The sequence below is a fragment of the Delphinus delphis genome, chromosome X (genome assembly GCF_949987515.2).
Source record: "Delphinus delphis chromosome X, mDelDel1.2, whole genome shotgun sequence".
Classification (NCBI taxonomy): domain Eukaryota; kingdom Metazoa; phylum Chordata; class Mammalia; order Artiodactyla; family Delphinidae; genus Delphinus; species Delphinus delphis.
The window spans coordinates 31,761,659-31,833,747 of record NC_082704.1 but is presented as its reverse complement, the minus strand read 5'-3'; the positions used below and the strand labels follow the sequence as shown (position 1 = coordinate 31,833,747).

General features: G+C 42.9%; 1 protein-coding gene across 1 annotated transcript; it reads right to left on the bottom strand.

The window, feature by feature from the left end:
• Positions 1 to 19,320: 19,320 nt before the first annotated feature.
• AMOT (angiomotin) lies at positions 19,321 to 69,736 on the bottom strand. Its single transcript, XM_060002842.1, has 13 exons — positions 69,725 to 69,736; positions 63,194 to 63,342; positions 60,386 to 61,319; positions 53,669 to 54,179; positions 48,714 to 48,858; positions 47,793 to 47,885; positions 45,121 to 45,266; positions 31,369 to 31,518; positions 30,445 to 30,635; positions 22,841 to 22,963; positions 21,608 to 21,840; positions 19,787 to 20,473; positions 19,321 to 19,437 (listed from the first exon to the last, which is right to left on the bottom strand). The coding sequence occupies exons 3-13, from the start codon at positions 61,255 to 61,257 to the stop codon at positions 19,340 to 19,342; spliced, it is 3,249 nt and encodes a 1,082-aa protein (XP_059858825.1). The 5' UTR covers positions 61,258 to 61,319; positions 63,194 to 63,342; positions 69,725 to 69,736; the 3' UTR covers positions 19,321 to 19,339.
• Between the last annotated feature and the right edge of the window lie 2,353 nt (positions 69,737 to 72,089).

Below are 72,089 nucleotides of genomic sequence, written 5' to 3'. Positions count from 1 at the left end.
AATTATGTTCCCAAGCCATCCTTGCCTTTCTTATAGCCATGACCATATTTTTCCAGCTGATATGCATGATTACATGTTCTAACTGGGGAAAGGAGGCCTCTCATCTACATGCCACCTACCATGTGAAACACACTGATTCTTGGGACTTCCCTGGTGGTCCAGCGGTTGACTCTGTGCTTCCACTGCAGGGGGCACTGGTTTGATCCCTGGTTGGGAAACTAATATCCCACGTGCCACCCCATGGCCAAAAAAAAAAAAAAAAAAAAAGATATCTGGCTCCACCACAGATGCTGCAGGGTTTGGGGGTGAGGACTGGAAATGAAAATGAGGAGAGAAGTCTAGAATGTCCCTCTGCTGCCTTATCTATGTGACTTCTCTTGTGGCCTTACACACCGGTGACCACTCTATTCTTGGAGCTCTCCACACTTTCTCCTCCATCTCTGGCCTGTTTTCCTATTTCTTTCTGTGGCTCCTCTTGTGCTCTCATCCATTAGCTCTCTCCCATTAACCCGGGGTTCTCTCTCCTGTTGCCACTCTTTCAGGCACCTGGGTAGATAAAGGGGTCACTGAATTTACCCTTGGCTCTGTTGTTCTCGCAGCATCCTTCAGATTCTACCCAGAGAGGGATAGGTTCTAGAAGGAGTTGGAAGCCCTACTTAAGCCTCTGACCTAAGCTATGTACTCCAACCCAACTTTCCTAGAGAACCATGTATTGAATTTTCAGCTTTTCTATTAAAGTGATGTTTTGTCCTCCATTTGGCTACTGTTCTTTGCAAATCTTTCCCTTGGGAATCTCATGAGGGGAAAGGGCTGATTGGCAGCAAAAAATTTCAACATTTCCATGTACTACAGACAAATATCACCTAAATGCAAGCAAAATTTCACCCCAGTTCCCAACAGAAACCTTTTCTCTTGGTTCTCTTTTTTCCTCTCAGTCTGTTCTATCCCAGGCTCCATTACTAACCCTTCTTCTTGTGTCAACCCTTTACATGCTGCTGTGACCCCAGATTTTTTCTTTGTTCCTTTTCTCTTCACACTGTACACACTCTTCTTGGTGAATCAAAAAATCTTTATCTCTAGTCTAGATTTCTCTCCTGAGCTTCAGACCCATATATTCATCTGCCTGCTTACCATCTTAGCTTGGCTACCCCAAAGGCACCTCAAATCAACAGGTCCCAAAATAAATCAATTATCCCTACTCCCTCCCTTCAAACCTTCTTCTCTCCCTATGTACTCTTACTGCATGGCACTTCTATTCCCCAAGACACCCAGGTCAGAAACCTGGGAGTCATCTTAGATTCTTCCCACTATACCTCCCTCACCACATTCAATCACTCACTCTGTCCTATGAATGTCACTTCCTAATTATCTCTGAAATCCACCCCTCCTCTCCATTCTTATTTCTACTATTTGCCCTGGTTTAGGCACTCATTATTACTCATCGAAAAAGAAAAAAAGCAACTATGGGAACAATCTGCTTCAAGTCTACCCCTTTCAATCCATCCACCAGACTGCCAGAGTGATTTTTCTAAATTGCAGAGCAGGTTGTGTCCCTTTCCTGCTTTAAAACCTATAACTGCAGAAAGTCAAGTCTAAATCCCTGTGTGTGGCATGTAAGACTCCGTATGATGTAACTTCTGTTTGCACACTCTTCTTCAAATACATCCTGCCCTAGTTGTCTTGAGCACCTTGCATTGCTCAACTCCAAACACATCAAGCTATTTCTGACCTTCGTGCCTTTGCCTAGAATGCCCTTCCCCATACTACCCTGCCCACAACAAATCTTGTAGAACAGCTTGTCAGAGCTTTGCTAGGTGACAAGCTAGCTAACATCTGATAGACATTCATACTGAGATGGCTGGTGGCTACTTCTTGTCAAAAAATAATACTAGTAATAGACAATACTTATATAGTGCTTACCATGTGACAGGCATTCTTCTAAGTGTTTTCTTATAGTAACACAGGTAATCTTCATGATGGCTCTATGAGATAGGTACTACAATAATCCTCATGTTCTAGATGAAAATACTATGGGTCTAAATCACAGTCACAACAGCTCGTGGGTGGTAGAGATTCAAACTCAGGCATTCTGGCTCCAGAGTGTGTGCTCTTGACCACAGCTCTCTTGGTGTCACATTTCCATAATTCTGTCACCACTTTGGGGAAGGCAGTATGGGCTCTTCAGCCAGAACTTGTTTCAAATCGAAGCTCTGCCACTTACTAGCCATTTGACCTTGAACAAGTGAATTAATCTCTCTGATTCTCAGCTTCCTCTCTGTAAAATAAGGATAGCTATTGTAAACGTTAAATGAGATAAGCAGTATTTGGGAATGCGTAGAACAGAACTTGATATATATTAAGTCTTTAATAAATACTACCATTGTTGATTGTTATAGTGAATAAAAACAATGACTCTAATGGTGATTTCAGATATCAAAGGGAAGGGAATATAGAAAAGTGGTTAAGAAAAGGACTGACTTCTAGCTCTGCCTCTTGATAACTGAGTGATCTTAGGCAAATTATGTAATCTTTCTGTGTCTCAGTTTCTTCATCTATTAAATGGGATAATAATAGTATCTATTTCTTAAAATTATTTTGAGGATGAAATGAGTTAATAGATGTAAAACTTTTAGAACAGTGCCTACATAACTGTTGGGTTATGATAACAAATATATTCCCTTGAGGCCCTTGCCTCTTCTGCCTCTGTGTATGGACCACCCTATATGCATCTTTGCTTTGGTAACATTTGTGCCAGATGGCTACTGTTTTTTTTTTTAAATCACTAGTGTCCTTCATAGAGAATGGACTTGAGGACACGGGGAGGGGGAAGGGTAAGCTGGGACGAAGTGAGAGAGTGGCATGGACCTATATACACTACCAGATGTAAAATAGATAGCTAGTGGGAAGCAGCCGCATAGCACAGGGAGACCAGCTCGTGCTTTGTGACCACCTAGAGGGGTTGGATAGGGAGGGTGGGAGGGAGATGCAGAGGGAGGGGATATGGGGATATATGTATATGTATAGCTGATTCACTTTGTTATACAGCAGCAACTAACACAGCAATGTAAAGCAATTATACTCCAATAAAGATGTTAAAAAATCATTAGTGTCCTTAAAGGCAGAGAATTTACTTTTTCAGTATATCCCGAAAGCCAGCATATCCCCAAAGCCAGCATAGCTCTCTGGAGCATGGTCTGATGAGTCAATGAATAAATGAATGAATGGGTCTGAAGAAAAACATGAATAAATAAACAAATAGAAGAATGAAAAATTGGGTTGAAGTTCTGGGGCTGATATAATATCAGCAGGTTGGACCAATTTTTCTGACCAAATAGTAGAATGGAAAATTTCTTCCTGCCCACTCTGGGGACTTAATAAATATTTAATAAATGGCACTTAAATAGCAATATGCAAATGGCATATTCCATTTCATTTAGCTCAGTATGCTGCCTCATAGTCCTTCATTTGAAAGAAAACATGACAGATCATTCATTTTGCCTTACATGTAAAGCATCAGAACGAAAAAGCTTCCTTTTTTTGAATCATGGCAGCCTGAGGGTCTGCAACTGATCTAGCTAAGGAAAGCTGAGGTTGGCTTTTGTGGATATGTCCACCTGTTAATTTTGGAGGCCCTCTAAGGCAAGGGTTTTCAAGCCTGACTGTGCATCAGAGTAACTTGGGAGTTTATTAAATATGCAGATACCCAGGTCCTCTAACAGAACTACTCAATCATATCCTCCGGGAACACAGGTCCAGGGCCTTGACTTTTAAAAATCTGCCCTTACTCTAAAGCAGTGCCTTAAGGGTAGTCAAGATTGACCAGTAGCTGTCACTGAATCCTTCCTAGGCTCTATCACCTACCTGTCCTGTTGTCTTAACCTTTCCATACTTACTTGGAATACTGTCTACAGCAAGTAGCTCTGACCATATCCCAGAGGCATCCATAGCTCAGGTCACATGGACCATGAGAGAGAACAAGAGCCCTGTCATACATAGCATCTGGAAACCAAATGTTTTCCTGGGCAGCTTGGTAGAGCAAGCTTGGTGAAGCCTGTGCAGGAAGCAGTCCCCAAGCCTGTGGTTTTTCATTCCATCTTGATGCATTGACTGCTAAAGTGATATAGTCTGAAGGAGCCACTGTTCCTTTGGGTGCCTGGAAATAAATAGATCTGTTAAATGGAGCACAGAATCAGAAGCAGCAATTTTGTTTTCTTTAAAAATGAAAGAAAAAGAAAAAGTTTAATTTGTAAATCGACTTCAATTTTTAATATTTCTAGTTCTAAAGAAACAAGGCGGGGGGGAAAGCACAGCAAAAGGAGGTGCAGAAATAATCCCATCTGCTACAGAAGGCCTCTACAGAACTTGACCACTAAAAAAAGAAACAGACTGTTCCTTGCTTCAACAACTCAGCGTCTCATGGTTCAATCGAGACAATCGTACCACAAAAGGATTCAGGGATTTGCTCAGAAATGTGGCTTTAGTTTAAAACACAAACGACCCCCTGCTGGAAAACAGTTGTGATGCTCCTTGTCTGGGAAGGCAGGCACCACTCATTCACACACCACACACCACTGCTTCCCATGTTTAGGGGCCTCAGATCAGGGTGGAGTTTCCTCTTGATTTGTAGCCCTTTCCTCCATGGCCGCTGTGTGCACGCCTGCATGTGCCTGAAGTGTGTTGGCAAGTATCTTAGTCAGCACGGACTACCAAATACCATAACAAATCCCATAGCCTGGGTGGCTTCAACAGCAGACATTTATTTTCTCGCAGTTCTGGAGCCTGGGGAGTCCAAGAGCAAGGTTCAGCAGGGTTTAGTTTCTGGTGAGAGCTCTCTTCCTAGCTTGCGGACAGCCCCCTTCTCACTGTGTGCTCACATGGCCTCTCCTCAGTGTTCGCCCATGGGAAGAGACATTTCTCTCTCTTCCTCTTTTTGTAAAGCCACAAATTTTATCACATTAGAATCCCATTCTTATGACCTCATTCAACTTGAATTGCTTCCTAAAAGTCCTATAGTCAAATATTGGGGGTTAGGGTTTTTTTTGTTTGTTTGTTTGTTGTTTCCGGTACGCGGGCCTCTCACTGTTGTGGCCTCTCCCGTTGCGGAGCACAGGCTCCAGATGCACAGGCTCAGTGGCCATGGCTCATGGGCCCAGCCGCTCCGCGGCATGTGGGATCTTCCCGGACCGGGGCACGAACCCGTGTCCCCTGCATCGGCAGGCGGACTCAACCACTGTGCCACCAGGGAAGCCCGGGGTTAGGGTTTTAACATATGAATTTGCGGATGGCAGGGGACACAATTCAGTCCATAGCAAGAAGGCAGTGTAGGAAAACTGCAAAGAGACACCTAGACTGGCCTGCAAGCACCTTCTGGAAAGGCTCAACCGAGAAAGAAAAGCACATATCAGATGAGGGAAGGAGCCCAAACTCAACTGACACCGAGCCAGTCAGTCTGCGCTCCCCAACTCCCACCCTCCCCCGCCCACACCTGTGGCCATCCCCGACGGCCAGATGTGTACACACTGCAAGGCAAGGCGTATGGCTTTAACCCCCATTTCAACAGGGACCCCAGCCAGAGCATTTATACTCTCTAAGGCTCAATTATTCTCCCTCTAAGGAGAAGGGGAAGTTGGATATATTGGGTACCAATTACCAGCATGATAAGTAAGAAAAATGAATACTAACTAGGTTTCACAAGAGCAGAGACATGAAAGCCTTGCAAAATGATAATCATAATTGCATTTGTAGAGTGTGGTTTACTTTGACTAAGTACATTCTGGTACATTACCTATTTGATCAAAGTAAGTCAGGAGTTATTAGTCCCATTTGACAGATGAGGAAACAAGTACAAATGACCTATGACAGTGCCCAAGGTCATAGACCAAGTTAGTGTTGAAACCAATACTGCACTCTTAAAGAATGTAAGCAGTCGTTGATAAGTTAACAGGGCCACACTGACCCCCTGGACACCAGAAGTGCTGTTATGAGGACAGCACCACACAATTTAGCACTGAATTTCTTTCCTATTCTTTCATATACATTTACTTGGTCTCCTTGAATTGTGAGTTTCTCAAAATCAGAGACCTAGGTTTGTATATTATCGAATTGCCCATAAGGCTTAGCATAGGGCTGGGCCAAGAGAATGAAATCATTGAAAATACTTAACTGTTGGTATGGCACTTTACAGTTTGCAAAGTGCTCTCACATATACTAGTTTATTTCATCTTTATGACAACCTCCAGAATATCACTTTAGGAAAAGTCATTTTGTCTTCTCATTCTCATGATGCTTATTTTAATGCATTCATTTTATGAAATATTCACTGAGAACTTACCGTTATTTTTATCATGAATAACTAACACTGATTGAGCACTTACTGTGTAACAGGCGTTGAACCAGGCACTGGGCCTAATGCTGAGAATACAAAAATAAATCATGTGTCCCCACCCTGAAGGAGTTTCCTGAATAAATAAATAATGCCGTTTGATGAATGCCTGGTAGTGATCATTTGGCTTCTGAACTGTACTGCTCTAATGATGAGGATCTAATTATCTTCTAAGTAGCTTATTTTATTTTCCAGATAGTTCTGGTACAAAGCTCTTCCTTACCTTGTATCTCCTTTGCTTCCACCCCTTTGCTCTTAGACTTAGTCCTGGGGCCACACAATATAAATTTTCCTTTTCACTTGACAAACTTCCAAATATTTGAAGGCAACTGGTATCATCAGTCACCCCGTCCTAAGCTTCCCTGTCTCTGGCTCTGCCTGCCCTGGCTCTCCGACAGCTGGGCCCACTGTTTTACCCCCAAGGACTCAGTTCAGCCCTTCCCCAGTTTCCAGAGCGACAGATGCTTGAGGTCAGAAGCACTCAAGTGGCCAGCCTGAGCCTCCTCCATTCCAACTTCCAATCACTGAGGCTCTGCATTAGGGCACTCTCCTTGTTCTGTTAGTTTCTGAATCCCAGCTTCTTCCCCACCTGTGCCCTAGTTTGTAAAGCAAGAGATGAACCTGCAGCTTGAGCACTTTAATTAAAGAGGAGGAGGAACTGATAAGGGAAAGGGAATTTCGTGGGTGGACCAAAGTGCTTGAGGAGATAAGGATGAAGTCCAGAGCAAAGGTGGAGATGATGGGATTGATTTTGATCGGGAAGAAGGATGCCTTATCCACAGAGACTGAAGGAAAATGGTGAGCTGAGCGGGAGCTGTCGATAAGTTTGCTGTTGGAGAGGGCTGGGAGTTGAAATTGTTCCTGAGGCTGATTTTGACCTGGTTAACACCAACATGGTGACATCACCTGTTAAGGCTGAAGTGCTTTCTGAATGGGCAGGGATAGTCCTTTACCTATTGTTAAATATTTTCTTCCAGATTCAGTGAGATATAATTGACATACAGCACTGTGTAAGTTTAAGGCATGCAACGTAATGATTTCACTTACATACATCATGAAACGATTACCGCAATAGGTTTAGTGAACATCCATCTTTTCATATAGATACAACATTAAAGAAATAGAAAAAATTGTTTTCCTTGTGATGAGAACTCTTTGGATTTCCTCTCCTAACAACTTTCATATATAACACACAGCAGTGTTCATTATCTTTATCATGTTGCACAATACATCCCTATACCTATTGTTATATATTTTTAATAATAACCTTGGGTTCCCAAATGAAAACTCTGCTTTCACACTGAAGTGGGAGTTGAGGCTATCAGTGAGGGAGGGAGGCAGGCGTGTAATTGCAGGCTTCAGGGAGGAGAGTGCTATGTGTGGAATACTTCCTGAGGGGAACAGGAAACTGGCCGAGGGCAAAAACAGAAGTTCTCAGCTGGAATTCGAGCCTCTGGCTGTGTAGTGGCACCAATTTCATTATCCTTCTTCAGCAACCACAACAGCTCAGATACAGGAATGGAGAATGCAGTTTAATTCATTCATTCATTTATCAAAAAATAATTTAGTGAGCACCTACTTTATATCAGGCAGTATTCTAGGCTCTGAGGGTATAATAATGAACAAAAATAGGGTCATTTACAGTATCAATATGTCTGCATAGGTCAGCATTTTCCCTTTCACTTCCTGAAAACTATGCAAGAACAACAAGGAGAATGGGAAAAAAAACTCTCCAAGCTCCACTTATCTACCAAGACAGATATAATCTCCAGACTCCAAACTGCAGCTGCCGAGAAAGTATTTGAGATAGGGGAGGAATGGGAAGAAGGCATGGGAAGTGAAGAAGCACTGAGAGTGTAGAAAGAACACAGAAGATCTTAGGAAGCTTCAACAAAAGTATACTTCCTGAAGGTGACCGGTACATCCTGAGGTATGAAAGCTAATTCTCTAGTTGGCAACAACAGGTCCAAGGACTAGGATGAGTACAGCAGGGGCAGATATCCTCCTAGACTAGGTTTGACTCAGAGAAGCTGACAAATGAGACTAGAGAAAGAACCTCACAGAGGAGCCATATTTGCTGTAAGATATCTTTGCCTGCAGGGGATAGAGCTTTGGGGTAGTGAAACGTGGAAGGCTACTCTGGCCCATTTTCCATCCCTGGAATGTCCTGCAAATAGCTGAGACAGGATAATCCAAATCATTCAAGGATGGATAATAAAAAGGGAACTGACATAGTATTGATAAAAGTATATTATCTGGGCTTCCCTGGTGGCACAGTGGTTAAGAATCCGCCTGCCAATGCAGGGGACATGGGTTCAAGCCCTGGTCTGGGAAGATCCCACATGCCGCAGAGCGACTAAGCCTGTGTGTCACAACTACTGAGCCCGCGTGCCACAACTACTGAAACCTGCATGCCTAGAGACCATGCTCCACAACAAGAGAAGCCACCACAATGAGAAGGCCACGCACCGCAATGAAGAGTATCCCCCACTTGACTCAACTAAAGCCTGCGTGCAGCCAAAAATAAATAAATTTATTTTTTTAAAAAGTATATTATCTTTTAAAAGGTGGAAATGTGTAACAAAAACAAAACACCATAAACAATTTTGCCACTGAGTAGATGAAAATTGTTTCCAAAAATTCCTCCATATATTTAAAAGACAATGAGGTAACCAACTCTCTGAATGAAGAACACAAAACAGAGATGAACAAATTCTGGAAGAGATAGTGATGTAACAGAAGGTGAAACTAGCAGAACTCAAGGGAAGTGATCAGATTCTGGGTGTATTTTGAAGATGGAACTGATGGGATTTACTGATGGCTTGGATGTGGGATATGAATTCCAATGCCCTAGGAGAGTTCCTAGCAATGGGTTCACATGGTAGTGTGTTTCTATAATATTTACAAACATAGGAGAGCTTAACCTTTTGGTTAAAATTGGTTAAGACTGCTCTGATTGTCAATTTTATGTGCTAACTTGGCTATGGTGGCCAGTTGTTTGGTCAAACACCAGTCTAGATGTTGCTATGAAGATATTTTTTTAGATGTTATTAACACTGAAATCAGTAGACTGTGTAAAGCAGATTACCCTTCATTATATGGGTAGTTCCCACCGATCAGTTGAAGGCCTTAAGAGCAAAGACTGACGTTTCCCAGAGTAAAAGCAGCTCTGCCTCAATATTTCAGACTTGATAACTTCTCAGTCTTTCTCTTTCTCTTTCTCTTTCTCTCTCTCTCTCTCTCTGTCTCCCTCCCTCCCTCCTCTCCCCTCCCTTATATTTTGCTTTTTTGGAGAACCCTGACTCATATAACTGCTATCTCATTCCACTCTCATTTCCCTCCCTTACACTTTCTCTCATGTTTGAGATCCAGCAAAGGGGAAGTTCAGTGGAAGATATATTTAGTTTGTGTTCAGTGACATATTTATGTGGTTTGCAGTCAGTCCTGTGTATAGATAAATCATTGCTAAACTATCCTGGTAAAGGAATGGCTTCCAGAAATACCTCCACTGCTCACTCTGCTGACTTATCCAGCATGGTAATACAAAGGTGCGAAGCCAGAGGTCTTACCGCTGTATGAATGCATCTTACGGTCCTTGGCGCTGAAAGTGTGTGGGTACTGAAATAAGGTTTGAAATGTATGGATTCAGAAGCTAATCTGAGGAAAATTTCTTCAATCCCCTGGTGTGCAAAATGGTATGCAGAGTATTTGGTTCTCACTAATGCCTGAAAACAGAGGAAGTTTTCTTCTGTCAGAAATGTACTCGATAATACAATGTATACAACTAGGCACAGTACTTTTATTTATTCTGCGATGGGAGCTGCATAAAATATAATTTATCAGAATTCTTCTGTGTATAGAGCACAAACCTGAATCAGTTCTACAAGTATCCGTTCTACTTCAAGTGTGTGAAGTTGCATTCTTCAGCTTTCCAGCTATCAATAATAACAATACATTTTGATCAACTATGCTAGTGGAAAGAGTAAATTATCTTCCTATTCTCTAGATAGGAAACGATATTACAAAACCACTGTTATATGAAGAAGCCAACAAAAGTATAAAGCCAAGAGTGTAGGAAAAATGTATTATAGAGGTGTGTCGGGCAGTTAATTCATAAAAAAAAAAATACCGCGTCGGTTTTCTTTTTTATTGTTATGTATGTGGTATTTGTCAGCTTTTAAAATTTTGTAGTTAGTTGTGATTTCTCATTCTAAATAAGTACTTTAATATCTGGTTGTGTATTTATAATTTAAAAAAATTCTCTTTCATAAAGAGGGCCTCCAAGCTGTCTAAGTTTCACAATTCACAAGATGTGGATTAGCCCCTGGGTGTGAGAGAAAGAAAAGAGTTTTAAAAGATACATTTGTTTTTGCTTTTTGGATCTTTTAACTTTGCTTGTTGGGAAGAATACATATGTTACATTTTTTGTCACAGAATTAGTTTTTAACACCTAGCAGTTTACAAAAATTTTATTTCCCTTTCCCCTTTTCCTAGCTCTAGTTAGTTCCATGGGTATCATGGTGGCTCAGCAAATGCCATCCTTCTCTTGGCCATCTACTGCAACATGACACACGCCTTGATTACTTCCCCTTTTACCCTCTTTTGTTTGTGTGACTCAGCCCCCTACAACTGGATAAATGTGAATTACCGTAGACTCATGGCTTGAAAGAAATGTAAACTATCCTTCCTTCCCTCTGTTTTGATCTTCTCAGATTTTTCTGGGAAATTTATTTTTGTGGATGTGTCTTCTTTGGAAAATGACATGTATAGTAGGAGAATGAAGTAGGTATAGCCAAGATGGGGGAATAAAATGTCAAGTGTGGGCAGAACCAGTGGGAAAAAAAATTGAAGTTTGATTAATAGATTTTAGGCCTGTAGAATATTTTCAATATATTTAGAATTTAAAGTCTTTTATCTGTGCCACATAGCCAATTTTGGATATATGTGAAAGAATTTATAACCTGGGAGGTAGTATTTAGTCTTACGGAATCAAGGAACAGAAGAAGCAAAAGGGACATTAGAGATCGTAATCCAGTGACTTCATATTATAGAACAGTCATTGGAGATAAATGAGCTAACCAAGATCATAAATATGTTGGTGGTTGTCTCAAGGACTATAAACCATGTAAACCAATAACAAAAGCAACCAACATGTCTTGTTTGATCAGAGCAGTGAATCCAACCACTTAAGAGTTATATCTGGGGAGAATAGGCAGCTATATCACCATAGGTACTAAGGGTGAATGAAGAAAATAAAAGGGCTGCCTACTGAAGTAAGGGTGTGTGTGATAGCTAATGTTCAAACTGGACTTTGAGGAACTGAAGAGGGGAAGGGAAGTAAGATAAATGCCAGGAAATCTTCAGCCAATGTTTCTCAAAGTTCTGTAGTCTCAGGACAAACTACATCAAAGTCTCCTGGGAAGCTTGTTAAATTGCAAATTCCTGGGTCTTATGCTAGAACTACAGGGTAAGTTCTCTGGGGGAAAAGCCAGGGAGTGTGCATTGAATAAACGCCTGCCTGAGGTGATTCTGATACAGATTGTTTGGAGAGGACTTCAAGAAGTACTCTTCTAGATTAGTATCAGAGAAAATAAGGATGCCATAGCAGTAGTGTCCTATAAGCGTAAGAAAAAGAAGGTACTCAGAATAAAGCACGATAATCATTCTACTGGAATAAGAGTCCAAGATATCTGCATTTTAGTTTCACAACCATCAACTGTAAAATTTGGGGTTAGTTGTTTGACTCGCACGGTCTCATTTTATTCACTTTGCAATGGAAGCTTTTGAAAGATTTTAAGCAGGGGAGTGACATGAATTATATTTGTTGCTGAAAAAATATAAATATAAATATTTGTGCTAAACAGATAAGAGAGTAGAACAAGAGCAGGCATGGCAGATCAGTTAATATGCTATTGAAATAGTCTAGGGAAAGATAATGATAGCTTACAATATGTTGCTGACAGTAGAGTTGGAGAGTAGTGAATGGGTTTTGTTATTTATTTTGTTAGGATCAGTGATGGATCGTATGTCAGCTATGAAGGAGAGGGAGGTGTCAAGGATGACTCATGAGTTCCTGGCTTGTGATGAATGATTGACATTTTAAGGGGTATGAATGATTTGAGGGTTCAGGTGATTGAGCATGAGGTTCAGATCAGGTAGGTCAAGGCTAAAAGCCTACGAGGAAATGGGGACGTCGGATGACTTTGAAGTCTCTCAGAAGTCAAAGGGCAGATAGAGTAGAAGTAGGAGAACTGGGAGGATGGGAGACTGTGGCCAGAGAGTGGGGTCCTGGTGTATGTGATATCTACGGTGGAGCGGTTCTGTGTGATGCCAAGGTCTGTGTCCGCCATGGGCACAGAGGACTCAAGTGGAATGGATGTGGGGGTCTGTGGAGCTGGAGAGGGCAACGAGCTAACAGGCCAGGATGCTAACTGGGCCTTTGAGCCTGGAGAGGACAACTGTGATTGGGGGCCAAAATCATCATCGCACTTAGGATAGTGACCAAATTGTTAGATGAGAGTAAACAAAGACTAGCTGGATGACAGGGACTTTAAAGGAGCCGGAGCTTTTTATACGAGTGGCAGAGAAATAACAGCTTAGAACCTGCACTGGGGAGCCTTTAAAGAAAATATCTCCCCCTTTGATATGTGAATTGTGGGAAAATGAACTCCTCCAGTTTTGAGACTTGAAGTTGCAGTTTAAGGCAGGAGTTGTGGTATCAAACAAACAAGTTTTGCAAGCAAAACGAAGCCCAAATGTGATATCATTCTGTTTGGTTGGTGAGTTGTACGTTTTGGTTCCAGGTGTAGCACTTTAAATTTTTCACTATTAAAAATTTCATCTTTACGCATACAAAAATATTTTTGGAGGAAATGCTATGATGTCTGGGATGTGCTTCAACGTAATATAGGATGGATGGGTGGGAGCTAAAAATGAAGCAAGATTTGGCATGTGTTGAGAATTGCTGAAGCCCAGTAATGGTGACATGGAAGTGCCTTGCACTGTTCTGTTTTGTGCAAGTTTGAATTTTTCTTTGATAAACGTTAAATAAACCACTTCATCTTTATAGATCCACCCTATCATTTTGACTTGCATTTTTTATATTCTCACTTTGTGAAGCTCTCTTATCCCCTCTCTATGAGGTTCACAGGGATAACTATTTATCCCCATTTTACTGATAAACTTCTCAGATCCTGTTAAGGGATTTGTCCAAAGGTAAACATCTGCTAAGCGGCAGATTTAGGACCAGAACTCCATGTTCTTTTGACTTCTGGACCAGTATGTTCTACCACCTACTTGAGTGAGTTTTTAAGTTCCCATTAAGAGGTCGTTAAAATTTAGAGTAGTTATCTAGGGACTTTGATCTTGGAAACAGTCTTCATTTGGTTGCGGGTCTGACAAAGTGAGATTGCCTTTGCACATGCTCTTTCTTTTGCATGGAATGTTTGTTCCCACCCCCTAGTTCACCAGGTTAACACCTGTGCATCTTTCAAAGCTCAGTTTCGTTTTTCCCACACACATACAGTCTCTGTTTCATTCCAACGATCATTCCCTCCTTTGCCTCGTACATAATGGCAACATCTAATATGGAGTTATTCAACAACTCCCACCAACTAAAACCATTGATAGAGGCAATAGGCTAATGAAAAAACATGGGAGACAAAATAAATACCCTGGACTTGGCCAGTTTGTGTATCTGAGGAATGAGTACTTGGATGTGGTATGAAATTTTGGCGCTGTGGAGAACATTTCTCTCTCTCTCTTTTTTTTTTTTTGGTACACGGGCCTCTCACTGTTGTGGCCTCTCCAATTGCGGAGCACAGGCTCCAGACGCGCAGGCTCAGCGGCCATGGCTCACGGGCCCAGCCACTCCGCGGCATGTGGGATCCTCCCAGACCGGGGCACAAACCCATGTCTCTCCCCTGCATCAGCAGGTGGACTCTCAACCACTGCGCCACCAGGGAAGCCCCATTTCTCTTTTTGGAAACGAAGTCCTGTCATTCAGGTGTCTTCACTCAAATACCACAGTGATTGCCAATCAATGTGGAAACTATTCTAAGACCAAATGACTTACACTGAGCAGATCACTTATGGCAGGGGAGGCCCACAGGATGGGAGGTGCAGTACCACAGAGATAAGAAGATTGGTTATAACACTGGATAATATATAGAAATGTTCCTACAATGTGATCTTTGTCACTTTTGAAGGAATACTTGCTTTTTCTCTCCACAAGTGACTGCTCATTAAGAACTGGGTACAATATATTTCTGAAAGAAATGCTTCACAAAGCTTTGTAAGAAGGTGTGGTTAACTTAATGCTGTCTTCTTTGTCCTGAAAAACAGGAGCGGGCTTTCACACGTACAGTTTTCAAAGCACTCATCATAAATATGGAGGGAATTTAGCCCAATTTAGTAAAAAAAATCAAATTTAGAACGGAATGAATTCTATACCCTCTCCCTATCCATTCTGCAACACCCATCAAGCCCAATTTCACTGTGAAAAGTGTCATTTCAAAGCCTGTGGGGATCTTATCTTCCCGGGTCAGGCTGGGACTCAGTGGTAAACAGGAGGCACAGAGAGGGCAGTGTAAAGGCAGCTTTAACATTTTCAGTGAAAAGAGCCAACTTGTTTGTGGTTTTGATTTGCTTTTAATAACAAGCTCCCTCAACCAAAACTGATGAATTGGCATAAGAACAAGGGTACAAAAGGAACATCAAGGGGCCTTCCAAAATGCTAACCAAAGGATGAATTCTCTGCTTTGGGTGGCCATCATTTTATCCCTTGGAACCAGGAGATAAAAAGATGCAAAGCTTTTAATATATGCTTCGCGAGTATATAAAGGAACTGATTAGACCATGTGGCCCGTGGTGGTGTTGTCTTAATACTTTATAATCACATTCCATACTTTAAGCAAATGCAAATTCTACCACATGCTGCCCTTGAAAGGCCATTTCACTGCATACTGAATTGAAAGTAATCACTGACACAGCGTAAATAAAGCCTCTGTTGGGTAAACACCAAAGCATTTTCCACACAGGATTGCATTTTAAAATAGCTAAGTTTATTGTCAGTGAAAAGATAGGCACAAAGTGGATTCAAACCTGCTTCACTTTATTGGAACTAGCTCAGTCAATTACAGAATGGGGTCTCAATCATTATGGGGCCACATACATTTTAAACCAAAGGTGATCCCTGTCTAGCCATCTGCCAACCCCAGCTATCCATTTTACAAACACATGCCATCAATCACAAGGGAGGCCAGAAGGAGGTTTGATGGCTCCATCGTTGCTACCGGAAAAAAATAAACAAACTCCCAACACTTGTCCAACTGATGATGGATGGTACTTGGACGCTATATTTCCAAGGATCATGGCGGGCTAAAATTGGTGGCAATTAGCCCATAGCTGATGCCTTCCTTTGAAAACATGTTCAGTAAGAATGCACACATTTTAAGTAACACATTCCATATGTGAATGAGCAATTGAGATAACAGGAGATGGTATGGCTAACAGACATGAGAATATCATTCATAAAGGTTAGTGCATATGTATACACTTGAAGCTGCCGCATTATGTTTAGGCTCTTCATAAAAAGTAGTCTGGGGCTTCCCTGGTGGCGCAGTGGTTGACAGTCCGCCTGCGAATGCAGGGGACGCGGGTTCGTGCCCCGGTCCGGGAAGATCCCACATGCCGCGGAGCGGCTGGGCCCGTGAGCCATGGCCGCTGAGCCTGCGCGTCCGGAGCCTGTGCTCCGCAACGGGAGAGGCCGTAACAGTGAGAGGCCCGCGTACCGCAAAAAAAAAAAAAAAAAAAAAAAAGTAGTCTGCACAATCAGTTTGTTCCATTTTCCAATTGGTGTCCCCAACCCAACTGTGTGACAAGAAAAAGAATGCACGACGGGGCTCTCGGTGTGTTTCCTATGGCAGATGACGGTAGATATTTCAGGTTCCTGCTATCCTGTCATCCTGAAGCTCAAAAGCAGCACTGAGAATAAATCCTTCATTAAAACAGCAATCAAGATACATGATCTTAAAAGACAGCTCAAGCTAGTTTTATTTAATAAAAAAATTGTTAATAGGAATTTTATATCAAGTAAAGTTTGTTCTAATGAAGTTTTTCTGTACATGGGACATTGGTGTACAACTGACTTAGAAGGTCCCCAGAGACCACCAGGCAGTACAAGTTAAGACAACAAGGTCACCCTCCTGTCCTGAGGTGCCAGTAAAATGCATAGATAGATGGGAGTCCAGAAAGATCCCCCAAATGTTATTACATCCACACAATCATGAAAAGGTGGCTAACTTGAGATTTCTCCCATAAACCTGAAGTTTTTAAATGACACCTATTAGAGATTTTCTGAAAAGGCTGGATCTATCTTCCTCGTAAACATAATACACTGACATGGACTTCTTCCACCTCTTAGATGTTCCATATTATTTTAGCAAATTACCTGTGATAAAAAATTGAGCCAAAAGGAACTGCCTCTGGTGTGAGGGGGCAGAGAAGTTGTGGAAAGTTCAAAATAGTAGTTGGCCAAGAAGTTCCTCCTTTCCCCAAAATATATGAGTCTAAAGAGATGGCTGCCCCACAGTGTGGAATGTATGACATTTGTCACCTTACAGAATGTGATTAAAATGACGGCTCCCAGAGCTAGCAAAAATTCTGGCAATGTGTCATAACCATGAAAGGAGTAGATGAAAGGTTTCTTTTTATTTATTTTTTATTTATTTGAATAGAAAGTAGCAGTCCTGAAGTTTGCTACTTGTTGCTTCTACTATTTGAAGGATTTTTTTCCCCTGTGACTATAGGGTAGTATGAGTATTAACACAACTGCACTTTTAATTTCTATTTGGGATTCACTTGATGACTGAGGACTCGTGTAGGATGATCACTTCATCTTTGAAAATGTCAAGACTGGCTGAAAAATCACATCACCTTCCCTCCTGTCTCTCCCTCACCACATACAAAATAATTCCCTTTAGGAATGACCAGAAAAACATTGTTAAATATACCATTCCTATACTCGCAGAGGAACCCTGTAAGATGATCCGAGATAGCCAATCCCATAGCAAGAAAAGTGAGGTTGATTTCTTAGGGGGATGTTTCATGTGGCTCAGTGTTGAAATAAGGATCAGGAAAGGGAAAACCTTGCAAAAGGCACTGCAGGAGAGGCAAGATAGGAATTCAAAACCTTGGACAAATTACTCAAGCCAGGGACATTTTCCAAAATGCATGTGCCCTGGACCGTGTCAGTGTCTTTTCTTAAAGTGGGGCTTTTTGTATATAAGCGTTTCCCAAATTAAGCATGGTAATCGGCAGAGTAGAAAGCTGTGTTGTGTGATCTTGAAAAAGTCACTTAACCTCTCCAGGTCTCAGATTCCTCATTACTAAAATGAGGGGGTATGGCTATATTGCTAAAGTTCCTTCCAGCCACTATGCCTCACAATGTAATATATCAGGCCTACTCTTCTATGAATTTGGTTTCTAACTAACATATCCCCAAACCTCTACCCCCCCACCCTTACCTAATACCCCCACTCCCCTCACCCCCCCCAATACCCCTGAAAACTGATCTTAATGACATTGTCTATGGATTTATCACCTTAATGAAGGGCAGAGAGGCGACACAGGGCAGAGACCTGTGGCAACAGGCAGCCCTTCTGTGTCCCTGGAGGCAGACCTAAGGCAAAGCTTGGAGCCACGGCCTCTTTGGTCCCTGCCCACATGTGCGTTTCCTGCTGCTCTCCAAAGGTATTCCAAGATGGAGTCACTGGCAGTGAGAAGAGGTAGCTGAGGATACTGCTGCAGCCTCCCTCTCCCCTGACTGCAGCATAGTACTTTGGGCTTCTGATGCTATTCCCTTGGAGGTGATAGTCATATATGCCTTTTAAGACGTATGCTAAGAATTTGGGAAAACAACACGAGTTATTTCAAAGTAGTCACCAGAAATTCAAAGCATTCAACCTGTCAACGAAAACGCTTCCTCATTTTGCAAATGATTGGCAATTTGAGACTGGTGACACAGCCAGTGAATTTGTGCTGGAGAAGAAATAAACACTAAGCAGGTTGGTCTCGGGAAAGGCAAGCGAGCTATGTTCCTGGCTACACACAGACCACACAAGTCTGCATACAGCGCCTCATGCAACTAACTCTCCATCAAGGCCTCGGATGGTCTAACTCCCTAAGAGAGAAGAAGTTGTACATCACTCAGCTAATTTACTCTCCTAGCATCTGAAAGCAATATATTAATTATCCAAATGCATAAATTACTCCACAGTATATATATGAATGTATGAACCTCCACGAGGGAACCAAAAGAATCCACTTCCAAAGCACCACTGAAATAAAGATAAACACAATCTCCTGGCCCAGGGTAGCTGGGAAATTGGGAGGGAAAATTAGCTCCAGCACCCTTCCACACCCCAATACTCCCTACCTTTTCTCCAGTTTACATAGCTCTTAAAACTATTCCCTTTCATGTGCCCGAGGCGAGAGCTCTTTCTGGATGCTGCCTAGATGGAAACTATACAAAACAGCACACACCCAAATCCTCTCTGGCTTCGACTTCTGAACTACATGTTACACACTGTCTTCCAAACATACTGTGCTCTTCGATTAAAGAATGATCCAGAATATGGAAATGCTAAACAAATTTCAGCACATTGAAAACACTGATGTATATCCAGCTATTAACAGTCCCAGAATTTGTATAAATCCCAACAATAAACTTTAGAGCACATTCTCATTGATCTGTCTTTAGAGGTACTCTCTAAGTGTACCAGAACAGACTGGAGTTCATATGGTATTACCTAAGTACTATGTTGTTTCAATAAAAAGTCCCTTTAAAAAACATCCCCCCACCCAACCCTTGTCCTCACCCTCAAAATAAGAACAAACAAAAGGGAAAAATGATTAAAAGCATTCTTGCTGATAAACTGCAGCTCTTGATTAGGCCATTTAGATGAGATATTCCACCATCTCTGCATCAGGCTCTTGTCCCAGGATCTGAATGGGAGCTTTTCTTTCCAGAGTATTGGAGTGGAAAACAGGGCCATCTAAATGGAAATAAGGGGTTAGAAAACACTTAGGGACAAGGTAAAAACTCAAATTTTAGAAGTGGCTTTAGAGCCCCCATTAAGCCTCAGGCAAAGTGACATTGGCCCACTACACTCCCCCTGTTGTTCACCTGAGCATTTACTTTTACTGGGAAAATGACCTTGACTCATCCCCGTTCTATCCTGGAGAAGTCATTTACAGACCCTCTGCCCCTATCTCCTCTGATTAATCCGCTTTAGAACTTGAAAAGCCCTGCCCATATGACCGGCTGTGCCTAAACAGCGGGCCAACCACCCGATCTGTCACTGAGGGCGGAACCCAGGGCTACCTGATCCAGAGAATTACTACCTGTCTTATCTGGATTGCAGCTCAAACTTGGTATAGACAAACGACGTGGTCCAGAACCGGCAGCTGGACTTGCAGGAGCCTCAGCCTGAGCCAAAGCTGGAGCTGGAGCTGGAGCTGGAGGAGCAGCTGCAGCCGGAGCTGGAGTTGGTGCCTGAGTCTGAGCTGGAGCAGAAGCCTGAGCCGCTGCTGAAGCCGGAACTGGAGTTGGAGCCGGAGCTGGAACCGGAGCCGGAGCAGCTGGAGCAAGCTGAACAGCAGCAGCAGCAGCAGGAGCAACAACAGCAGCAGCAACAGCAGAGGCAGCAGCTGGAATCTGAGCAGCAGCAGCAGCTGGAGAAACAGCAGCAGCGAGAGCAGCAGCAGCAGTTGCTGGAGACGGGGCGGCGGCGGTGGCGGCGGCTGGAGCGGCAGCAGCGACAGCCACTGGAGCAGCAGCTACCATGGTGGTGGTGTTGGTGGCAGCGGTGGCAGTGATGGCGGCAGCAGTGGCGGCAGCAGCAACTGGAGCAGGAACAGAGATGGGAGCGACAGCTGCGGTTTTGTTGGGTTCCGTTCCCCGTTCTGTTTGCGTGCTGCAGTCCCGGCTGCCTGTCTTGGAGTGAGCTGACAGTAGGGGAGTCGAGGGCGGCACAGGCGAGGGGGTGGAAGGGACAGACTCGGCACGGTAGTCTCCACCCAGGAGGATACCTACAAAGGAAAGAGGGAAAGAGCTTAGAAAACTACAGGCTATTCCAGTATAGACATCCGATTACCTCTTCTTCCTTGCAGGAGGTTCAGGAGGAATAGGAATGGTCCCAAATTCTCTACTTTTGCCTCCAGTGAACCCAGGAATCAGTTTGTCAGGCACCTCCCACCGTGGCTAAAAGCTTCTTTCAGACTTGGCAGATCCCTTCTGGTTCTCATTCTTTAATCCCCCAGCGAAACGTATTAAACCTTTAAGTGTCCTGGGTATCTGTTCTGATTTATTTTTCCAATGGTGATTGATTTCCAACGAGCTGTCAGAATGCTTCTACTTGGTTCCACTTATAACCAACACCAGCCATTACCAAACAGCTGGAAAGGATCAGGGAAAGAAGTCTGTGGTCGCAGAGGAGTGTGATAGTAATTGTGTGATCTAAGGTTCTAACCATGACCATGGTCCCCCAAATACCTACTCTAAGCAAAGGACACTGCAAGTGTCAGAGGACCAAGAAAGGTATTAGAAGCAACAAAGAGAGCTCAAATTAAAATATACATAGCTTGTTTCCTCAGCCTCCAAAAATGTGCCTCGTGGTATCCACAATACTTCTGGGGTTTTGATTAGAGGGGAAGGAATGGACAGGAATGGAATGAAAAAGTACATTCTGTTCTCATCTCAGAATATTCTGGTAACAAAAACCTGCCACCCAGCTCCATTTAGCTTAACTAGAACTCTGCGTCCTCCTATTATATGGGAGGAAAGAACACAGAAAAAGCTGGAATTTTGAAATTTTCAGTGACACGAAAGCCACATGGCCTTTGGACAAAGACAAAAGGTTCCGCATGGCCAAGGCCAAAGCTGAGAAGTTTTAAGAGGAAATTGAAGTTATCTTCTTTCCCACCCAAACAGAACTCAGGATTCTTATCGTCTAGGGCTGTGGCTTCAACCAGTGTTCTCTCAGTGAGACTTCATGGTGTCTCCTAAATATGCAGCCAGCCTCTCAGGAGGACAAAACCCAACCAGGTATATCTTCCTCTCTAGAAGTGGGACTATTACTCCTTCTCATTGCCACGTGGGCACATATCCAAGTCAGGGCTCTCTTTAAACGTGTCACTTTAATCTTCCTTATTTACTGTCATTACCTAGGCTCCCCTTCCAGCTCTTGTCATCCCGCTTCTCTTCCATGATGGGGGTGCCAGTCAGGGTGGAAGAATGGGAGAGCAAGCCTGATCCAGCATTGGAAATGGACATCAGAGACTTTGCTGGCCGCATGGATGACAGCTGCTCTGTCTTACTTGGCTCCTTCCGGGAACGCTGCTGGAGTACCTTGATCATGGCATCCTTCTCAATAATCTGGGCATGGAGGGTCTTAATCCTAGGAGCCAAAGACAAAGAACATATAAAACACTGTTGCCACCTCCAGGTTCTGGTCTCACTTCCTGCATGGACTTGAGCTTCCGTTATATTTTTGATTAGGGGGTGGTCTACTTATTTCTGAGTTGTAAGACAAGAGACAGTGTGCAACAATTTTTAATGCACACCCATATGGGCACAGAGGAACATCCAGGAGTTGTCAGTTAAACCTTAGGAAGCCAAAGAAAAGTATCTGTGAAAAGAAGGGCTGTATATGAGAGAGTAAACTGATGTAGTGGGTACCCTAGTGAAGAATCTGAGTCAATGGAAATGATGAGTCAGTCAGTGAGAAGATGAGAACTTCTAAGAATGGGCTACTTCGGCTAATAAGTAAATGATCACGCGCTTGTAAGAGACATCAGATGCCCTATCTCCGAGTTTGAGTGGATGTTCTTTTTTTTGTGTGTGTGGTACGCGGGCCTCTCACTGATGTGGCCTCTCCCGTTGCGGAGCACAGGCTCCGGACGCGCAGGCTCAGCGGCCATGGCTCACGGGCCCAGCCGCTCCGCGGCATGTGGGATCTTCCCGGACCCGGGGCACGAACCCGTGTCCCCTGCATCGGCAGGCGGACTCCCATCCACTGCGCCACCAGGGAAGCCCTGAGTGGATGTTCTTTTACCGAGCACTCTGCTGTACCACAGAGTTGAGGTGCAATGCTAGAAAGAATACCTCAGAGTACAAATACCAACAATTCAGTCCTGGCAGAGGGCATATGGAAGCAATTTACCAAGGACAATGGGAAAAGCAGTGTTACTTGGAATTCCAGAGTTAGTGGGAATGATCAAGGTAAAGGTCATTGCATCTCAAATCCTAAATAACAGGCTGGCAGGGGTGCAGGGGTTGGGGGAGGCTGCATTATCAGGTCCCCCTGTTGTGAATGAAGATGCTTGCCCTTCCCTACTGACCTATCTGGTCTCCATATCAACTTCTCAGATCCACCAGAGTCCAGATCAACATTTTACCTGCCCTCCATGTCAAGGCAACGCTTGTTGGCCATCAAGATTTCTTCTTCCTCCTTCTGGATGCGAGCTTCTAGAGCTGTGTCATAGCTGGTGTTAGGAGAGTGGCTGATGACTGTTGTGTCCCTGGGAAGGAAAATGGCAGTGATAATGACGGGAGGGCAACAAAATCTCTGTCCTAAGTCAAAAGCCTTAGGCTGGAAGGCCCTACACTGAAATCAAACTTATTAGGAAAGGTCGGTTTCCGGGTGACTTACTGATAAGAATCTCCAAGATGGGAAGGTTCAGCTTTCAGAGCTAGAAGAGGTTATTGACAGACATAAGTGCAAAAGTCAGTGATGAATTCTATGAGAAGTGCACAGGCTTGCCTTCAGAACTAGAGAGACACCCTCCCAAAACCTCTGGCAGAAAGTCCCTTCAAGTTTGTAGATCATGACCAGGCAATAGGAAGATATTCATATTTCCACTTTATATGATTATTTATATTACATATGAGATATGCCCACTTTATTCTCATGACAGTCATGAAGGGGAAAAGGCTAGACTTTGAAGGAAGTCAGAGAAAGTACCAAAGAGCTATTGCTACATTCAACAGCAGTAACTCCACCTGAGTGTTTGCTAGAAATGAACTCTAGACATGTCAATAGCCAAGTTCAGGTAGGGCATGGGAGCTGAGTGAGAAGCAGGGCCTTTGAGTCCGTGCCCCTTGATTCCTATCTAAGCTATATCTGAAACATTCAAGTGCCAAATCAATGAGTCTCCCCCAACTAAGTGACTAATCTCTTGCCAGAGTCCCAACTGCATGAGGGACCATCATGTTCCATCTGAAAGTGTCTCAGGCCATTAACTCAAGGGGTAATTAATAAGGAGAAGAGTGTGTGTGTGTGTGTGTGTGTGTGTGTGTGTGTGTGAGAGAGAGAGAGAGAGAGAGAGAGAGAGAGAGAGAGAGAGAGAGAAGAGAAGAGAAGTGAGGAAAGGAGAGGAGAGGAGAGGAGGGGAAAGGATGTAACCCATGGGCAAGGCTGATGTTTAAACAGCACAAGTCAAACACATAATGGGAATCCTATACCCTCCTGATAAGTGACGTCATGCATCTTTCTTTAGTTCATTTAGAACTAGTGGTAGAGAAAAGAGGGAAGGGAAGAAAGAAAACTGGATCGCATTTGAGTAACTTGGAGGGAAAGAAAACGAGTTTAGGAAGAATGCTGATGTAATTATATTGGTCTTAAAGAAAACCAGACTATAGGCTGAGGAAACAATGAACTGGCACTGCTGCATTATACTTCCTCTGAGAATGAGGATCTGTGGGAGAACTCCAGGCATCTCTTCTGCTGGCAGCTGGTTACGTCCTGTTAGCATAGAGATTGTGACCAGTGCAGATGGCTGTGAAGGAGCAGGGAAATGAAGAGGCAGAAAGTTGGTATTAAAGTTGGGGAATTTTGGTGAGCTTCTGCAAAACTACTGTTCCCCAAAATGCTTCACCTTATATGCAAGGCGGAAACAATTCATTTGAATGGTGAAATAACTGGAGAACAAGAAGGGAAAGGACCCCAGTGGCTTTCATCATTTGCTAAATTCAAAATATTTTAGTATCTCGGAATTCTACACTTGCTCTAGTGCAGTTCACTGGCTTGTAGTCCTACTGGGAATGGCCCCTGTGTTCCAAAGTACCCAAGAGGAAGCAGCATTGTGTAGTGTTGAGAGCACAGGCCCTGACTATAGGCCATGCCAGGGTCAAGTCCCACTTTCCCTAGTCCTCTGCCACTAACAAACTCTATGAGCTCAGGAATTGGGTTAACTGCTCTAAGCCTCAGGCTCCTTGTTTGCAAAATTGAGATAATAATTATACTTATATCTCATGGGATTTTGGGGGGGATGAAATGAAAGTTTGCATGTAAAACATGCAGTGCCAGGCACAGTAAAAACACTCAACAAGTTATTATTAAGGGAGAAAAGTGTAGGTAGAAAGAGAATAACATACAAGAGAGTATGAGTTGAATGAATTCCAGCTCTTGGTATGATCCTGGAGGCGATCCCCGCAGTGCAGAGTTCCAATGTGATGGCAGAGGCTTCAGAGGCAGGCCTCTTTTAAAAGTGCATAGTGTCTACGGACACTGGGGACTTGAGCGTACGGTTTGTCCCTGGGGGAGCCACTTTCATTGCATAAAAGACCATTCTGGGGACACAGAGCCCTGCCAGCTAATTGATATGGACACTGTGAACTCCTCAGGAATGGAGCCTGAAAATGTGGGGCACTTAGTGAATTCCTACAGAGCTGCCAGGACGGCCTTCAACATCAATCTTCCTTCTAGAAGACTGGGGCTACTGAGCAATGGCTTAAGCAAAAGCAAGCAGGCACAGCATTTGAGGGAGCAGCTTGGCCTGCTAACTTCCAGTACTCTGAGCCTACCCTTAAGCACATCAGTAGAGAGATGCTGGGCTTGAAATGACAACCTACAGACCCCAAACCGCATTATCCCTGAATTACTATCCTGCACCTCAAATTCTTAAGTAAATGGTTTCTGGCAACTATTCCTCCAGTCATCTTCTTTCTCCTTCCTCTGATGAAGTTATCCCCGTCACATTACTTACACTGCTTTCTAGAATGTCACCCATGACCTCCTAATTAAAACATCTAGCGGCCTTTTAAACTTCAAGTCCATCTTTTTCCTATCGGTAGCACCCTTTTGTTTATTTAAAATGGGAACTCAACCATGAGTGGAGCAGTGTGTTTGAAGTTCCTGGGAGGCTGGAGAGTGGATGGACATGGATAAGACTAGTCCCCGACTGTAGGGAACTTGCAAGGGGAGGGGAAAAAAGTAAATAATCAACTATTACAGAAATGAGTTTGGACTTTATTCCAATAGGCAGTGAAGCTTATTAGAGCTTTTCAAAGGGAATGAAATGATCCAAGCTGTGGTTCAGGAAGACAGCATTATCTCTGCTGAAATGTAATGGAGGGATTAGAGGGGCCATAATACTGGAATCGGGCAGACCAGTCAGAAAGGTTATAATCCCAGCAAGAGATATTGAAAACAGGACCCGGCGAAGTGGCAAGGGAAATGGAAACAGGCTACAGGACGCAGAACTGCTAGAACTTGGAGACTATTTAAATGTGGGTGTTAGGGAGAGGGAAGAATGAATGAGGACTTTGTTGTGTCTAATTCAAATGACCAGAAAAGATGGCATACTGCTCGTTTTCTGTGATAGGAAACCAAGGAGAACTTTCTTTCTTTTTGGAAAATGCCTATAATGGTTGTTTTTTTTTTTTTTTTTTTTTTTTTTTTTTTTTTTTTTTTTTGCGGTACGCGGGCCTCTCACTGTTGTGGCCTCTCCCACTGTGGAGCACAGGCTCCGGACACGCAGGCTCAGCGGCCATGGCTCACGGGCCCAGCCGCTCTACGGCATGTGGGATCTTCCCGGACCGGGGCACGAACCTGTGTCCCCTGCATCGGCAGGCGGACTCTCAACCACTGCGCCACCAGGGAAGCCCTATAATGGGTTTTGATTTTAGTTACAGTGGACTTAAAGTGTCTTATGGATAGCCATATGACAATATCCATCCAACAAGTTGTTGAAAATTCTAACTTTAATCTCAGAGATGTCAGAGTTACTATTTGAAGCTATAGTAGAGAACAAGATAACTAAGACAGAAGGTAGAATGAGAAGAAAGCAGGGGACGGAACCTGAGAAAGGCCTCCACAACGCAAGACTAGGTAGACATGCGTCACGTGTGTGACCAGTTTCTACCTTCTGCTTTCCCTTTCTTTACTTCCTTCTTTCCCAGATTTACTTTGTCCCAAATAAAAGTGAAACACTGCACATTCAGAGAAAGGTAACAACCTGATTCAGTAAATGCAAAGAAATAAATTACTGGTTGATCGGGTGTGTTATCTTTTTATCTTTTTGCTGCTATGCGGAAATAAATCACCATTTGTGAGCTGAAACTAAAGATCTGCACTGCCAAATCAGTTCTTCTGAGATGAACTCCTACTTGGTAGTAATTTCCCTCATCTACATTAAGCATCTGGAGAGGAATACTCTAGGAACACAATAATATGAAGTTATAATATAGGCCATGTTTTGTGATTATTTATAATAGTCTAAGAAACTAAATAATAAGCCTCAAATAGTAACTCTTGAACAGGTAATACTCCCTATTTCACCATCTTTGAAATCATCCTATCTGGGAGGCAGCAGAGTATATATAGCACTCAAGGTGTCAAAAGTGTAGATTTAAGTCCTGGTTCTTCTGCCTCTTAGTAGCTGTGTGATCTTAGGGGAATTCTTTAATTTGTCTGTGCCTCAGTTTCCTCATCTGTAGAATGGATACCAGTACTTCTCTCAAAGAATTATTGTGAAGATAAGCAATAACTGTAAAGCGCTTAGAAGCATATCTTATATAGTAAACACTACGTGTGATTTCTTGCATTGACAGCTTTCCCTTTGACAAGAGATGCTTCACAGAATCAAAATGCCGGAATGGGTATAAAACAGATAACCCAATATGTCTTCTCACCTGAGAAAAGACAGATGTCTATTCCTATATTAAAAATCTATATTTTATTATTCACAGTGGCCAAACACTGGAAACAATCCGAATATCCATCATCAAATGAATGCATAAACCGTGGTACATCCATGCTATGGAGCACTACTCAGCCATAAAAAGGAATAAACTATTGATATACGCATTAGCTTAGAGCAAGCTCAAAGTAATCGTGCTGAGTGAAAGAAATCAAACAGAAAAAGTACACATTATATGGCTCTTTTTATATGACGTTCTAGAAAAGGCAAAATTACAATGACAACAGATGTTGTCTGGGGTCAGGCATGGGAGGAGGGGGATCAAGTTAAAGGGGCATAAGGGCACTTTAGAATGTGTCCTCTATCTTGACGGTAGTGGTGGCTACATTATTATATATAATTACCAACATTCACCAAACCAGACACTTAAAATAAGTGGTTTTTAAATATGTGAATAGTACTTCAATTGAAAAATTTCTACAACTACCATTGTATGACCCCAGCAACATTTCCTAATTGCACAACTTATTATTTATGTATGAGCTATTATTTTACAAGTATATTAAGTTTGAGATACTTAATATCTCAGAATAATAAGCAGAATACACAGAAACTGAGCAGGCTGGTACAATGTGGCACTAGATGTAAGGATTTAAGTTGTATAGAGTTAGAAAGCATTTCCTTTCTTCTGTTACTTCTTCCTTTTGCCCTCTTTCTTTTTTCTCCTTTTTTTCCTTCCTTCATTACTCAAACATATGTTGAGCACTTTCCATCTGCAGCCAATATCCTAGGCACTTAAAAATTATTTTGGAAGAAAATAGAATATAAAGCCTTTACTACAGAAAGGGGTGAAGAACAGAACCTTGGTCAGTACATTTAGGGTTGGGAGGAGGGAAAGTGAAATCACTGGACAGAAAAGAAATGGCAAGAAGAGATGTTGGAAGGGAAGGCAGAAGAGCCCACAGGTTCTGAAACAAAGTTTTCTGAATGTTACTTTCCAAATTTGAAATCTCATAAAGAAAGAAAGAAAGGAGGAGAAGGAAACTAATCTCCGTGGCAGAGCATAAGAAGCAAATCTTTGGAAAAATAGTATAATCTTAGCAATAGAAGGGTCTGGAACAATCACCTAGTCCAATTCTCTCATTTTACAGGAATTCAAATACAATCTCTCAGTCTTTTCTGTGGGTTGTATTAATAGGCATCAAAAGGTACACAGTCCAGATATGGAATGTTTGTCCGGGAAACTATTACAAAGTGTTCCTATTAGGTGGGAACTGACTGCTTTTTACCATATTAAATGATAAGCATTTACTGAAAACAGTGATTGCATGGAAACTTTCTACCTGGTGATTTAAAGGAATTCAATTTAAATTAAATCTATTTTATGGGAGCCAACAGATTCTGGAAAGAAATCCATCTGAAGGGGGATTCTCCCAATATTCAAAACTTTCCAGGGAGGAAGGAAAGGGGTAGTTTCTTTATACAAGGCCCCCAAATGACAACCTCCTAGCTTTCCTGCATTTTGACTTGGAGTCTACTCTGAAGTCAGTTTCAACAGTGAACTTCCCAGCACCAAGAACCCTGGCTTTCCAACATTTTCTCACACCGCACACTTTCATGAGCTGTATCTTTCTAAGTTTCTGCTCAAAGATGACCAAAATGCCCTGCACCTCTTTGTCAGTGTTAGGGTTTCCTGAATAACCTCTGAACAAGCACTGGGCACAGGTGTTTTCTTGGGAACCAACAGCTAACATTACACTTCATTCTGCTTCTAAGCTGCCTACAAACTTATCAACCATCTTCCAGCCCAGCTGGGGCTTCTCTGCACTCTATTACTACACTGGCATGGACTGAGCACACCGTTCTCAGAAAAAAAAAAAAAAAAAGACAGGTAAGCTTAAGCCCATGAGGACCTCAAAATCAAGGCACAGGCAATTTCAATCTGTTTAAGGTTTATAGCGGGTATCTGGAGACAGACAGAGCATGTTAGAGAAACGTAAGATGTCTTCCTGAAGAATTGGGAATAGGTTTACAAACCACCAGTCCAGCTTTTAAGCATTGACCTTCCTCTGATTTGGGATGAGAAGGACTCGAAAATAAATGTATCCACTGCCTCCTCCACACACATATTCCAACCCAAAGTCTGGCAAGTGCTGCCAGGCTCTGCCGGCTCACCGCATTTAGGAGAATGCTAAAAACAACGCCGTGGTTTTTAATAACTTTCTGGATAGAGACCTATCTGGGTGCAATATGCTATAGCCTGCTTTAGAGACCCAACTCCAGACCATGGCCCTGTCTGTATCGCCAACAATCCACATCATCTCCTGATTTGAATTTAGCTTTTGTTTCTTTCCCAACTGATGATTACAAACAGCAGCGAGACAAACTGGATAAGAGCACTGTGTCCTCCAAAGAGCAATAATAAATGTTTATAATGAGAAAAGGGGAACACATAAAGGGCAAAAAATGAAAACGCCTCCTGCCACTTTCTCTCCCTTACCAAGTGGAATGTGACTGCTTACATGTGATGAACTTGGAGGCACAGAGAATGTGGGCTTCAAATATAGACCTTCTCAAAGGGCAGGGATAGATTCATGTTCAGCACAGTCTTTGGCATACCTTGGACAAGCCAGAGCTATCAAATGTCAGTAGCCACTCCTGAGTGACATTTAGTTTCTGAGTGGCATTTCTCTGGAGAAACTTCCATTCCAGTCCTGGGGCTAAACAGAGAAACCGACACATGTGGCTGAAAGAACCTGAGGCTTTGGGGAAGGAGGTGTGCGGACGTTCAGTTGATCCCATCTGCAAGTGTTCTGGCTCCTGAAGAAAGCTGAACTATGATTCCAGTAAGTTCGTCAGTAACTTTAATTTACAAATCCCGGACCCTCTGCCCCACAGTTGTTCAGTCTCTGCATAACCAGATTGAAAAAAAAACAAAAACCACACACTTAAGCAGAAACTGAGAAAAAAGAAACAACATTATGGGCAAAAAAACATGGAAAGTCTATTCATCAGTCACTTTTCTGTTCTCCACACCACCCCTGCCCTTCATTCAGGGACTCTACCAGCCAGCTACTTACCTCTGAGCAGCTACGGTGGCTGCAGCATCCAGAGCAAAATGTCTCATCACATTCTCCTCTAAATACTTCTGCTCCCACTTAGTCATGTCAGCTTCCAGGGCCAGGATCCTCTCCTCCTTCTCACGAAGGAGCTCCATCAGTGCAGCGGCATTGTATTCTGAAACATTGGTGGGCTGAGAGTTGCCCTGGCGCTGTTGGAGGAGATGCCGAGACCCCGGATGTTAATGAATTAGGACCACAGTGGCTGAGTCCCATTTGAAGAGCCCTCATTTTTGGAAAGGATTACTGCCCAAGCCACTTCAGTTTGGATTCCGATTCAGAAGCAAGGGGAATTCATAGGACTTTCTACCTCGGGCTTGAGTACGGGACTCTCGATCACGAAAGGAGCCTGCCGTGTCAAATGGTCGTGCTGCTCAGAAAGTGGATCAATGGTTTAAAAATCACTAGCCCTGCCGGCCAGCATGGTTCTCCATAGAAACGGAAATTAAAAATCTAGGATTTGGTCTCTGCCTTGCCCCTAAACTTGTTGTATGACCTTAAGGGAGTCATGCCACCTTTCCTGGGTCTTGATTTTCTCTCATCTAAAAATGAGGAGATATATGGCCAAATGATTCTAAAGACCATCTCCAATCCTAAAATGTCCAGGAGTCTATCTGTATAGTATCTTCACTTCTTATAGGGCCTACCGTTTCTGGGGTTCATATGAAAACAAAAAGTGCAAGATAATAGGCATTAAGGATTTTGCTGCGATAGGAAGCTAAGGAAGCCAACTTCATCTCTACAATTGGGAGGCGCCCTGGAGTAAGATCAGTTGGGGCAAAAAACCTGAAGATGAGTAAGAGTGTGTTTTTGGATTCTCATGTCAGACACTATCTGACAAATAAGCAATCAGGAGCAATCTCATTTTCTTGACGTTCTCTATACCTGCTGGATTCGGAGGGATTCCAGTTCTCTCTCCAGTCGTGTCCGGAGACGGTGCTCCAGCTGCTCTCGTTTTTCACACGCTGCCTGGAGCTGTACGAGAGCTTGCTGCATCTTTTCCACCTTATCTACGTACACTTGCTTCTTTTTCAGCTGAAAATCCAGGTTGGGAGAATTACAAGATAGAAGGAAAGAGAACAACAGGGTCAGTTATACAGCCCCCAAATCCAGCCTTGTGTTTAGATCTCTTCCTGTCCAGCTCCAGAAAAGCATGAATGGCAAGAAGGTCCTTCATGAGTATCGGGCTGCCTTGTATTTACCATACAGATAATGTCTCAAGGGATAGGAATTACGAGCTCCTTTTTCATCTCTCCCTCCTTCCCCATCTCTATGTTTTCCCCAAGTCTATTTCTATCAGTAGAGTCTGTCTTAGATGGCAAGCTCTTAAGATTCCCATTTATGGATGTCCTCACCTCTGCTCTTCTTCACTCTATAAACTGTAATATTCTGGGAGAGGGTATATCTTACTTTGGTCATTATAGTAGGGGAATGCTAAAAAAATAAAAGGGGGGCTCTCCAGGGAGAAGAGTTTAATTCGGAATGGAAAGGAAGCCTACCCACTTTATATAGCTGTCTCCTCTCCAAGTGAGAGAAAAAGGGTGGTCAACTGCTGCACGTAGAGGGAGGCCAGAATTGTCTTTCTGAACTCTACAGTCCTGGTAATTACTCGATGTAATCATCACTGCTCTCCTGGAATGTTTCTGCTCCTCAAAAGTGAAGCTGCTGGGACTTCCCTGGTTGTCCAGTGGTTAAGACTCTGCGCTCCCAATGCGGGGGGCACGGGTTCGATACCCGGTCAGGGAACTAGATCCCTCACGCCGCAACTAATGATCCCGCGTGCCGCAATGAAGATCCCGCATGCTGCAACTAAGACGCGGTGTAGCCAAAAAAAAAAAAAGTGAAGCTGCCATGCAATGGTTCATCTTTAGTCTCTTTATTGACCAGCACTGCCCCCTCCCCCAGTTCTTATTAAAAGAACACAGGTCACTTGCGATTTCTGCCTCACTCATGAGCCTGAGTTGATAACATTGGACCGTAATCTCTCAACTATCACTCTGGGACCTTTAAAGATATCTAAAGATGCAAAGTAATGAATCAAATCTAAGACTAAATGAGATCAAATATGATTCTGCCTCTTTGCAAGCTTATGAACCATAACCAAAAACAAAGGTAGAAGCAGGTTGGGACTAAGAGTTTGAGTTCTTTGTACCCTTGTAACTTCCAAGGCAAATCCCATCATGGTAAATCCCCGACTCTGTTGAAATGAAGGAATGAAGAGAATTTCAGAGCTTTTTAAAGAAGGCATACATACCCTCAACACCTAAGAAGATAGGGGAAAGTGCAGCCTTCCCAAATTGTTAGGAATGAGCAGATGGTGCTTCTTCATACCTATAATACTTGTGCGGGTGCCTCTCTTGCTAATAAAATCAACGCATGGACTCTTTCTAAAGTAGAAATTCTTCCAAGCTGGTCACATCTGTTATTATTATTTTCGTGAAACCTGCGGTTAGGGATACTCTCATTATTAAGATTTAAATGTGAAAATATTATTGATAACATGGTCCAAAGGAAATTCAAGAATTCAGCTCAACTCTAACTTTCCAACAAATTCTCAAGCCCTTGAGATACCTAGATAGACAGTTGCAATGTAAGAGGTTACCCACTTTACCAGCACTGCCCACATCCATTTAGCTGGGGCCAGACCAGCAGAACCAACCTGATACCCTCATTGCAGAAACCAGGTAAGACCTTCGTGGTAATGTGTCCAAATCACTGCTCTCTAGAATGTCCACTCAGACAGCAATGGCATGTGCTAATGGGGAAACTCTCCTTGTCTTATAACTGCTCTCTCTCCAAATTAGAATTCCTGAACTTTCTCTAGGTGGAAGAAAACTTATATTTTCCTACCAGACTTGCATTATGCCTTGCCTAGGTGACTGGGAAAACTTTAAAAATTCGTGCTACACTTCTTGACATTTCCTTTCATTCCAAGGCCTAGTTCAATCTAGCCTTGTAAACCAGTTGAGGTGAGTTATAAGTCTAAATGTTTTTATCCATTAGACCTTTCCCTAGTTAATAAAAGAAACAAAAATCGCCATTCTCATCCTCTCAATAAGCTTAAACCTTTCTTTCCTGGGATATGCGACTATTTGTAATAACACTGACTAGGGCAATCAAGACCTTTAGGCCATGGATGCCTCTGCCTTCCTATTTGCTAAGCTTTGAATAATTGGAGAGCAGGAAATATCCTCCATCCTTTGCCTTTTGGGTTCTATAATCCTGATGAGCTATTTAAAGTTGAATGCACTTATTTGTGAATCGCTCTGAAAACCCTAGGGGAGCAGTGCAATGTTAATGCAGACAGTGTTAACTATAATTACTGAGGCTTACGGGAGTTATAGTTAAAGGCAATTAAAGTTAGATAGTATGCAGTTCTTGCCTTGACGGTAAAGTACTGCAACGTAAGCTCAGAGAACTGAAAAATAAGCAGTCAGGACTAGGTGTATTTCTCTATGCCCTGCCTTTCTTGAGAAAGGAATCCTCAATGTCTTAGCTAAGGAATCCCCAGCAGTGGAAGTCACTGAGCCAACTGTCTGGAAGGGAAAAGCAATAAAGGCCCAGAGAGTTTTCTGAGTTGGCTGAAGATAGTCACACAAGTCAGACAACTTCCACAAACCAGGCCAAGGAAAATCCCATCGTGCTTTGCCACTGGGATGATTTTCCACAAGGTACCAGGACCTCTATTGTTGGCATAATTCTTCTACTTCCTTTTCTTTTGCATATCTTTTTTTTTATTGTGCAAAGTGCCAATCTATTATGTCAGCAGATCCAAATAACCATCGAGTAGTATGGAAAATCAAGGACATTTGCAGATATTAAAACCAAGAGTCACGGACATTAAAGTCCCCAAAATAACTATTTTAATAAGAGAGAAGATTTTACAACATAATATCCAAATCCCCAGGAATTTTTCCAGATAATTTAAAAATTCCCCAAACGCTTTGCCTATCATAGTTTTCTCTGAGGGAAACTTTTACATCTTCCCTAACGAATCTCTTAACTTTATGTCCAATTATGAATCACAATACCCATATACAGGACGAAGAAAAAGTGCAGCTCAGCTATAAACACCAAGATCACCTAGTAAATGCTTAATACCTAGGTAATTTAGGGTACAAAAGGACAACTGTTGGAAGCTACCAGTGCAAGACCCTCTAAAGATGCAATCCACAAAGCAGGCTATCTTCTAAGTTACATATTCTATGTTTTCTAGATCTCATCTATACATAGAAAGGAACAAAGGTCTATGCGGCTTATTAACACCTGTACTATCCTGAACTTTATATGCTTCACTTTTTCCTTCATTATGGTAAATCCCCTTTTCTGCCTCTCTTCTATAAACTTATCTCCTGTGCTAAGTTCCTCAAATGTTAGCTCAGTAATTAAGACATCCTAGATCCCCAACTTCACCTTTCAGTGCCATCAGAAATGTCAATGGTTCCTTCTAGGTAAAGAGAGAGGCCATACAGTAAAATCGTTAAGGTCATGAGCTCTGGCCTCAGGCTACCCCAGTCCAAATGTTGGCTCCCCACTTACTAGGTATGCAACCTGAGGAAAGCTACTTAATCTCCCTGAACTTCCCTTTACTCATTCATACATAACATAGAGATGATGATCATTTGATATACCTCTAAAAGGAGCAAATGAGATAACAAATGAAGTGCTTAGTAGAGTGTCCGGCACAAAAAGTGCACAGAGTTTTCTTTTTTAAAGAAAAAGTTAATCCCAAGTCACACATACTCTAGTCCTCTCAACATTGAACATTCATTCCAGATAGCCTTGACATGGTTCTCATTATCTCAATAACTCTAATAAACACATCAATTAAGACATTAAAAACACAGCTATTTTTCCCCAGGAAGACATATAACACTAGGCCTCAAACCCTTCAAGCAACAGAGCTTCAGATATCTTTATAGGGCAAGGCCTTTCACTGGAGATACAATTAGAAGAGAGTACTGAGTAGCTGCAAGGACACCATATTCTCTCAAAATGACACGATTTAGAGAGCACCTCCACTTTGTGAGAGATACTTTAACTATAGTCAAAGGTACTGTTTAACTGAAGACACTTAGGCAGAGCTCATTCCCTGCCACACGCGCATGCGCGCCGCGCGCGCACGCACACACACACACACACACACACACACACACACACACCCAGGAATTTCTATTTGACAGCAAATTGAAAGGTAAAGGAACAAGGTGGCAATCAGGAGACTTGGGTTCTTGTCTTAGCTCTGTTTTTAATAGCAATTTGCTTCCCTGTTCTCAGCCTCAGAGTCCCCATTTGTTAAAAAAAAATGACGGGGGTTTTGGGGGGTCAGCAAACCAAAATGGTCAGCAGTGGGCCAAATCCAGCCATGCCCATTCATTTACCTATTGGTTAGGGCTGCCTCCCTGCCATAATGGCAGAGTTGAGAGTTGCAGTTGCAAAAGAAACTCTATGGTCCACAAAACTGAAAATATGTACTATCTGCTCCTTTATAGATAAGGTGCCAGCCCTTGGAGTGATTTTCAAACTGTGTTCCACAGTCCTACTGTTCTAAGGAGTGCTTCAGAAGCCACTACAATGGGTGAGTTGTATCAAGTGGCTCCACTTTTATGTGTTTTACAATGAGGGTTCTACATAAAAATTTCAAGAAAAAGATTGTTACATCTTTGAAGATACATATGAATATCCAGTTGACCCTTGAACAGCATGGGGGTTAGGGGTGCTGACCCTCCCTGCAGTCGAAAATCCATGTATAACTTTATAGGTAGCCCTCCATATATGTGGTTCCTCCATATCCACAGTTCCATATCCAGGGATTCAACCAGTGGCAGATCGTGTAGCACCATAGTATTTACTACTGAAAATGTCTGCATTTAAGTGGATTCACACAGTTCAAACCAGTGTTGTTCAAGGGTCTACTGTATATATGTTCTTGTGCTTTGTCTTTTTTCCCTAAAGAATGGGCTTCCCATCTTACCTCACTCCATCATCTTTTCACACTTGACACTTCAGCATGGTTAAATAACTTTAGGTTCCCGAGGACCCCCTCGTATTTTAGCCCTCATTGCCTTTGGATATGGCATTCTCTCTCTTAGGAACGCCTTGCCCACTAGGTTTTAAGAAGTTTAAAAAAAGCAACAAAAAACCAGCAACAGTAGGATAGACAGATGTCTATCTAATAGTCTTTCAATTCACAAATATTTTATGAATCTAAGCTTCCCCTTTTCATCTTCACCACTGACCAGTAACTAAGGGGACTGGACAAAATGGGATCCTAGAAATCTATATAGGTATATTCTTGGAGGTAAAAAAAACCCCATAAAAGTCCTGCCTTCGTTTGTGTGTATGTACATGTAAGAGACAGATCACATAAGGTGTGTACTCTCTATAGGATCCTAGATGATTTATTTTTCTATGCCTTTAGTGTTCAAGGAAGTGAAAGTTCACTTGAAAAGTTTCTAAAGCCAAGGTAGTGGTTCTGGTGTAGAGACAAGTACCCACAGATCTCTAGAAGAAGCCAGAACCGAGTTCCCTCTAGATACTCAGTGAATGGGGGAACTCATTCCATCCATTTAAATTTTCTTACCAAATGCCAATTTTCAAAAACCTGTCAAAACCCCCCTTTCCTAGCTTCCCTAAACCTGTGTTCTCCTAACATAGTTCCTTAAATCATTCTTACTTTCTGTCTTGATCTTTTAGACCCACCTTCCCTTCCAATTTCATCCCCATCTCCTGCTATACCCCAAAGGTCCAATCTATGGTAGTTTACTCTTTTACCTCTATACTGACGGTTCTTAACTGGGGGTGATTTTATCCCCAGGGAACATTTAGCAATGTGTGGAGACATTTTTGGTTGTTACATCTGGGGGTAGGTTGCTATTGGTATCTTGTGACTGGAAGCCAAGGATACTGCTCAACACCCCACCATGCACAGGACAGCCTCCTCCATCACTATCACCAAAGAATTATCTGGCCCCAAATGTCAATAATGCTGAGGTTGAGAAACCCTGCTCTCCACTTCAGCACTACTGGAGATTTCCTTCATGCCACAATTCTCACAACTGCTTATATTCATATTTTAATGTTATTATTACTCTCTTTAGTCACAGACCCCTAGCTGGGGGCAAGATTTCTCACTCTGAAACAATGTGCCCCAATGTGCTTTCATCTTTATCCAAACTGCTATCCCTTCAATAGTTCAGCCATTATAATCATTTATCCTGTTTTTCCAGTCTCCAAATCTTGGAATTATTGTCCTTTCTTCCCTCTTTCCTTTGACCACCATATCCAATCTGTCACTATATCTTAATTTTAAATCACATCTCTCATATTCTTTCATTTCCTTACATTTTCATAGCCTACATAGTTTAAGTCCTTATTTCACAACTAAATGATTAGAATAATAACCTAATAGATCTTCTTACTTTGTTGCCCTCTCCCATCTACACACAAGCACCTATGCACAGATGAATACACACACATACACACACGCACAATCAGTCCATCTGACATACAATTGCTATAACAGACTTGCTCGAGTAGAACATTATGGCACTGCCTTATTTAAGAACAAAAGCAATCTACTGCTAGCACATCCACTGAACTACTATTGATTAGGTACCTACTATATATCGAAGGCAACTTTACACCTCCTCTCTCACTTCTTTAGACCACAGCTATTCTTTCTCATCCATATTTTAAACCACTTGGTATTTTTCAATTCACCCCCCGATCTACTGTCTCATTGTCCCCTGTCCATCCTAGATATGCCTCTTAGAAATGCCTTTGTCAATGTTCTAGGCTCCTACTGCCTTACAATTCTACCAGGCCTACTATGCAAATGATCAACCTTTGTATTAGTCTGATCATTTCTTCATCCTTCCTCACCATATCAGTAAACTCTCAAGGAGCTCTTCCTGAATAATCTTACCTGAGCCTGATCGCTGCTTTTCCCTAGAGCCTCTTATAACGTGCACTCTATTAGCAGTCATTTTATAAGATTTTGTTCAAGTGTGGATTCATTCATTCAACAGATATTTACTAAATGTTTATCACACATCAGGCCCTATTCTACAACTGAGAGCAGTAGTGATGCAATGGGAGGCAAGACAAAGTCTGTGCCCCATTGAAGGGCAGTATCCCATAAGCCACTTAAGGATAGGGCCCTCTATTTTCCTTCATATCTCTCTTAGGTTATAGATCTAGTTCATTTTTCACTACACTCTTGGTGACCAGTTAATATTAAATAACTGTCAAATACAAAAACAAGAATGAGCATAGCTTAGCTGTAACCGTGAAAATATAAAAATAATAAACACACACATTCATAAATGTATTCACTTTGCTTGGAAAGTCAAGATAAGGGTTTCAGATCATTCCTATTAAGAGGTAAGTTTTTAAAGGGGAGTCATAAAATTGGGAGGAAGAACAGCAGGAAGGCAACCTATTGAAGAATAGAGCAAATACTCTTGAGCTCAATCAATCATGTTTTTCCATTGCACTTCTGCAATAATTTGAACCCATTCCCAAGCATTTGGCAGATCTCTTAACCCCCTTCTGACTCAGGAAAATCTGATCCCTGCAAATGAATACCACGTGATGGCATCTCTTCCCTCCTTCCAACAACTGCAGATGTCTTTCAAATTTATTTTTTCAAGGATGGCTATACACAAAATTACCTCTAGGGCCCCTAAAGCTACCCATTTGTCTCAGCCATTTGTAAGGAAGTGATTTAATCATCAACCTTCTCCATTTATTCACTGGTGGACAAAGCATAGTATGGGATATTTTGGAATTAAGAGATCTGGGTTTTCTTCTAGATGTATTACTAACTGTATAAACTGTCTGCACTTTAATTTCCTACTCTACTGAAACTTCCAAGCTTCATAGTGGGGATGTAGTAAGTATTTGGAAATATTTTTGAAAGGTTAAAAATACATGGTAGGAATGAATCGGCAGAACACAGAGGATTTTTAGCACAGTGAAAATATTCTGTATGATACCATAATGATGTATACATATAATTACATACATTTACCAAACCCACAGAATGTATACTACCAAGAGTGAACCCTAATGTACACTATGGACTTCGGGTGATTATGTGTCAATGTAGGTTCATCAGCTGTAACAAATGTACCCCTCTGGTGGGGGCAGGTGATAACAGGGGAGGCTGTGCATATGTGGCAGCAATGAGTATATGGGGAAGTCTCTGTACCTGTCCCTCAGTTTTGCTGTGAACATAAAACTGCCCTAAAAAAGTAAAGTCTTAATAAATAATAAAAATATATAATATGGATAGAGGGGGTGGGCTACTATTATTAGGTAGATGAACACCAACATATACACACACTCTGATGACTAAAGGACATTGAGACGAATAATACAGAACCAAGTCCAGTGTCACAGAGGCCATCCTTCATTATGTCTGATTTTCATCTTCCCTTCTATCACCCAGAACTCCAAACACTTATGGTGTCACAAATGTCACAACTGAAGTGTACTTTCTTTGCTCCTCTCCTTCATACAACTAAGTTATATGTTACTCCATGAGCCTTCAGTGATTTCCATTTGATCTTATTTAGCCTTGCCCAGGAGCCCACGGCTCCAAGTAAGAGTTCCCTCTGAAGCAATTTGGTAACACTACCCTGGTATTAGCAAGTTGCCTGTGTCCACTGCCAAGAAGCTGTGGTCCACTGGTAGATATTAAAAGAATTGAAGAGTAAAAAAAAAAACCACGCCTAGAAACTTGCTACCAAGGGAATGGAGTTCATTCTCTTAAGGAGGCTAAAGAAAAATACACGAGACTTTCAATTTGGGAATTTCAAAAGCCAAAATCATAGGAAAAACTGAGAAAATCAAGCTTTGAGAAGTAGCTCCACCTCTATTGGGGGTGGGGAACATAATTTCTTATACTGAGTGGAGCAATACCTACTTCAAAGAAAATATGCTGCCATAAATATGGGAAAAGCCATCCTTAGATGAAATGCCCTTCAAATAAGTCAACAGAACACTCTGGAAGATTCCTGGGTAGATATGTATTTTATCTGAATTCCTATCAATACTCTCAATGCACACATAATTCATACCCTCAGATCTTCTGTCACATTTATAATCCATTATAACAATTGTATGAGTTTTACCTATACCAACAAAATCCTACTGTTTGAGGATTATTTTGGATTAGACATATAAATGTCTATGCCTAGGACATCTTCCTCTAATATTGGCAAAGAAGGAGACTAGTTATTGTGCTGTGTGGATAGGTGTGATAACAGAAAATGATGTATCTCTAAAACCAAAGAGACAAATCAAATAAATGGCAAGAGATCTAGAAATAAGAGAAAATATGAACCATGAAGAATAATGGTGGAAATGAGGTGAAACAATATGAATTTAGTTTTGGAGAATTGAGAGGAGTGGCAAAATGACTCTGGAAAATGCACCGCCACTAAGAGATTTCACTGCAATGTCTAAATGTCTGCACCAGACATTGCAGTTGAGAAAAGGTTAACACTTGGGTCCTTTTTTCCCCTGAATCTCTGTGGCTGTCAATCTAGCCTAAAGCCAAAGAACAAGGCTCACTGGCTCTTTCTGCCAGCCCTCCCACATTCCGCTCTATCCCTTCCTATGCACTCTGCTCAGTAAGCAGCCCACCCGCAGCATCTTCCCTCTTTGATCTTGCCAGGGCCTTTTTCCCACCACCCCTGAAACAATTACCCAAGCAGTGGCTCGGCTCTGGATCATCATAAGACAGCAGCCAGCCAGAAGCCTGGGCTGCCTTGAGCCTTGTGAGTGGATATGCCAGGCATCTGTCAAAACTCTCCAGTGAGGTCAAATTAGTGGGGGGCAGAGGGAGGTCTCTTTGAATGGGAGAATACCATGGTTGCTGTAGGACACAGAATTCTTTTGACTTGGAGTTTAATGAACCTCCACTTCAACAGGACCTACGTGTCCCGAAAGATAAGGGCAGGGATGGAAAGGCACCATTTACGCCAGCCAGCTTCCTGCTGCATAAGCTGTAGATTGGTGGCAAGACCTGGATTATAGTGAATCACCAAAAAACAGATCTGCTCTTTAGAGTGCTATCCCCTTCTCAGCAAGATACCGTATCCCTCGAGGTCAGCAGAGCAGGGTCTGTGAGAGAATCTGTGCTGAACTTGGAAGAGGAAGGAAGTTGTGATTGCAGGAGAAAGTTCTCTGTAAGCCTGAGGCACCATTTCTGTATAGAGCTTAGAGCACAGTGAATGTTGAGTGTCATGGGCAAAAGACTTAATAGGATTAGAAAGATGGAATGGATTTTAGGAAAAGTATCTAAATGAGGACGTTGTAAAGAGAAAGACATAAATATATGCAAGAGTCTTCAGACCATTAAAGTAGTCATAACCGTTCCCTAACCATCTTTTTTTGTTTATTGAGATATAAATGACTTGTAACATTACATGAGTTTCGGGTGTACAACATAATGAGTCAATATATGTGTCAACCTGACCACCTCGATGCAACGCAAAATAGTTAAACCTGAGTGGCCTTGCACTTAGTAGGCTAAGAATATACTCCCTAGAATAAAGGCTTAATTTGGAAAAGTTCCCCTAATTCTCATTTGCTAAGTAGACTAGAGAGGTTTTCCCTAGAAGAACTTCTAAGGAAAATGCATGGTGCCATTTGTAAGCCATAACTAAATTATCTGTTTCTATGAGACATAGGCAGGCATCTGACATATCCCTCTGCCTTCCAACATGACCTGACTTGAGCCATCTCCAACAGATAGAGGGATATATTTTCTATTTGTGAATACTCTTATTGATTTAGAAATGCTCACTAATTTTGTGAAGGAATCACAATGAAGAAACCTTACTAGATTAGTTCCAGGGCTACCTACTCACCTTAAATACCTCCTAAACGTTCTGTACTTAAAAATTTTACCCCAGGAAAAATGAGACCTAGTGGGGGTTGAGTCACAGCAAAAAAGCAAAACTTCAGTTATCAATTCCTGTCTTTGAAGATAAGGGAAAGGAATGTTTTCCTTTGAATATTATGGAGGAGATAGGACAAATACCACCCAGGAGCAGACTCAGCTCTGATAGGCTACTAAAATGAAAAGGAAAATAGGAATCTGTGGATTTTCCCTGAGATGTGGTTTAAAGCCCCTATATGTGCTAGAGGTGATCTGGCTTGAGAGTCTGGAAGGCATTACATGGCCTCTGCCTCTGATTCCACTGGGTAGAAGCTTGCTCTCCCCATCAAAGGTTCCGCCTCCTTTAGCAACAGCAACTCAGAATTTCCCAACGACTAGACTCCATGCAAAAGAACAGGTTGGATGAGGACTAAAAAATTAACAATAATTGAGGAGTTCATGTGAGATATCTCTGACCACTAGATGCCATCATTCAATCCTAGCCCAATCTTTAGAGCTTCTTCTTTAAATTGTAAATCTACATATTTTGGAGCAGGGCCTTGGAAAATAACTAAAAATCTCTGGAACAAATTCCCAGAAAAGCCTCAGAAGTCTGAAGTCAGAAATATATGTCAGGCAACTGTTTCAGTGAGGGCTGCCCGGTGGGAACTACAGATTAAGATCCTCTCCATACAAGTATACTATTTCCATGATTAACAACCAGTTACCACTGAGCCCTCAGACACTGCAAACCAAGATGGTTGCAGAATCTTTGTTTCCATTTATCTCCAACTGGAGGGGCACCCTTCCAGGAGGGGCAGTGGGGCTGTTTATATACCCCAATCTCAAAGCAGTCCAGACAAGCTTCTCATAGTCTGTTGAAAAACAGGGGTCCAATGGGTAAAGCAATTTCTTTTCAAATTAAAAGATGCAGAGGTTACTAAATCTGAACAGGCGCCCACATTTTCTTTTTGGGAGTGGAACCAAAGGATGATTCAGACGGGGAGACAGGCAGCAGGGTCTAGGGAATGAAGAGTCATGAGATTCCAGTTTTATTCCTGGCTCTGCCCAAGACTTGCCATGTGACCACCAGCAAACTACTCAGCGGGTCTCTCAGTTTTCCCTTCTCTAAGAGAATACAGTCTTATCCCTGTCCTGTAATGTACTCTGTCATTTCCTTGCAAAAAGGGAAAAGAAGGGAATATATGAGGTATGGCGAAGGGCTGGCTAAAGGGTGTGCTAAGCTCTTAAGACCTGGACACCAAGCGTGTACAAGTATCCCTCATTTTCAATAAAGCAACTTGGCAGTATTTCTGATCTAGACAACTGATGAAGCAGACATCAGCCTGACTTTATACAACCTGAAGTTTAACAATTAAGCAATTCAGGTTAAAGGACATCATAGGTTAGATGGCATCACCTACTAGAAAAGCATGAGCCCACAATATAGCTCCAACAAGTGTGTTAACACCCACAAAAGAAATCAAAGGATATCTGTAAGTCGGGAGATCTTTAAGAACTAGACATTCTTACTAAGGGAGAGGAAGCAGGCAATGAATGAAAGTAGGAAAGATACCTCACCTGCAATAGCCAGAATGCTCAAGGTTTGGTCACTAAACACTTTTTTATAATCTCAAGTTTATAAAGAGTTCAGCTTCTTATAATGGAGGCTATTTTTTTCTTTTAAAACAATTCCAATTTTAGAATAGACAAGTCAGTGAGATGTGAAATTTTCTTTACCAAGTTACATTTTAGCGTCATTTTTTTGCTGGAATATACCCATTCCCTGAAGTGCAAAACATCTAAGACCTAGTAGTACTCCAATACAATGACAACTGACATCCAAGATTAATGAATAACAGGCCAGCAGCAAAGTTCCCTCTATTTCATATAAACACAGCTTAGTGTTGCAATTGAGTAACATCTACGTTGAGAGTAATCAGATACATATTAATCAGATGCTTAGTAGTTTGGGGGCCCTTGCATTTGTCAAGGAAAGGCTCTATCCTTGCACACAAATAACTGAGAACTTCACCCTACCACATACCTACATTCCAGAACCTAGCCAGTAAGAGCCAGGGCAGAGCTCTTGGCCTACCATAAACTGTAAATGGTCCTTGGATCCCATCCTGTGCCAGGCACCCCAAGATTGCTTCTATTCAAAAATCAATCTGCAAAATAAATCCAACAAGAGGCATAGCCCTCAAGATTCATTTTTTTGCCTGAGAGGACCAACTTCCCACTGAGCATGGGGAGACAAGGACCATTCTGATTTCAACATCCTTGGAGTACCTTAAAATATCTGGAATATATATATGTGTGTGTGTGTGTGTGTGTGTGTGTATACATACACACACGTGTACATATACATATGTAAGTGTATATATATATAATATATATATATATATAATCTGTCATAGGCTTAATTTAAGGCAGGGCTAGGTACACAGTCAGAACTTAGGGAAGGTGGGTGGTTAGCTTATTATATGAATGAGCAAATGAAAATTTATCCTTGACCTTGGTGACTTTCTAATCTGGAGCAAAAAGAAGGAACTTGAAGAGAAGAAAAAACAAATCAAGGTCTACTCACATCAGCACAGTTATAACTAGAAGTAGCAGATGGTACCTTCCTGTTGGGGGATGATGCAGCTGCCAGTTTGCCAAAGTGGGGGGCCCCCAGTGCCCTTGGTTCCCCAGCTCTTCTACCCTCAGGCTCATATGCTACCCGAGGAAACTACACATACCTCTTCCTCCAGCTTTACCACCTTGGCCTGGGCGTTGCTCAGGGCCTGGTCTCGGATTTCAATGTGTCGCCTTTGGTCCTCGTTGGTAGAACGGGCAGTGGCCAGCTCCGCTTCCAGTTTCTCCTTCTCCCGTTGGCTCTCCTTATCTATCAGGACATGAAATATCAATACTGCCATTCCAGAGCTAGCTCAAAACCTTACCTGAGCAAAACTGACAATAATCCCCATTACTAGACGCTCTAGTGTTCTCACACACAGCCACAAGAAGCAGGACACCAAGATCTGGACTCTTATCACTGGCTCTACCACTAACTTGCTGTATAAATTCAGAAGTCACTTAACAATGGTGGTTGTGCAGAAGCAGTGAGAAAGTAGATGTAAAACGTGTTGTGGAAGGTATTATACAAAGAAGAATATACACACATACACATACACACACACATATGTCAGAAGAACAGGTAGGCTTGTCTCCTCAATTTTATTTCTCAGTCTTGTCTTGGCCAATGAGCAATTGAGCCTCCATAAATGTTCCCCATTGTTTCCTCATGACAGTATATTAAATTGATATAAAAATGGTATTTCATAAAATGCATAAAACCGCAAATCCCACCCTTTACTCACTAACATGATTTTCTAACTGAGGTCAATCCATGATCACATTGTAGCTACAGATGACCATGACACATGTAGTTATGCCTCATGCCTTTCTAGGTCCCTCCCCTTTTAACTAGGACAGATCTCATACCAGAAACTCAAATGAGAGGTTTTGATTCTCATTGGGAGGTAGAGTGCCCTTCCTCTCAAGACACTGATATATAAGTTTGTAGGAAAGACTTTAATAGGACAGCCTCACCTTCCTTCCCACTCTGACTTTACATATCTATTCAGATGTACCTTGGGAAGAAATAAACATTTGTTGAATACTTATTGCATACCGAGTATTGTAATAAATTAATCCTCAGAACAACCATACACGGCAGGTGTTGTATTATTCTCTTCTCCATCGTGCATATGAGAAAACAGAGCCTCTGAGGGCTTGAGTAACTTGTACCAGGTCCCACAGTTGGAGAGAAAGTAGTGGAGCCCACACTTAAGGCCAGGTTGTTCTAAGCTTTTTGTACTGTACCACACGGCCTTCTCTTAGGATTGCATTGGTCTGGCCTCTTTAGGGGGCCTTTTCAAGAGGGCTTTCTTGGCTCCTGACATACTTCCAACCCTGTGGCGCCCTGTTGACGCCCAAAGGCAAAAGAAATTAAAGTCATGTCCTCTTCCCTGCCTACTAGGTAGAGTCCACTTTTCCCTTCTAGAACCATTTGACAGTCTTTCACCCTGCTGTGAATACAATTTGACCTACTAAATTACCACATTTTATAAACCAGCAGCAGAACTCCTAGGACACCTGAAATACCATCTCCATGCAGGGAGAAGTGTGAAGTAGCAGATCCAGGGCCAAGAATCCATACATTTTCTGTTTTGTTTTATGCTGGGAGGCTGCCACCCTCTCCACCAGTGAAGTAGCTTCCAAGGTAACTGTGACACTGCAAAAGCAACTTCACAACAATTTACACTAAACACTGATGACACCAGAAAAACTACATTCCTTTCTCTAAGACATACTGACAGAGGAACAGGAGGCTCAGAGAAATGAGGAAGAAAAAAAAAAGCCCTAGTTCTAAAGCCAAAGCACAAGAGAACAACCCAGGAAGGGAGGGAGATATTGTTAAGTGAAGATCAAACAACTTGTAAAAGCTGACTGGAAGCCGCATGGAATGACTTGAAAGGGTCATGTGGAGGCCCAGCAAAGATGGGGCCTGACAAGTCCCCACCAAGCGCCCTCCAGCTGGGAACCACACTGGTGGAGGCTAGGGGTAGGGGATACCAACTATGGGCATCTGCCGGAGTCAGGGTAGATCATCTGTTTTCCCCGACATTCACTCTCCCTATGGACTCAATCCACTGTGTAGTTTTTATTGCTGGTTTTACTGTGGCAATTGGAAAGAATGAGGCATTGTCTAGCTGGGTGGAGTCCATTAGGGACCCGATAAAGAAGAAGATTAATTCATTGTCAGGGTCCTAGGAGTATTTCCAGACAAAGGAAACACTATTAGGAGGAAGACATAGCTCTGCCCTCCCCCACACCCTCCAACTCCACACCAGAGTCACTAGTTGAGGCCTTAGCAGTGGTCTCCCTCCAGCTACCCTTGCAATCCCCCAACATGGAATGATATGATACAATACAGGGTGTTTAAGGGAGCCCCAGGTACAAGTTGGGTATTCTAAGCACTAATCATTAATCCTGCATGTTAATCCCATCTCTTCCAGAGCCAACACATGCAGCCTTCAATGATAAATCCCTTCAATATTAAGGGACCCCAAGTTTATCAAGGTCCTTTTCAGCTAGCATGACAAAAAGCAGGGATTCCAAGGGGCTTCTCTGTTTCAATACAGAAGGAGTTATGTTGATGTGACTAGATGTTGCAGCAAGCAGCCTTCTTGGCCGGAAGGAAAAGAACACAATCTCCCAACTTCATGCTTGAACAGGAAAAAGAATCCTTAGATGACATTCACTCTGCCCTGGCTGTTCTAGAAGGCTAAATAGAACTGTGTAACCTTTTCATACACCTCACTCCCACCCACATATTAATACCTGCAGCTGAAGCTTTCAGACTTACTTTTTGCAAAGAGCTGAGAGATGGTTTTTCTGGTATCTTCTGACCCCTCATATTCCTTCTCTGCAAGCTGCTTGTTGGCCGTCTCTAGACGCTCTGTGGAATTTGGAGACAATCAACAGGGCCCTAAGGACAAACTTCCAAGCACATGCTATTTGCCCTCTAAACAGTGATCTTGGGCAAAACAAGCCTGTCTCTTCTTGTTACACAAGAAGGGGTGACACAGATATAGGTTTGCAAATGTGGATCCCAAAAACCATACTAGACCATGACGGGGAAGGAGGAGGTGAGTACTTTAATACTTTCACTCCTCACTGACAAAACCTTAGTGCAGATTTCTAAATTCCAACCAAGGAATCCATCCCTGAATATATGATAGATTTCATTCACCAGGAAAAAAAATCATCAAAGTTATTACAAAATCTTTAAACCTGGAAAGGAAGAGAGGTAACACAGACTATGGGCACAGGCCAAGTGGGTCCAGGAGACCTAGGAGGGATACTGTCTGATTCACACATCAGTGCATCCCACTTTGATTAAGAAAGCTTAGGACCAGACACTACTGTAGTCACAAAAACCTAGCCTGGTCTATGCTCTGCAATTTGCTGACTATCCTAGTGGGCTGGACAAGACCTAGAAGCCTCGCCATGTGCTCCTTAGCTTAGCCCTTCCCTTCACCATCCTTTTTTTTAAATTGAAGTATAGTTGATTTACAATGTTGTGTTAATTTCTGCTGCACAGCAAAGTGATTCAGTTATACATATTTATATATACATTCTTTTTTTTATATTCTTTTCCATTATGGTTTATCACAGGATACTGAATATACTTCTCTATGCTATACAGTAGGACCTCGTTGTTTACAGTAGGACCTTATTGTTCCCTTCACCATCTTGACTGATGCTTCAGAAGTGATTCCCTCACCTCTCAGATCCCTGTTGAAGTCATGCATCCTTCGAATCTCGCCCTCAAGCTTGTTTCTCATGGCTTTCTCCAGGGCCTCTCTTTTGGAGGATGACTTCACAAGGTTCTCATATGCCTCTGAGACACGCTGGATTTCTGTCTCCACCTGAACAACAACAAAATGAAAGATAGTGATGATGACAGGAAGTTGATGGGGAAGACGATCTGAAAACATATATGTAAATCCTTAATGACAACTTCTCCCAGGGCTTTACAGATGGCCAGGAGGCAAGCATAACACAGTCAGATGAGAAAAGTTTCCTGGAAGAATTTCTAAGTTCAACTTTGAGCTCAGTAATTAACTCACCAGGTCACGAGATTTCCTCAGGTTAAAAACAAATACATGTTTCTGCCTTCAGAGAAGGTGGTAGGAGAGGATAAATTTCATAAGTATAGTTATAAATGATTTTCCTTTCCAAATAAGAATTTCTTAATTTTGAAAATATTAATAATAATGTATATAGTTATTGCAGAGCGTTCAAAGGGCTTTCATATGTTTATTTCAATCCGGGATGATATTGGCCTACACAAGGGTACCTCTCCCCATTTTAGCAGAGAGAAGACTTCAACGGCCTTTTCTAGAGCAAGTCAGTGGCAGAGGTGAACCCTAAAACCCCGAAGCCTCAGCCTCATGTAGTTAGTTCAGTTCAATTTAACAAACATTTACCAGGGGCCAAGTATTACAAGAACTCTTTAAAGCACTGTAGGGTGTGTAGATATGAATGAGGACATTATAACTGCCCTCAAGAAGCTTTCAGTCTAATCAAGTAAAAGAATATAGGGAAAGATACATTATTAAGAAAAGTAGGAGTAAAGTTATAAAGTGTAGGGGAGGAAGAGGTTATTCCTGCTTGGGGGTGAAGTGAGAGGAGAAGAATTTCAGGGAGGAGGTGGCATTTAGAGTCGGATCCTGAAAGCTGGGTCAGATTTCAATGAGCAGAGGTGAGGGGAAGGGTATTCTATTCTGAGTGAGCGAATGCATTCCCAGAATGACCAGTAGTCTCGTTTGGCTGGACACTGTGGGGTACACAGGGGGAAGCTGGTGAGATCTGGCTGCAAAGACAGATTGGAGTCAGATCATAAAAGGGCTTTAATGCCAGGCATTTGGACTTTATCCCGTAGTCAGTGGGAAACCAGAACAGATTTTTTAACAGAAACTCACGATCAGAGTTGTTAACAGAAACTCATGATCAGAGTTGTGTTTTATGACACCCCAGCAAATCTTGTAAAAGGGAAACACACACACACACACACACACACACACACACACACACACACACAACCTCAAAGAGAAAGGGTCCTGCCCTGAATCAGCCCAAATCTGGAAGAAAATAAGAAATTAGACTCCAGAGTCTTTCTGGAACCAGTAGAGTTTCATTGCACATATCACAACCACAGAGATATTTGCATATGATTTGTATAAGATAAGTAAACCTCATGGCCTATTAAGCAATTTTCAAATAAAATTTGACTCCTGCAACCATTCTGCATTCCTTCTCAGCTTTCCACTATCCTCCTTAACAAAGCTCAGGCTACTTTATGGGGAGAAATATCAGGCCCCCCGTGGGAGACTCGGAGAAAGGTGGGGTTACCAAACAACTTAGATTCCACCTGTCCCAGCTCCAAAATGATGCCTGAGGCAGGACTGCCTGCAAACGAATGAGGATTACACCACAGAAAAGAGCAGACTTGAGAGTGTTTTTCTCCTTGCAGATGGCACCAAGATAGCAGCACAGAAGGTGAAAACTGGTGAATGGCATTTAGAGACAAGATCTGCAAGGCCTGAGCCTGATAAAGCTTTTGCATGAAATTCAAGTGCTCAGTAGAGAAAATACACATTTCCATTTGAAAGAGCAGGCTTGGTATTGGTCTGCTCTGGGCAGCCTTTAGGGTACAAGGGTTTCCAGTGCCCCACAGAATGCCACACCTGGAAGGCAGTCCCCATTTTTTGTTTGTTTGTTTATGGTTTTTTATTGAATTATATTTGATGTACAATATTATGTTACAGGTGTACAATATAGTGATTCCCAATTTTTAAAGGTTATACTCCATTTATAGTTACTATAAAATATTGGCTATATTCCCTGTGGTGTACAATATATCCTTGTAGCTTTTAAAAAATATTATTTATTTTATTTATTTTTGGCTGCTTTGGGTCTTCGTTGCTATGCGCGGCCTTCTCTAGTTGTGGCAAGCAGGGGCTACTCTTCTTTGCAGTGTGTGGGCTTCTCACTGCGGTGGCTTCTCTTGTTGCAGAGCATGGGCTCTAGGCACGCAGGTTCAGTAGCTGTGGCTTGTGGGCTCTAGAGCACAGGCTCAGTAGTTGTGGTGTGTGGGCTTAGTTGCTCCGTGGCATGTGGGATCTTCCCGGATCAGGGCTCAAACCCGTGTCCCCTGCGGTGGCAGGCGATTCTTAACCGCTGCGCCACCAGGGAAGCCCTGTACCTTATTTTACACACAATAGTTTGTACTTCCTAATCCCCTATCTCTCTCTCTCTGCTCCCCCTTCCCCTCTCCCCACTCTTAACCCTAGTTTGTTCTCTATATCTTTGAGTCTGCTTCTTTTTTGTTATATTCACTAGTTTGTTTTGTTTTTTAGATTCCACATATAAGTGATAATGTACAGTATTTGTCTTTCTCTGTCTGACTGATTTCACTAAGCATAATGCCCTCCAAGTCCATCCATGTTGCTGCAAATGGCAAAGTTTCATTCTTTTTTATGGCTGAGTAGTATTCCAGTGTGTGTGTGTGTATGTGTGTGTGTGTGTGTGTGTGTGTGTGTGTGTGTGTGTATACATACCACATCTTCTTTATCCATTCATCTGTTGATGGACAGTTAGGTGGCCTCCATATCTTGGCCATTGTAAACAATTTTGCTATGAACATTGGGATGCATGTATCTTTTTGAATTCGTGTTTTTGTTTCTTGCGGATATATACCCAGGAGCGAAGTTGCTGGGTCACATGGTAGTTCTAGTTTTAGTTTTTTGAGAAACCTCCATACTGTTTTCCACAGTAGCGACACTAATTTACATTCCCACCAATAGTGTACAAGGGTTCCCTTTTCTCCTCATCCTCGTGGAAGGCTGTCCCTTTACTCAAGCTGTTCAGAGGACTCTTTCAAGATGTTGTACCGATCCTTTCCCTACCCTCTTTGTAGATACTGTTCCCTCCAAAAGGGCAAGTTGTACATCTGTCAACAGGACCTTCCAGGAAAAGAAGTCACAGAAGGGCGTATCCATTGGTTTGGTCTGCGGGCAGGGGAGAGGGAGGATGGTGGTGGGTTTCCAGACTTATTCTGTCTACTTATTCCCCTCATGAGCCTCGGGCCTTCTTTTTTCTAGCACCAGCTGATATCTACCTTATTCTCCCCACTTTCTTTGTCCTCTTCTCCCCAACCTGTGCCTCTAATGCACTGCAGCACTGGGTCGGCCTTCACTTCTCCCAACACTCAAGCTGTCCCGATTACGCTTGGTTGAGGCATTTTTCCCCATACTGGGGAACAAAACAACAACCCAAATCCTATTCTGCTCCGCTTTCCTGCCACCCACCCTCCCCCTCAAAAAAAAATTCACCATCCTCTGGCAAAGAGAGCCTGCAGAAGATCTGGGTCCATCATCTGTTTACTGCATCAAAGATGGGGTCAGGGCCACCATGAATAGAGAGTTTAGGGAGCAGTATCAACTGTTAAACCTAATCAGCCAATAGGCCAGTCTGCTTCTAGTGTGTGAGTATGATTAATTTATTGTACCAATGTGATGGGGGGGCAGGTATGAGAGGAGGGAGAAAATGTTAAATTATGGGCAAAGCTGGGAAGAAACATTTCTTGCCCAACAACCCCCATCCAGACTTGGGAACACTGGGTAGGTGGTAAGCATTTTTTGCTACATAAAAATACTTAGCTGATAGTAAGCCCTCCTCTTCATTAGGACCCAGATCTGGTGTTTACATATTGTCAGCTTCATTCAGGCCCCTGAAATTTCCACTCCTGGGTGTCTTCTAAGGACAGAGTCGCTGAACAATACCAGGCAACATTCCTTCCCTCCTCCACCTTCACCCTCACCTCCCTGAACAGTCTGCATTGTCAGGAGATCAAACCACAGGAGCTCCACAATGACAAAAGCTGTAAAGAGGCTGCCAAAGGCATAACCCCATTCACCAACAGCCACTGGAAGCCAAGAGGTAAGGTTCCTAGCTTAGGGCACTCAAGAGCTAAAGTCCCAGCCGCAGTAGACTCAGGAGGGGCCCAGGAAAGAATGTGAACTTGGGACATACACTCCTTTTGCTACTTCCTCAGCCTAGGGCTGTCACCTGTCACCCAGCTGTGGTGCTAAGCCCCTCCTGCCCCCCACACACACCAGAGAAATGGAGCAGATGTTGAATTTGATCTGCAGGGAAGGACCAAAGCAAGAAGAGGGAAAAGGAAAGGGTGTTGAAAAAGGGTTACTGTGAGAACTGCCACTCGGAAAAGTACTCTAAGCCCTTTCCAGAACAAGGCAGGGCAGGATCTAACTTCAGTGGTGAGATTTTTCTGGGAACTATGGGTTTATATTTAACATTCAAAATCAGTATTTGGGAAAATATAATCAAAAGGAAAAGTCTTTATGCTGGCAGGTCCTTCACCTACACAGACCTCTCCAGTGTTCTTGACTTTCTGAAGCAGTTTCTCTGCCTTTCGTATTTCTCAAACACTCAATTAAGCTTTCTTGAAGGCTGTGGTGTCTGCGAAATGTTACTTCTGCTAGAAAGACAGGCAGAAGGCTTTTCCAAAGTTTGCTCCATCTATAACCTTGAAATATAAGAATCCTGAAGATGCGCCCATAAGTCATGCAGGGACCCACAAGTGGAGACTTTTACATCGATATTAAACCAATAAGATTTCAAAAAGACTCAAATATCCCCATAGGGGGGCCTCACCTTCTGCAGTCTCGCCACCTTCTCATAGCATCCTTCCAACTCCTGCCGCAAGTTCCGGTTCTCATCTGAGAGAATCTCAACCATCTGCTGGGCTCTGGAAACAATGGCAAAAGGGTCGGCTGGCATTGGCTGATACGAAGCAGACGACTGCTGAGCCCGAGGCATAGCTGAATAGGCTTCTCCTGGCTGCTGCTGCTGCTGCTGCTGCTGGTGATGGTGGTGATGGTGTGGCGGCGGCGGTGGCTGCGGCTGCTGCTGACTCAGGCCAGGCTGGGGGAGACGGTAATGATCCCCCTGGTGAGCCTGGTTAGCAAGGAAATGCTGCTGCGGCCTAGGCAGGTGAGCTGAGTGGTCTCCTTGGTTTGGGACCAAGGGGTGTTGGGCAGGAGATAATCTAGTGGACGGTGGAGACTGCAGCAAGGGTAAGGAACCCCCAGATGTGAGGGAAGAAGTAGGGCTGTGAGGCTGAGAGTTCCGGGCTGACAACGGCAATGAGATGTCCTGCGCTGGCCTGGAAAACATGGAGGGTGTGCTCAGGTTAAGCTCCCTCTAAAGGCACTGGGGAGAGGGGCACAAGAAAGGGAGAAGACGAGGCTCCCAGGGCCCCCAGGCAGCTGAGAAATGAGGAGCAGGAAGGGTTAGACTACGGGGTCCTGTGAATACCTGACCGACAGAGGTGTGATCCCATGCAGGATGGAACCAGAAGATCTCCAAGGTTGCTTTATGAAAATCTAAGCGATGCATCCTTGTACACTGGTTATTCAAGGGGAAGCATTTCAAATTCGTCTTCAACTAGGTAACTGTCACCTCAGGATTTTAAACTAACCCTTTGCTGGCATCCTATATGTGGCCCAGCACACAGAAAGAGTCACAGTTAGAAAGTTCGTCCCACTTGCGCAGAAGGAAACGGCAAACCGTCATCAAAACAACCCTTCATCGTGTTATCTGCAACTTTCTCGGATAATTCATATAGTCACAAAAAATTACTTGAGGATATATAGGTACTTATTACATTAGAGACACCAAATAATTATTGTTGATTACAGTTAATAATTGAATGATGCCTTTAGCAGCAATAATCCCAAGATTTGGAGGGGGTTACAGGCAACGCTACCGTACTATTTTTGACTTAACTGAATCACAAAATGTAAGGACTGGAAAGGCCTTAAAGAAATCCTTTAGTTCAACTCTGTCATTGGACAGAGGGGGAAACTGAGGTACAGAGAGGGGAAGTGATCTGCCAAATATTCCAGGGTGAGTTAGTGGCAGTTCCAGGGTAGAACCTAAGTCCCATTTTCTGGTTCTTTCCACTACTATAATGCAATGATTTCCACTGCTGTTCAGATTCCCAGCCTATTGCTTATAGAAAGTTCTAGAAAGAGAACTTTGGTACGTGGTTTAATGTGACTCTTCCATTTTTGTACCTAATACTGGACTATCAGCCATTAAGGGAAACAATCAGAGTATGCAGATGGATCGCTTCTACCATCACCACGACCAGGAAGAATATGTCGGTATACACTGAAAACAAAAAAACTTGTTCACCCCCTAGCCCATGCCCAGCTACCCTCATATACTCCCACATCCTGTGGATGCCTGTCCTACAGTTGATATTTCTCAATCCGGGGAAGACAGATGGCTAAGAGCACAGGATTTGGATCCCAACAGAGTTTGGAGACCTTTCCTACTGCTTACTAGCTGTGTAACCTTGCTCAAGTTACTTCATCTGCATGAACCTATTTTGTTCCCGAGGTCACAAATGAATTACAAAAATACTGGACTCTTCTCAGTTTTGAGCTCCATAGGAATTACAGAGTCTCATATCTACCTCCCAATGAGAATGGTTGACCCTGTTAGTGATTTTACTTATGGGATATCCACTTAATCTTTGCACTAAATTGCATAAAATTTGTGGTGAAACTGGGACGCATCACCAGGAGCAATTAACTTTTAACAGGCATTCCAGATGCTAAAGCACACCCCTCCCACACACACTCCAGTTGTCATTACTGTTCATTTATCTCTCTCTACAAGAGATCCTCACTATGAGGGATTTTTACAGCTACAAAACCATTCCAAACACTTGCTCACAGATATCCAATAACCCAGATGTTCGCCAGAGCCCTCGAACCTGCTCAAGCCGAAGGCTGTCTCTCAGCCCCATCAATGTGTCTGGTGTACCCACATTCTTCCAATTTCACACATCTGTCACTATAAATAATTGTTGAATATTGAAGAGGGAAAAGTTTTTGTAGACAGAAGAATTTACATGGTTTTTATGATTACAACTGGAAAGTTGCTACCATACATAACCGTTATGTCGAAGAGCTCAAAGCACTCATTCAATCAAAAGCCTGGGAGCTGTTTATAAACTTATTTGGGGGAGAGTCTTTCTGCATTTTTCATGCTGTGGATCTTCAGTTTCCTCAGAGGTAAAATGGACTATGTGCTCTCCTTCCACTTCTAGTAAGAGCTATTATAATTTATATATATCCCTAGAGTTAAAGCATGATGTCCTGGGATTTGCTGGGGCTTTTGTATATCTTGCGCAGAAAAGAGGGGCTTAAATTTCATGTTCTTCAATCCAGATTTCAAATTTTAAGGGGTAAATGACCATATTAACCTTCATCCTCAGTGCCACGGTTTGGAAACCCAAGGCCCGGGAGGTGTTCTCTTTTAAAGACTGAATGCCCAGTTGTGAACTGGGCCTCCTTCCCACAGCTCCCCTGGGTCCCATCAGCAACCCAGACCTCTCTCTGAAACAGACCAGCCACTGGCCTCCCTCCTGCCCTGGCCTCCCTCCTGAAAGGCCCCTCCATGCCCTGGACAGAACATGGCCTCCCAGGGGCCTCGGGAAAGGAGAGACCACAAGGTCTCTGGGAGGAGGTCTCCAGGGTAGGATAAGCCCAGGATGGCAGTGGCCCCAGCCACGACTCTGGGCTCTGCCTAAAGATAAGTGGAGAAAAGGCAGCTGCCCCTTGGGTTCCCCAGGCTGGAAAAGGGAGCAGATTTCAGTGCACCGTGATGTTGGGAAAACCAATGCAGTCCGTCCCTGGCAGGTTTGCAAACACGAAGCAAGATTTGGGCAGTCGCAAAAGGAGAGAAAGCCCTCCAGCCAACGAACTCCATCTGGACTCCGGCATCCGCCCACCATGAAAAAGTAGGACAGTATTAACACTCCTGTGAATTTCCCCCTGAGAGAAGGGGACTGAGGAATGATGGGAGTGGGAGCGAGCTGGGGGAATGTCAGAGGAAGCAAAACTACACTCAAGATTAAAAAATAATCAGAGTAATAGTAATAATAAAGGTGGCAGCTGGGTGAGCGGCACACTCCCCAGGTCCTTCCACTGCACAGCAGCAGGAATCTCTCCCCACTGACACATTAACCAGGAACAACAAGCCGCTTGTAGACCACACAATCACATGATCCCATGGACGCCCTGACCTGCCTCCCTGCCCCTTCCCTCCCTTCATCCTCCTCCTTCCTAAGACAACCTGGGCCCCAGGTGCTCTGCGGAAAAGGAGACCTGACATATACGCAGGAGAGAGGCCAGTGACCAAAATCAGCATCTCCTCAAAGCCGGGGGAAATCCCTCCCAGAGACAGCTTGTGAGGACACAAAGGGAAAGCAAAAGCAGATCCAGTGAGCTGACACAGCAACTTCCACCCTGCCACCTCTCTGACTGGAGCCCCTGCCCTTCCCAGACACACAGCCCCCCCCACACACCCCCAAAGCACACTATACACTCCTGGCCTACACGTGTGCAAGCCCGCACATGCACACTCTCACCAGAGCAGGTGCCAACAGCCTGGAACCCAATTTATTCTCCCCACAGAAACTGTGCCTTTCCCAGGCTCTGTGATGGTTACTCTCTGAATCCTGGAGAGGGCTGCAAATTCCTGATTGTTTCTCTTGCACAACCAGCTCCGCTCTGAACTACAGAGTTAGGTCACCCTTAGATTCCACTAAAAAAGGATTTCAAGAAACCTCAGATCTGGGCATGATTTCAACAACTGAAAGGAGGTGGCTGCTTTACAAACAGAAAGGATTTAATTTTTAAAAACAGTTGATAAATGTATAAACCCCGGATGCAGAAAAGGCTCGGCACTTAGAAAGACAAAGATTCAGAAAAGTTTTAATTCTTCAGATGGCTTGGCCTTGTTTCCCATCTGGAGTTCTGGGCATTCAGGATATTTATTTTTTAAGTGGGGAGGAGGGCATAGGGAAGATGAAGTAATAAAAAAGACTGTTTATAACGTTTTGTTCATTTTAACAGTAAATCTCTAGCATTTCACCGCACCTCTAAAGGCCAACAAAGGTTTTTTGAACAATTTGTTCAAAGAGCTTACTCTGAATCTTGATCTGTAATTTGTGGATTAAGAACTAAGGATTTTGTCTTCTAATCGTTTGGTGCTAGCGGCAGTTACTTGGAAAGGTACTCACAAACTGTCCTGCTAGTTGGTTCAAGGAAATAAAGGAGGAAAAATGTACCACCACCTAAAAGTGGTATTACTTACGGAAAGCAATTCAAGGACCTCCCATTGCCAGTAATTTGTCAACAGGTGCCACACCCTCACCCCAGGCTCTGCAAAAATTTTATTGCCAGAGTTTGTCTGCTGCAGACCCAAAGCTCACAAAGAGCATCTTCTGGTTAGGATTGTCTTAGGCTTGATTACTCTTTGAGCCTATCAAGCACCCTATTCCTCTCCCATAGAGGAAAAAAAAAAAAAACCTGTTCCAGCAACCCTGTGTATTAAAATACCGCTCAAGAGAGGGTAATCAGCGTGGAATCTACTGCTTTGGGGAACAGAGCGAGAGAGCCACAGATAACATAGGAGGGAGGAGAAAATACAAATACCTTCCAGTTAAATATATGCAGCTAAGTTTCTCTGGTGGTTTAATCAGTATGGGGAGGAAAAAAAATCTCTCTTTGGGCTCCTTAATATTTTTTTAGGCAGATCAAAGGGCTTTTCTATCTAGCTTCAAACACTGTGGGAGTCATTTCAGATCACAAACAATGCTAGTGAATGAGTTCTGAAAATAGCTTTCCTGGGAAGGCGGGCCATGTGTTGAGCGGGGCTTGGATTCTGCTCCACACCCCAGCCAACACAATCCCCTCCCACAAGGCAATACACTTACAGCCCACTCACATACAGGAGGGAGTCCCACACACTCTTCCATGTTGCTGAAGAGAGCAAAATAAACCCCCCCAGCTTCACTGCCATGTTGCTGGTTTGGATGGGTTTCCATTAAGCTAAGCAGTCCAATGGACCAACCCCTCCCTGGGTCTTCCATTTCGTTGGGCAGATGGGAATTGGGTTCTTGCTCATTTAAACCGGAAGGGCCCCGTCCATTACCCCATTTCCTGTTTCAAGCCACTTATCAGACATTAGGCTCCTGCCCTTTGAATGCTGCACAGAGGAGGTTGAAAAAGGTTAGGAAATCAGCCTGGGTTAAGGAATTAAAAAAATCCTAAACTGGCAAAGTTAGGGGTGGAGCCCAAAGTGAATTGCCTCTGGCTAAAAAACAGGGCCTAGAGGTGAAAAAAATGAAATACCAGGAAATGCCAGGTGCATTCTCTTACCTTCACCCTACTCCACCCACTGACTGCCTTCTTTCTTGAGTCACCCACTATACTTCAAGCCAAGAGACTCTTTCCCAAATGAGTACGAGGGGACAGGAGGCAAAAAGTTAGGCATCAAAGAGATCACAGGCCTCGTCTAGGGGCTGCCTATGGAAAAAAGCCACCCATAACTACCCATGGTAACAAGGCAGGAATACCACACATAACTGCCATCATTTTTGCCCAAGGTTGAAACCTTCCCTCTGTCCCATATGCTGAAATACTCCTGACTGGAGACATGGCCCCAACAGGAACAATGAACAGAATCATAGAATCCTAAGGTCTGGTTGATACAGCAATGAGTCAATCGGTCCCTGAATAATTCAGAAGTACATTTAGGAATTAATGAATATACAAAACAGTCCTCCTGAACTAATGGCAAGTTGTACAGAAGCCATGGGAATATTTTTCCTTCTGCATTTTAGCATCTATATGATATGAGGTGAATTTGACTTAGATGTTTAAAAACGTCACCGGCAGCTAACAAACTCTCTACAGAAGAAAGATGAAGCAGTCCAGACTTCAGGAACTGCAAGGAAGTACACGGCAAGTCACATTCTGAACCTGCACATATATAGTTCTCCCAACAATATCTGGATGTTTGTTTAGTGTCTGAGAAAATCATACAAATTCTGCAGAAAGATCTGTTTGCAAAAATTAGTGAAGAGAGCTTTGTGGAGGAGAATAAATGAAAGTGATAGGATATTCCAGACTCAAGCGCAAGATAATTTACTTCCCCTCAAAGAAGGGCTTAATAACTCACAAGAAGAGGAACACTGACTCTTCCTTCAATATCTGAGGAGACCGGACAGCGAAAAGCTGCTGAAATCAAGACTTGTGCTCCTGTTCAGCCACTAGGCAGCTGGGGCCATGCTCAACCTATAAAGTCAAGGGTATGTTAATACAGGGCTAGTGACTGCTGAAGAGGCTAGAAATTCAGGTTGGCAGGAAATTTGCTAAGCCAGGGGCCAGCCATGCACTGCAGAGTTCGTTATGCCAAACACCTGCCCATTCCTTCCCTTAAGATTCCCAACACACAGCAGAAGCTGGTTGGGGATGAGGTCAGGGAATGACAGAAAGGGAACTCTCTTACCTGGCTGCTCCATACTCAGGGGGATGCTGATACCTCATCAGTTGCCCCTCTGTTCTCCCTGGCTGGTTCAGACGATGCTCACTATAGAAGTGCCCTGGCTCTTGGGGCTTGCACACTACAGATTGGGGTGGCATGCCCTTGAAGGGATACTCTGGTGGGGGGCCTCGGTGTTCCATGCCCTTCAGGCTATGCTGGCTGGGAGGTGGCCCTTGGGCCTTGTAGAATTCACTGGAACTTGTGGGATTCTTGTAGAGGTCATTGGGTTGTGGTGGGGAGAGGGGAGCGCTGGTAACAGGCGGATGAGCCTTAACTCCACTGGTGGCCAGTGACATCTGCATTAGTCGTTCACTCAAGGAGCGAACATGTCCTTGCTTAAGGTCTCTGAGTCCTTCATCCTGATGCATCTTTCCAGGATTGAGCCGCTGAACTGACGGGCGTCCCTCAGTCCTCATCTTCTGGTTGGTCACTCCAGTGACATAGAAGGCAGCTCCGACACTGGCATGCTGTTGGCCCCGAAAGTACTGGGACTGGACCTTGGCTTCCTCATAGGTCGGGAGTTCTTCATTATTCTGCATTCGAGGGGAAAGCTGCTTCTCCATGATGATGTTTTCTGACTGGATTTCCTGCCCCTGGGGTTCTTGTCGAGCAGCATGAGCCACAAGCTGTTGGTGGTGGTCTTGGGGACTCAACACATCATTCTGAGGGCCTGGGTTCCCACTGCCACTGGGGAAAGGAGGGCCGTTCCCTGTGGCTTGCTGGTGTATGGCAAGCAGGTTGCGATTCTCATTAGGATTGCCATAGCGGAGCTGCTCTTGTAGCAGACGCTGCAATACTGTGGTTCCTCCACTTGGCTGTTCTTCAGAATTTCTCATCTCTATTGCTGGTGGTGCCTTGTGAAGAGAGAGAGAAATTGGGCACCTGGGCTGCCCTTGACCTGGGAAGGGGAAACAGGAAGCTTAACATCCAGGTGATGGATAAATCAGTCCTCTAAAGGGGAAGAAAATGGGTATTTGGGGGTGAGGATTCCACTGCAGAGACAAAGTAGAGAACTGAATCTAGAATTAATCAGTTAATCGTTGGTGGCTTCTGGCTCTAACATTGACATGATGAGGAACTTGGAGGCATAAGAGCCCTCTGTTTCCTCTTTTACTTTTAGCCTGGGTTAAGTATTCAATCTTGACTTAACTCCTAAAAGCACTGGGGAAACGTGAAGCAGCCAAGTAGGGTGATCAGAGAGGGCAATTTTCCTAGGTCCTTACAAAGTTCATCTCTCTGTATTCTACTGAAATGAAAAATCCAACTCTTATGGTTGTGGCAGCGGGGGAAGGACCATGAGGGAAATTACCCCATAGGCAGGATCTGTAAAGCTATTCAGCATGTGGAGGGAGCTACAAAATGCCAAATAATAACTCAAATAAATACAAAGTGAAGAGAGCTTGGCTTGCACCAGATAGAAATGATCTCTGCTTGATGCAAATCTTTTTCTCTGATCTCATAAAACTCTGAAACATATCTTTTTTTAAAAAATCCTTTTTGTATTGTCCATTTTGGATACTCCTTAGCTTAGTAAGAGAAGGACTTGGGAGAATTGTTATTGACAAAGTTTCTCTTTCAGCCATCCAGAAATAGTCATTGAGAATTTGTTGTTGTTGTTGGGTAGGAGGAGCTTAAAGGGGAAGCCCTCTTTATTTGAAGTGTGCCACTGACAGCATTTAGAAATTGAAAAACTAAAAGGTCATCCTTCTGGAAAGGATATGATTACCATATCCCTTCCCCCACCCCAATTCTTCTTAGGGAGATAATATGGGTCGAGTGAAATGGATATCAGTAGTAAAGACAACTTAAAACTCAAATTCTAATCATGCTATGGGTTTACAGGTTAACCTAAGCAATTGAATCCTCTTTTCTTGGCTTCTGTTTTCCCACCTGAAAAGTGGTAGTAGGTAACCTCTCTCTTCTCTTTCTCTCTGCACGGCACAGTCTATGCAAATTCATTAGAGGCTCATAAAATCTTTGGACAGAATCTGTCATGTTAAGTCCTGCAATTCAATACTAATATTCAGTAGTGCAACTTTCACTTCAAGGATCTTAAGTAGTGTTGGAGAATGGACATGATGTCACACAAAAAGTCACAATGAGGTCAACCTAACCAGCCTCGGGTTCCTAGATGAGAACTTTGGAGTCCTGGCTCCCAGGCCCTGACTTCTATGATTTGAAATAGTCTCCAGTCTCTCTGGAAACATGACCCCTTTTCCTTTAGTCTTGCAGGGAGTGACCCAGAAGATGCGTGTGGTAGATGGAAAAAGGTCATCCCCCCTCCTTTTGCACTTCTTGCATGATTACTGCTACCTGGTTTCTAATTGTTCTATTGAGCAGTTTCACCCCACAGTTAACCTTCCAAAGGCCCCTTTTAAATCCCATTCATCATATTTTGGGGGGAAGTCCGCACCAAGGGGCTGAGCAACCTGCCCTTAAGTCCACTTTCCCTCTCTCGCAGTGACCCTCTGGGACTCCTGTACTTAAACTGTCAGATTGCGATTTTCTATTAGGCTGACAGGTATAACATATAAATTTCTGCTGGTGCCTGAAACTGGAAAGATGACTAGAAAACTACTTCTCTTCTCTCCAAAAAACAGAAATGGGAGCATGTATGGTTCCAACAAAATCACTTAGAAACCCTTCCTGAAAGGCAGGGAAATGCAGACTCTGAAGAGCGCACCACCCCCTCCCACCCCACACCCGCCCCGCCCTGCACACACCCGGGCTCGCACTCACACACCGGCACCCACTCACACCGATGGTCCATACCTATTTCTGCTTTCTTTTAGGCTTAAAGCCTTGCTCAGGATAGGGAATTCTTGCTTATGAGCAGCTCCAGAAACCGCAACGGCAGATTCCCTCTCCCCTAACACTCAGGTTCAGGGTAAGCGCCGCCAAGAGTCCAACCACTGGTCACTCTGAAATGGTCAGGAAGGGGAGGGAGGGAGAAATAAAAACGTCGTTTCTATTTTGCCACCAATGGCCAACAGTTAACCAAACCAGTCCTTCCAAGGGGATGACTTTACCCGCCGTGTGCTTGCCTTTTATGTGAGTGGCAGAGTCCATTTCCACAAGGACAAAAAGAAACCTCACTCTCCAGCGGCTGTGTTCAGGGGTTCGTCCAGTCTCCAGGGGATGGAAATGTTCAGGATTGCTCTGCTCTAGCCTCACAGCCCCCAGGAGCAGCTGCTTCCATTCTGACTTGGAATGGTAGGTGACGACAAAAGCTATAACCACTGTCACCTTTTGGGTGCAACATTTAAACTGCTATCAGTAGCAGGAAAGGTAAGTGAGACTCACTGGCCCACATCCCAGAAGGGAAGGCAGTCATCAAAAGGTAGATTTGAGACAAAAAAAGAACACTCGGTGAAGCTCCTGATTTAACTGCTACAGCCTCAGGGGGGCAGAAGAAAACACAAGCTTCTTTTCAACCAAGTCATTAAGTACTTCTTGCATCCTGGCTATTCCACACATTTTCCAGCCTTGTGCTAAACACAATGAGGGTTACAAAGGACGCACAACACATAGTTCCTGCCCTCACAGAGCTTACAATCTGATCAATGGCCCATCCATTCTTACTGGAGTAGCAAAAGTGATTGCCCTTCTCCACACATAGCAGCAACTCTTCTCCAAGAAGATGCCTCAACTTGCTTTCTCAGCACTTCCACTGCCCCAGTATCTCCACAAAAGGAAACTACTGGACTCACATTATAGAGACTAGATGCAAACGCCCACCAGATATGGATCTGACATAGTCCTCATTTCGAATTACTCCTTTGACCCTCAGAAAAGCCCTGCAGGTCCAACCAAAATGGTTATGAAACTGAAGGGTTTGTGTTTAGGTGAGAGGCACATGTTCTACATTCCTATTTTCTTCCCTGGCCTAGCCATGACTCACTCATATCACTTAAAGGAAAGCCTTTAATCCACACCAGGGACACCATTTGAGGAGCAAAGCAATGCAAAGGAAGCACACAAGCATCCCTGTATTTTGGGAGCATGTCCAAAACATCCAAGTTTAAAAAAAAATCCACAAAACCACACAGTGATTAATTTAACATTATTTCCTTGCAATGTTGCCAAAAATAAAATGAACAGATATACAGTGAACAAACATGGAAATTTGTCTTTTCATCTTGTTTCGGTCCAACGTATAATCACAAGCAAAAGCAAAATCACCTCCAATATGCAAGGTAATTATTTTTGGGTGTCTCCCCTAATTTCAAAACAGAGGAACAACTTCTAATTGGAATCAAAGCTGGGCTATTAACAGAGCTGTGGTAAATAACCGCTGTGCTTCTATTGTCCAATTTTGAACAAAACAGTTGTCTTTTTTTTTTTCTTCAACTGAAACAGGCAGAAAACAGCCCAAGGCTTTTAAACTTGAGCCCCTGGTGAGAAACCACTACAATTCTTTTCCAGTACTATTTAGATTCTTCATGCTGATTTTGACTGGCTTGCTCCTGGCACCCAGCTCCTCACCAAGAAAACTTTACATATCCCAAATCTTACTCTCTTCCTTTAATTTTGTCCCCTCTCCTCCATATCCTTTTCAAAACCCAAACCACTTTATGTCAACCGGACACAGATTGTCCCTCCCCACCACCCCGCCCCCTGGCCTTTTTTGTTTCTGTTTAAAAGAGGAAAAGAAATCCGTCTAAGAAAAAAGCTTTGCTGATTCCTCCCCAGTTTACTGATTTTTTTTCCTTAAAGAACTTATGTTCATCTACATGAGAAGAGTCACATAAGAAGGGGAACACTACTCCATTTATTTATTAGAGAAAGGAAAGGAAAAGATTCCTTGTCTCATGCGCAAGAATTAAAATAGTTATGAACTCTGCAACCTTTAATCTGCCCACAGCTTTAATCATGCCACTGCCAGGGGTCTGACATCATCTTCAATCAATAAAATAACCTTGTTTCCCCTGGACAAACAGACTGTCCCTGAGGATACTTGATAGGGGAAGAAAGGATATCCATGGTTCTCTCTTTAAAAATGCAATTGGAATCTATATATTCAACTCTTTTGTAACAACAACAGGGCAGCGAGGCCAAGCTAAATTCTTACTCCATTTGCAGTCATCGGCCACTCCCAGTATACCTGAGGGGCCGAGCCAAAATGAAACACATTAGCGAGAGCCCAGATATTTCCCAAGCCAAGACCCAGAAAATCAACATTACAAGGTGGGCAGGGCAGACCGAATTCCTACCCTTCAATTAATTTTGAAATCTGCCTATAAGATCTTCTTTCTATCCCTTCTACCTCCTCCTCCTATTCTGCCCCCACCCCTCACTCCACCAACCAGGATAAAGAATCTAAGTCTAGGAAACCTGTTTCTCTGCTAAATCTTGGTCAACTTGTTTCATACCATTTTACTTCCAGCTAAATGGAAAGAAGCCAGTTCAAAGTTTTCCCTATACCTACGTGCACGTATTTGTGCATAAAACACACACACAGCCTCTACCCACCCACACACACCCACACACACCCACACTCACACACAACCTCCCACACAAAGATGCAAAACAGCCCACTGAATTCTCTCATGTCCTCTCATGTTGGTCCATATTGTGGCCTGAAGTGTCCTAGAGAACTGCTTTCCCAAGAGTCTTGCAATGCAAGATACTAATTGCTTCCTTTGGGAGGTAAGAAACAATGGTCCCTTTGCAGGTTATCCCTAAACTTTCACTGGGTAATGGGCAGGCAGTATAAATACCATGGTTAAAAGCCTGGGTCTAGAGTCACACTGCCCAAGACCGAATCCTGTATCTATGACTTACTAACTGACTTCATACATGTCTCTTGATCTCCCTAAGTCTCAATTTCATCATCTGCAAAATAGGGCTAACGGTGCTCATACCTCAAAGGGTTGTTATAAAGATTAAGGGAAGTAATCTATGTAAAGTGCTAAGCTCAGAGCCTGGTACATAGTAAAGGCTCAATAAATATTATCTATGAATATTATTTTTTTCAAAGGGGTCTTTTTCTAGAAGGGTACAGCAATTTTATGAAGTAAGGGTTTTTTCTTTTAAACCCTTTATTTGCAGCTCAGTCTTTTGTGCAGGTGTCCTTAGATAAGTGAAGGCTAGAAGTAGAAAGACTCTCGGGAGACCATCTAGTGCTTCAACCCTCTCTTTCTATAGATGAAGCTGCTAGAGCTTAAAAGTGGTCAGAGCCAGGACCAGAGTGCAGGTTTTATTACTTCTAGGGTAATAGCACTTCCACTACAATATATTATCTAGCATATTAGCTCGTACATAGAAGATGCTTAATAAATATTAATTAAATTGAATTGACTCTGGTTTTAACAGATTATAAACCTGGCTTAATGCTACCTTCAATTTTCCAATTCCACTGTAAGTAAAATGTTAAAGGCAGGAGGGAAAATTCAAAAATGTAAGAGGAAGGCGTTTAGCCAGAAGTATGGCAGAAGGACCCTGCAAAATCTCTCCTCTCTAGGCTACGATATGCAGGTAGGTTGGAAAGCAAAAGGAATCTCCACTGATCAATGTTTCCAGGACCCTGTTCTAGGTCTTGTCAACATCATACCAACTTGGCACTTGTTGTTATTTAAGTTCAGCGCTAGCTTAAGAACAGGCTTTGAGTTGGCCCCACCTCTTTGCTCCTATCTCTACTTCTATCTAGATTAGGTTGGAAAATTATTTTAAGAACCACAGTAAGTCCTTGGCATTTCCAAATCTTGGACCAGTGTCAGTTATCTGTTTCACAGATGATAACTCAAGGCGTGGTCAATTTGGTAGTTTTACTCTTCTGAACTCTAAAACAATTAGCTTGAACATGGTAATAGGCAACAAAGGTGATTAACCCTAAAGTGTACACGAGCAGTGAAACACTGAGTAACAAGGAGAATCCTGTTGCCACCACCCCTCCACCTCCCTCCACGCACACCCATTCCAAGGGAGGAACAGATCACACCATAATGTCCTATTTCTTCTTGCCTCAGAAAAAGTATAAACAGTCCATGAAATCAGATTGAGCATAAACCCAGAAAAGTTTAAGAATATACCTACGAGCTGCCTGCTTTACCAATCTCCTGTCTTCACTGGCATACTACCCACTTTTATTTTTACTTTATTCTACAAGTAATATAAGCACAACATGCAAATATTGAGAACAAAGAGAAAAAAACCCACTCATAATCCCAGCACCTCAACCCAAGCATTGTAGAATATTTCCTTTAGTTTTTTCCTATGTGTTTTTGTATTTTTACAAAGCAGTGGAATATTAATGTACATATCATTTTGGGTCCTACATTTCACTTAGTCATCAGCACTTTCTCCATGCTGTGGCATAGACTTCTTAACAGACATTGTGTGTAACAGTCCATTAAACCAGTGTATCAAGATTCACCGACCCATTCTCCAATTATTAAGAGATTTAAATTGCTTTTCATTTTCTGCTAGTCTAAATCATGTTACAAAAACATCTTTGTGATTTAGCCTTTTTTTCAATATTTTGGATTGTTTCCTAATGATAGTATCCCGGAAGTGAAATTAATGGGTCAAGTAACATGAATGTTTTCAGACAACCCACTAAAAAAATAAATAAATAAAACTAACAAAACGCCAGAGCCCCATGAAATCTCTCCACTTAATGAAAAGTTCTCCTGCTCCCATTTTTCCACCAGGGCAGAGCAGGACTCCTGGGAGGGAAAGAAGCCAAGAGGAGCAGTGTAGTATCCCAGTGGCTTGCGAAATGGCAGAGTGGAATGTGGGCTCCCCTGTGAATCCAGCTTGCATGCACTTGCCCCAAATTGCCACCCAGCCAAGAAGCTAATTAGTAGAAGCATCAGGTGGGTGAGAACAGGTTCATGGCCTGTAATGGCTGATATCATGTTTCATTTTTGCCCTTGGAAAGATCTGACAGTCAGCTCAAAGACATTCAGTTCTAGTGACCCAATGTGCTACATTCTGAGACTTCAATCTGTTAATTTTCAGAACCAATCTTCAATATATTTTAAAGGGTATTTTGCTGTATAGAACTAAGCATACATGACCCATGAGCCTGTGTGTGTACCTCTATTTTCAACCACGGTTAAAGAGGCACATTTAAGGTCAGCCTTGTTTAATATTATATGACTAAGTGGCACCTGTCTTACATGGCCAGTGTGTTATAGACAGAGGTTTATTTGCAGATCCGACCATAAAAGTCATCCAGTCCTAAGGCAGGGGAGGCAACTGGCCAGAGATGCCCCTGGCTTAGCAAGAGCAGACACAACAAGCATTTCTTTCCTGGGCTGCTTTGTCAGAACTCTCAGAAGAGGGCAGTTCCGCTCTCCACCTTCTCCTTGAAGACTTTTCCCTAGTCCTTCTCCATCTTCCCCCTGCCCCCAGCTCTGCTCAATATGGAAATTTAATTCTCTCTTCTCAGTCTTCCTACTGGACTTTGGACACACATCTCTATCACAACATTTATCACCATATTTTCCACAAACTTTATTGAGCACTTACTATAGCCAAGTACTGTATAGGCCCTAGGATGGATAAAAAAGAGAAATAAAACAGGGTCCTGTCCTCAAGGAGCTCCCAGTCAAGCAGAGGGGTCACAATCCAATGGGAAACCAGAGGTACGAGCAGATAGCTCAGGCAATGCAGAGGACCCTGCAAAAAAAACTCTGGGCCACCTGAACAAAACTTCCTAGAGGAAAAAACTCATGAACTGAGTAGGAGACATAGAATCTGATAACCAATGTTGGGGAAGCTGAAAAGGGAGGAGTCAAAGATAGGTTGATATACATCTTTGGGAGTTATTAGCATATGGATAACAGCTAAGGTCAAAGAGTGGGCTGGATCATATAGAGTAGGAGCAGAACAGAACCAAGGATGAAGCTCAGGATAGACGCCTGAAAAAACAGTGATCATTCAAGGGTCAGGTACTTTGCTAATGTGGGAGTGAGAGAGAAATTCCTTTATTTACACTGCACGGTTTTTCCCCCACATACCTTCAATCTAGACCTTGTAGTACACCGCTCCAGGGACAGAAGTCCCCAGTTACAATGCAGAGAGAAAAAATGAAGTTAATTCTTGTCTTTTATGCTTCTAAGTACCCAGGTAGAAATCATTATAATAGGCTGAGCCAGAAATGGAAGTTGCAATCTTAGAGGGCATGGACTGGGTGCATGATTTTCCTCTGTATCATTCCCAACACCTAAAATATCAACTGGTACATAAAGCATGTTTAATAATTGCCTATAACTTTCCAAAGACTTTGCTAGAGGCAACAGAAAGAGAAGAAAAGGAATGAAAGACACAGAATAGCAATAACAATAATACTCTTACCTTAAGTTTCTCAGCCTTTCTTCTAAGGAGACAAGAGCTCTTTCACTTCTGTTATCTTATTTGTCCTTCTCTGCAGCTCTGTGAGGAAATAAAGGCCGATGTGATTAATTCCATTTTACAACCGGAGAAGCTTAAGTCCAGGACAGATAGCTCATGATAATTAATTTGACCAAGGTTTCACTGTGGCTTACTGGTGAGGCCAGGATCAGAACCCAGGTCTTGTGACTTGCTGCCCTGTGCTGGGTTACTAGACACAAACTTCTACAGAGCTGACTCTCCAATTATTAAGAGGACAGTTCACAGGAGAAATTCATTAGGAAAGCAAATTCCCTAGGGACTCCAACAGTCTCTCTCGAGCAAGCCAGTGCACTGCACCTGTAAGAAAATATCTAAGACATTTCCCCATACCAACACTAGAACGGCTGGATGTAATCGTTCACAGTCGTGCTCCACTAACATAATTGGGAGCTCCCCGTTTTGTTGTACCCCTTTTGAAGGGAGCTCCATCTGCCTTCAGTCTGGTTTTTGTGTCTGCGTGGGGCTCAGGTGCTGATTGCAGGTGTGGCATCCAGCAGGTGCATGGACAGAAGCCAGAATTTCATATCTTCATACCAAAGGGCCTGAGTCACTCCCCAAAGGCAGCTGCCCCTCCTCCCTCTGACTTGCAAGCCCCAGGAGCCTGTCTTGACTGAGTTGCCACTGCAAAACTAAATCTAGACCCTGACTTCTCAGGAAGGGGTAGGGTGAAATCAGTTAAACTACAAATTAGATAACTCAGCCAACACCCCCACTTACTCTCCAGACCTAGTGCAGACATATGCCGCAGGCATAACATTAGGGAATATATGTACAGAATGACTGTCCGTTACTAGTTATGGGAGAAAGGAAGACTACAGCAGACCCATATTACATATTTAGCTACAGAGCACTTATTCTATTGCAAATGGCCTTGAACCCTCAGGAGCAAGTATTCATTTCCCTAAAATGAGATGGAGTACAGTAGAAAGAACATGCTAGAAATCCTGCACTCCAGTTCCCATCATAACCACTCTCCTTCAGGCTGCCAAGGGAGAACTACTCAGTGTAGTCACAAAAAGTACCAGGACAGAAAAGTCATCACGTTGTCCTAATGGAAGCCTAACTGAGAGCCCGAGGCAGACAGAATGTTCTAGGGGGTAAAGGGGGGGGGGTGGTCATCAAATTTTTCTTAGCTCCAAAAATTTTTGTTTTAAAAAGAAAGCAGGGGCTTCCCTGGTGGCTCAGTGGTTAAGAATCCCCCTGCCCATGCAGGGGACAAGGGTTCGATCCCTGGTCCCGGAAGATCCCACATGCCACGGAGCAACAAAGCCCGTGAGCCACAACTACTGAAGCCCGCACACCTAGAGCCCATGCTCTGCAGCAAGAGAAGCCACCGCAGTGAGAAGCCTGTGCACCACAACGAAGAGTAGCCCCCACTCGCTGCAACTAGAGGAAGCCCACCAGCAGCAACAAAGACCCAACGCAGCCAAAATTAATTAATTAATTAATTAATAATAAATAAATTTATTTTTTAGAAAAGCAATTTGCCTCCACCAAACACACACACACACACACACACACACACACACACCCCAAAGAGAAACTAATTGTAGGAGGAAAAAAAGCCCAAATGTTATTTTAATAGAATGGTTTATTGTCATTTGTCATATTTCTTCAATTCATATGGGAAACTCAAATTAACAAGCTTTGGTTTACAGCCCATGATCCAGAAAGTAAAACTAGCTACTAAACTAAAATGTGATCACTGTATATAAACAGAGTGAAAGAAAAATCTGAACTGAAAACCTAAATGTAATAAAGAGGAGATTAGATTTCTTCAAAATAGGCAATCTAAATAATTTTCCCCATCTGTGATTTTTATCTTAGTTTGCTATCACATGGAAAAGAATGTTGTTAATTCAATGCAAATCCATGCCCCTTGAAAACAACCAAAATGAGTAAGTGATGTACTAATTAGCTTCCTAATGGGGAAGGTTTTAATTGAACCATTCTATAACAACCTTCATCAAAATTTCCAGGGCAACTTCATAAAAGGATGTCAAACCTGGCCCATATTTTTATCCCCTTAAAAATAATTCTCAATGCACAGAAACACGGAAAGCTTATTTCTCTTCAATGCTGTTAACACTCAGGCCACTACATTTTCTGATGTCAGCAATCTCCTTCCCACAAATATTCCAAGTATGCACCACCGTCATTCTCCTTTCAATTATGTGGTTTCTCTGCTCCTTTACTGATTGAGTCCAGGCCTCTCGGATAATGAGAAGCATGTGCAGGGAAAATATGCTCTTAAAAAACACATACATCAGTTTCATCTGCATTATGA

Bases quoted from the DNA above. Each gene is read 5' to 3' on its own strand.
- AMOT (XM_060002842.1), bottom strand. From the start codon at position 61,257: ATGAGAAATTCTGAAGAACAGCCAAGTGGAGGAACCACAGTATTGCAG. The intron at 20,474-21,607 runs GTAATGACAGTA...TTTCCTTTGTAG, and splicing joins GAGCTGGAAGGGGAGCCTAG to GTATCCTCCTGGGTGGAGAC. The intron at 19,438-19,786 runs GTAGTAATTCTC...ATTTCCATTTAG, and splicing joins CTGCAATCCAGATAAGACAG to ATGGCCCTGTTTTCCACTCC.